Source organism: Astatotilapia calliptera, chromosome 18 (genome assembly GCF_900246225.1).
Source record: "Astatotilapia calliptera chromosome 18, fAstCal1.2, whole genome shotgun sequence".
NCBI lineage: Eukaryota > Metazoa > Chordata > Actinopteri > Cichliformes > Cichlidae > Astatotilapia > Astatotilapia calliptera.
In genome coordinates this window covers 5377839-5447110 of record NC_039319.1, presented here as the reverse complement: position 1 = coordinate 5447110, position 69272 = coordinate 5377839, and the positions used below count along the sequence as shown (strand labels likewise).

At 39.8% G+C, this 69272-nt stretch overlaps 8 protein-coding genes and 1 long non-coding RNA gene across 16 annotated transcripts; 6 read left to right on the top strand and 3 right to left on the bottom strand.

Annotated features, from left to right (window-relative positions):
* Window positions 1–740: 740 nt before the first annotated feature.
* LOC113010034 (serine/threonine-protein kinase pim-1-like) lies at window positions 741–6676 on the top strand. Of its 5 annotated transcripts, XM_026148816.1 has the most exons (12): window positions 741–771; window positions 2168–2241; window positions 2343–2436; window positions 3219–3344; window positions 4398–4634; window positions 4760–4885; window positions 5009–5103; window positions 5242–5289; window positions 5374–5592; window positions 5682–5862; window positions 5949–6119; window positions 6209–6676. In XM_026148816.1, exons 4-12 carry the CDS (start codon window positions 3326–3328, stop codon window positions 6298–6300), a joined length of 1188 nt encoding a protein of 395 aa, XP_026004601.1. In that variant the 5' UTR covers window positions 741–771; window positions 2168–2241; window positions 2343–2436; window positions 3219–3325; the 3' UTR covers window positions 6301–6676. The 5 variants fall into 5 exon arrangements, with proteins under 5 accessions (XP_026004601.1, XP_026004598.1, XP_026004600.1 ...); XM_026148813.1 differs by lacking the exon at window positions 2343–2436; XM_026148815.1 differs by lacking the exon at window positions 2343–2436 and having other exon boundaries at window positions 3165–3344.
* A 1782-nt stretch (window positions 6677–8458) lies between these two features.
* Window positions 8459–9400, top strand: LOC113010035 (uncharacterized). The gene is made up of 2 exons (XR_003270278.1): window positions 8459–9123; window positions 9205–9400. It is a non-coding gene; the product is annotated as an uncharacterized LOC113010035 (long non-coding RNA).
* Window positions 9401–10384: 984 nt separating this feature from the next.
* On the top strand, window positions 10385–21542 carry LOC113010759 (E3 ubiquitin/ISG15 ligase TRIM25-like). Its single transcript, XM_026149966.1, has 2 exons — window positions 10385–12092; window positions 19848–21542. Exons 1-2 carry the CDS (start codon window positions 10437–10439, stop codon window positions 21540–21542), a joined length of 3351 nt encoding a protein of 1116 aa, XP_026005751.1. The 5' UTR covers window positions 10385–10436.
* A 4080-nt stretch (window positions 21543–25622) lies between these two features.
* LOC113011342 (myosin-11-like) lies at window positions 25623–27732 on the bottom strand. The gene has a single exon (XM_026150828.1). It carries the CDS (start codon window positions 27576–27578, stop codon window positions 25887–25889), a length of 1692 nt encoding a protein of 563 aa, XP_026006613.1. The 5' UTR covers window positions 27579–27732; the 3' UTR covers window positions 25623–25886.
* Window positions 27733–37130: 9398 nt separating this feature from the next.
* Window positions 37131–40063, bottom strand: LOC113011348 (serine/threonine-protein kinase pim-2-like). Of its 2 annotated transcripts, XM_026150836.1 has the most exons (9): window positions 39796–40062; window positions 39174–39410; window positions 38923–39048; window positions 38705–38799; window positions 38519–38566; window positions 38216–38434; window positions 37946–38126; window positions 37689–37859; window positions 37131–37599 (listed from the first exon to the last, which is right to left on the bottom strand). In XM_026150836.1, exons 1-9 carry the CDS (start codon window positions 39854–39856, stop codon window positions 37508–37510), a joined length of 1230 nt encoding a protein of 409 aa, XP_026006621.1. In that variant the 5' UTR covers window positions 39857–40062; the 3' UTR covers window positions 37131–37507. The 2 variants fall into 2 exon arrangements, with proteins under 2 accessions (XP_026006621.1, XP_026006620.1); XM_026150835.1 differs by having other exon boundaries at window positions 38216–38566; window positions 39796–40063.
* A 1750-nt stretch (window positions 40064–41813) lies between these two features.
* LOC113011343 (tripartite motif-containing protein 16-like) lies at window positions 41814–43637 on the bottom strand. The gene has a single exon (XM_026150829.1). The coding sequence runs from the start codon at window positions 43635–43637 to the stop codon at window positions 41976–41978; it is 1662 nt and encodes a 553-aa protein (XP_026006614.1). The 3' UTR covers window positions 41814–41975.
* A 1780-nt stretch (window positions 43638–45417) lies between these two features.
* Window positions 45418–47705, top strand: LOC113011346 (tripartite motif-containing protein 16-like). The gene is made up of 2 exons (XM_026150833.1): window positions 45418–46949; window positions 47581–47705. The coding sequence occupies exons 1-2, from the start codon at window positions 45425–45427 to the stop codon at window positions 47610–47612; spliced, it is 1557 nt and encodes a 518-aa protein (XP_026006618.1). The 5' UTR covers window positions 45418–45424; the 3' UTR covers window positions 47613–47705.
* A 1707-nt stretch (window positions 47706–49412) lies between these two features.
* On the top strand, window positions 49413–53634 carry LOC113011344 (tripartite motif-containing protein 16-like). 3 transcript variants are annotated; one of them, XM_026150830.1, is made up of 2 exons: window positions 49413–49538; window positions 51420–53634. In XM_026150830.1, the coding sequence occupies exon 2, from the start codon at window positions 51603–51605 to the stop codon at window positions 53262–53264; it is 1662 nt and encodes a 553-aa protein (XP_026006615.1). In that variant the 5' UTR covers window positions 49413–49538; window positions 51420–51602; the 3' UTR covers window positions 53265–53634. The 3 variants fall into 3 exon arrangements, with proteins under 3 accessions (XP_026006615.1, XP_026006616.1, XP_026006617.1); XM_026150831.1 differs by lacking the exon at window positions 49413–49538 and adding an exon at window positions 49555–50010; XM_026150832.1 differs by lacking the exon at window positions 49413–49538 and adding an exon at window positions 50480–51236.
* Window positions 53635–61306: 7672 nt separating this feature from the next.
* LOC113011347 (tripartite motif-containing protein 16-like) lies at window positions 61307–67145 on the top strand. Its single transcript, XM_026150834.1, has 2 exons — window positions 61307–61447; window positions 64933–67145. Exon 2 carries the CDS (start codon window positions 65116–65118, stop codon window positions 66772–66774), a length of 1659 nt encoding a protein of 552 aa, XP_026006619.1. The 5' UTR covers window positions 61307–61447; window positions 64933–65115; the 3' UTR covers window positions 66775–67145.
* The last annotated feature ends 2127 nt before the right edge of the window (window positions 67146–69272 follow it).

Below are 69272 nucleotides of genomic sequence, written 5' to 3'. Positions count from 1 at the left end.
CTGTGCGTCCATAAAATGAAGGTTATAACAGAAAATCTGTCGCTCGCTCGCTCTCTCTCTCTGTCTTTCACTCACACAGACACGCACACCACCAACATCAACTTTGCTAAATTGCTAATGAAAAACATGATCAGGCAGCTGTGATTGAGCAGCATGTAAATCCAACTATATTCACGGTTGTTGTGGTCGTGATAATTTTGTGATGCCACATCGAAAAGGCTCGGATGAGCTTTCCAAAGTTCTACAAGTTGTGCCTCCATCGCTTGTGTCCAGTTCACACGCTGCACAGCCGTGCTGCTCCATCTTTTTCACCGACGTTTACGTGTTTGCGCGTGAGCAGTGTTAGCCGAGCGATTGATATCGGGAGCTGGTCGTGAGGTGTTAATCGCTTCTCGTTACCCCACGTATACTACACGATGCACGATGAAGGCCCAAATCGGGCCGATCACCAAATCGGTCGCACGACTCAAAAATCGGCTCAAACTGGGCCAAAAATCGCACAGTGTAAGCCCAGCATTAGAGCAGCAATGTTTGTTTGTTCAGACAAAGAAAAAAAAAGGCTGCAAAAGTACAGGGAGGAATGGGAAAAGGGAAACACCTGGCTGGGAAAATGCACGATAACACCTATAAAGCGCACTGCACTGTGTGCCGGCGCACTTTTTCCATAGGCATGCTTCTAGTGGTGGGCACATGAAGAACATTAGGGGCGTGAAAGCTCGGAGAACCCTTAACCAATTTTTTGTCCACCAGGCCACGGCAGAAGCAGATATGGTATGTAAACACTGGTTTGTTTTTTTCAAACCCTCTGGTTAAGGTTAATATGGGCATGTGCAGTGAATATCAGCGCTATGTGGCCAGAAGTGTGATAATATAATTTATTTTGTGTAATAAACAACTGCAAGGATAGATGATTACAACAAATAGATGACTAATACATAAAAGTAATACATAGATTAATGATGATGATGAGTTATGATGCGTAATCATGGGATCAAGTGGGTTTACAAACAGGAGCAGCTGATTAGCATTAGAAAAGCTGAAATAATACCTCAACTGAAGCCAATTGTACTAAATGCACTATATGTGCACTGTTACAAGAATATTTTTCGTTCTATTGCTTTCTATTAATTTATATAATTTTAAGTTAAGCAGGACAGAGTTCTTTTAAAGAAAGATTTACTTATATTCTCAAAAGTTAAGCATGACAGGCTTCTGTTTAAGAAAGAGACCTGTTTTACTGTGTTAATGTTGTCATTTTGAGCTAAAAATAAATGGCTAAATGATCATTTGTTTCCCATATGGTCATATCACAAAGAACATGCATCTGCTTAAATCAAATTCAAGTCAAATGGTTAAAAAATAATTTCACACACAAAAAAAGGGCTACAAAATTCACCACACTGGGAAGGGTGAACTGGGTTGCCCGGCCCTGGCCACGAGGTGTCTCTTATTTATTTTTCAGGGAGTTGGCAACCCTACATAGCAGCCACCCAGCCCAGCTCTAGAATTTTCTTTTCCTCCCTTGATCTGATGAGGAGTGTTGTTCTTGTGCCCACTGCCAGCTGGAAACTTGGGTACATTTAATATGAGCCGCTGTAGATAAGTACTTGAAACTGATGTTTTAATGTGTTGTTAGACAGAGAAGTCAGGAGCCGAATCCGACAGGCATTGGCCATTGCATGAACTCCTCTGGGGAGTTAGCTTGCAGCACATGTTCAAATTGAATGTTCTGGGTCTTATTATGCTGCAACGAGATTCAAATCCACAACTGCGATGTTTTTGTTAAGGAAGAAAGCTAAATGTTCTAAAATATGTGAATGAAGTTATTACCGGGCTGGATAGCAGACTGTTAGCAAGCTAGCAGCTAAGGAAACCTGGCTACCTTTCCAATATGGCGGCTGATACAAGGTCAAATATCAAGATTATGTGCTTTTGCCTAAGAAAATTTGGTTAACAGCATTTATTTTTTCTGTTAATATTTTTTATATGGACCAGCCTGTACCTTTATGATGTTAAGACTGCTAGATGAGCTGTTAGTGACACTGAGTTAGTCATGACTATGCTTTCTGTGTTTTTTCCCTCCCCTTTTGGTATCCTGTTCCTGCTGGATGAACCACTTCATGATCATCCTCATCTGATGACTCCGCTGCGCTATCCTGCCTGGTAGATTCTCCTTGCTGCAGGTGTATGCTTCTGCCAGCTGGATGCTGTTACTGGATAGTACACTGTTCCAATGGAGCGGTAGGAACAAATTGAAACACACTAAAAGAAAAGGGTTATTGTTTAAAATTGTGTTTTAATAAATGTGTTAATGTTAATTAAGTGTTCATTGTGTGCTGGAGGTCCTACTGGTCCTATGGTGGAGCAGCTACTACCTCTCCTTTAAGAAACTTGCCTCTGATGGGATACAGATATTTGGGACACATTTCAATTCTTGTAAGGGTTTAAAAAATACACAAACTTGGAAGAGTTGACTGGATTTGTACAAAATGAGATGGCTGGCAATGGAAAGATGCAATTCGATTGTTACATGTTTAACTCTTTAAAGCCGGTCGGAGCGGGCACGCTCTGTTTTGCGTAACTATTTTTAAATCCCTGTTGAACCGGGAACCGCGTAAGCTAGCGCAATAATTTTTTTGCATATGAATCCAGAGGAGTTGTACTTACATCTTATGCCATCAGCTTGTCCTAGGTCACGGTTTCCTTCCACATATAGCTTTGCAAAAATTGCATAAAAAGCGCTTGCAGTAACAAAAACATAATATTCCAGAAACACGCTTTGCCGATCCGATCAGCTGTTCGTATTCCAGATGTATTTAATTTTCAATCAAGATGGCAGAGCTGTAATCTTGCTCTAAAATTATATATTGTAATATGACAATTGTAAAGTTACTTAACCTGTGAGTCCTTGGTAAAGACATTCTCTTCAAAGTGAACGCTGCAAAGATGAGATGCAAGTTTCAAGTACATCCTTCTTATGTTAGCTAGCCACTAGTTCAGTCTCTGTGCTACACCATCACCTACAGGACAACTGCAAAACAACAACAACAACAACAAAGAACAAAAAAACAAAACATGTAGTTAAGATGATGGTTTTTAATTAGCTGCTGTAAAACAATGTAATAACAATAAATAAATGCAACATGACATTAACTGCTTTTTAGGTAAGTACTTTATGTACTTTTGGAGAACTGTTAGATCATCCATGTTTTCTACAGTCATTGGTTTGCTGGACAAAGTGGCCCACCCGAGGGGTTCCCTGCCATTGACCAGCAAGCCACCCTGGCTGAGGATCATCTGATTGCCAGGGCAGAAGGAGCAGAGCATGCCAGGCAGTCATGGAGGTACAGCATTCTAATAAGGTGTCAAGGGGGTATACACCAGGCTTTGGTGGACACGGGCTGCGCACAGCTCCTGGTTCACCAAACCCCGCTTTGCCCCGGGACATTATTGGTGTTGCAGTGGGTGGAGGTTACATGTGTACATGGGGGCATTCACAGACAAAACACATGGAATAAAGGCTGCAGTCAGTTATATTTTATCTCAGATAAACTAGTCAGTGTTTATTAGTGTTTGCTCAACTAGAAGTCTTCATAGTAGCATCCACACATCAAGTCTTTAAACAAATAATGAAAGGATAATGAAAGAAAGTTTAATGTGAAATTACTGAATTATATGAAATATTATGGCTTTGTCTGCCAGAGTGTTTTTCTTTAAACTACTTGGAACACTTTTACTGGCAGTCAGTGATGTCACTAAAAGGCAAGCTTCTTATGTTGTGTTGCCATAGTCTCCGGAGTTTACTTTTAAAGCTCACTTACAGAACTGACTTATACAGCTTAGTTAGAAAAGTCAAGCATCCAGACATTTGAAGGACTATTCACTCATTAAGGTGACATTTTCTATTTTAAAAGTTCTCAAAAAATTAAAATGAAAAAGGAAACAAGAAAAGTTACGACTGAGGCAGATAAGAAAGATCCAGGAGATCAAGGTAAGTAAAAAAAAATCCCCCAAATAACAGAATCTACATTTCTAACAATGTTGAGGCTCTGTGTATAAAATGATTCATTTTTAGAGGATTTAAATCCTGGTTTTGATTGAAACTAACGTAAGTGCAACATGTCTAATCAAAGAAAGGTTACTGGGGCACTTTGTCTTTTGGTAAAATAATGTGACAGGTTTATTCTTGGACTCAACAGTGAAAACAGAGCAACAAGTGTCATCAAGATCTAAGACTTAGTAAACCTAGTATCAATTCGCACTGGTCAGTTTTTTTTATCCCAAGAATAAACTTGTGATAATTTAAGCAAAAGCAATTTCAAATTCTTTGCCATCAAACTGCTTCCAGTCCTGATGTCGGGGACTCTTTTTCACCACTGTGTTGTTGTCGTTTATAGATTGTAAGAGCAGGACTGCTAAAAGAAAGGCCAGTCCTGAAAAGAAGACCCCAATAAAAAGGAGGAGGGTCGCTGAGCAGGCTGGTCCTTCCACCAGCTCAGATGTGGTGAAAGGAGTGAAGTGCAAGGTTGTGCAAGATGAAGAGGGCACAACAAAGAAAGCAAAGAAGGCTAAACTTCTCCACCATATGAGCGGTGACAAGGAGCAAGCATCCTCCTTGTTGGACTCTGGTAAAGGTAGGCTAATTAGTTGAATAAGGGGGTAGATTAAGTGTGGTTGCTAGGTTTAAGATATTAGTGTTTAGTGTTTGTGTCTATCATCCAGTGAGCTGATGTGCTTTTGGTGTTTTCCACATCTCCAGACTTGAACAACAAACAGGTGTGTGCAACACATGGCAAAAGAAAGGCCACGGGAGACAACAGAGAGCCACCCAAGAAAAAAGAAAGGAATGTGGACCAGGACAAAAAATCAGTGGCAGACCAAAAACGTAAGTAGCAAGCAGCTTGGGTTTTATATTCAGGGGAAGGGCAAAAGGAACATTTATGCTACAGAGGAAAGTAATTTGTGTCACAGCTGTAATAAAACAAGATTTGTTGTTTTGTCTGTTCAGGTGAATTCCAAGCCAGATATGTGGAGGAGCACCAGCTCGGAGAAGGAGGCTGCGGAGCAGTGTTTGCTGGCTACCGGATAGAAGATCGTTTTCCAGTAAGTGTTCAGATGATGGTAGTAAGACAGGCAGTAACGCAGATAATGGATAATATCGTAAACTGAGACGTCTGCTGTGTTTCCACCTTTCATTATGTCATACTGAGGAAATGCTCACCAGTGCTCTGTGTCTTCTAGGTTGCCATCAAACACATTCCCAAAAATAAAGTCTACTGCAAAGTGGCGGTAAGCGTCAAACACTTGAATCAGTTTTACATTACTGGATTGAATGCGGCGTTCCTCATCATCCACTTTGTTGTAACATTTCAGGATGAAAGCGGGAAGAAGCTCTCAGTGGAAGTGGCCATTATGGTTAAACTTGCAGGTGAAGCAGAAGGGTCAGTGGGAATATCTGCACCTGTGTCCTTGCTGGAGTGGTTCGACCTTGGCAAAGAGCTGATCCTGGTGCTGGAGAGACCTGTCCCCGCTGTGGACCTGCAAAAATACAAAGCAGAACATGGAAGAACTTTGACAGAGGACAAGGCCAAGGTAGGTTGACTGGGAGAGCCTTAGACTGTACAGCATTCAATCAAGGCAGAAAAGCATTAACTCATTATTGTGTTTTTCATCTTTTCCAGGTCATTCTGAAGCAACTAGTTGATGCTGTAAAGGAACTTGAGGATAAACACATCTTTCATCGGGACATCAAGGGACCAAACATTCTGATTGAGACCGGCTCAGATGTGCCTCGAGTTCGCATCATTGACTTTGGACTGAGCTGCTTTGTTAAGCAGCGATCTCTGTATCGCGTCTTCTATGGTAACATATTCTGCTCCTGGTTTTCACAGATGTAACAATTTGTGTCTTTTGTTTTAGAAGAAATTGCAATTGTGTCTGTTTGTTAGGCACTCCTCTTCACATCCCTCCCGAGTGGTACATTAGGAGCTGCTACAGGTGTGGACCCACCACGGTGTGGCAAATGGGAGTGGTGTTGTATGAAGCGCTTCATGCACAATACTTTAGTACCGCGAGGTTCCTCACAAAGCAACTGAGCATCAAAAAGCGTCTGTCCACAGGTAAGAAAACTTCACACTTCCAGATTCACTGATGCCTTGGATCACTAGAACTATCATCTTCATCTTTTTGATCTTTTCTTTCTTTCAAGAATGCCGGGATTTCTTGGACGCATGTTTAGCTTTAGTCCCGGAGAAGCGCCCAACACTGGAGGAGCTCCAGCTTCACCCCTGGCTAAGATAACACACACAAACACACAATTCACACCTTATCATATAAGTATGATACGTTGTAGTAACTTCCTTCCTTTTTTCTGTTGGACAGGAGTAGATAGAATGGGTTAATCTTAAAAAATAAATAAATAAAAGTTTAGCTTTTTTGGAGTTCCTGTAACCCCCCCAGCCATCCCAGGAAAGGGGATCTCTCTTTGAATGGGCTTTCCCGAGGTTTCTTCCCATCGATCTGGCCCCCTGGGGAGTTTTTCCTCGTCTTCATAGAGAGCTTGGGCTGGGTCAGGAGCTCCATCAAAACTGTCTTTATTTGATGACATTAAAGTCATCAAATAAAGATGTGTTTTACTTAAAGTAAAATTTGATCAAAATAAAACTTGTTTAATTCATCTTTGCTGAGGATTCTCCTTCATTACTATTTTGTTTTGTTTTGTTTTACCCATGGTGCATTTTGACAAATAAGAAAACTGAATCAGGTTAAAGTGTGCACAAAGACAGTCACACTGCAAATGATCTGAAGACTTGCATCTGTTGCTCTAACCCCCAACTAGTTTAGACAGATTTCCTGGTTCTACCAGAGGTTTTTTCCTTCAAGAAGGGAGTTCTTCCTTCCCACTGTTGCTGAGTGTTTGCTCATAGTGGGTTGTAAAAGCATAAAAGTTAATAAGAGGCATTCATAGCAGAGTTATCACAGCGGGAACCATATAGCTTAAATGTACAATTTTTACAGGACGAATTATAACTTCATTATGTATAAAAGCTCCTGTGGATAATTACTCCTATTTGTAACTTTACACAAGAGAAAGTTTGCTGTCACACTATTTATAACAGGTTGGATTTTGTCCTCTGAGTTGAGCCTTTGGTTGCAGTTTATTGAAGAATTTCCTCTAAAGTAGCTGTTGATAAAGATTTAAAGTCCTGTTTATATACAGAAATATGCTTTAGTTCATGTTTTTTTACATGTCTGCCTCAGTGGATCAGTAGAAGATCTGGCACAGGAAACTAGATGATGAAAAAAGGGTACAAATATATATATATATAGATAGATAGATAGACACAGGTTGCAACGTAGTATTTTCATTTTTTCTTAGCATTTCTTTAACGTCTTGGTGCAAAAGAATACCAGCATTTGTGTGTAAAGAAATGTTACATATATACTAAAAACAGTTGGAAAAAGGAACTACAAATTTGGAAAGGAATTCATTCATGTTCTTACTCATAGATGGAGTACATGGTTTAAAAAACACTGAGGAAAAAGATATGAGGCGGCTGTATCAACATAAAAACATTAACACAGTTAAAAATGAATAAAAAGTTGCACGCTTAAACTTATTTCTCTACAGTTTGTACAATTAATCCATGTAACAACAGGTTCTCTCTTAATATAGTAGTTAATTAAAATATCTTTACATAAAAATACATTTTTAAGTACTCTCTGGTGGAAGTCTGTTGTGGCTTATGTTTCTAAATGACACAACCATAAAGCAGCCCACAGAATATACAAATATGTCTTTGATAAGTGAATGTTGGCTCCCACAATGGCCTGTTAAGTTATTGCAAAAATAATTTACTGCATAATATGTCAGATTAGAACATGTTATAAGCACAAAACTGAAGGGGAAACAATAAAAACAAAAATTAAAAAACAAATACTAAATGAAGTTAAAGGATATTTCTTACTATACTATATAATTGTATAATGTTGCGTTTGATTGCAAATGAAAACCCACCAAGAAAAAAAGAAAGAAAGAAAAAGAGAGAATAGAGTTTAATTTATTCCAAACACATTCTTTTCTTTTATTTAAGCTGTAGCGAGATTCAAATGGACAAAAGAGAAAGAAAAATATTACAGATTTGTTTTTTTAATCATGAATAAACTTTATTATACACAACTCTAAATTTCAGTTGGTCTTAGTCAGATGTGTTTTTAATTAAATCCTGCAACACTGTGCTCGCTGCCATCACTTTATATCTTAGTGTGCAATTATTACAATATTTTTCCCCCTTAACTCTCAACTCGCGTGTTTAAAATGTCTGTGATCATATTTGTCCGTTGACTTCTGTCTGGGCCTCGAACAATTCATCAGACAGGTTGGCAGCCTCCAACTGATGCTCCAGACTTTCATCATCGCCTCTATTCTGATCAACTCTTATCTTAAACTTAGTGATGAACTCATTACTGGCCAGCGCGCCCTCCTTTTTAGGGCACGTGGGCTTTGATAACAGCTGGCTTTCCAGTCGCTCTGCAAAGAAAATTCATAAAACATTTCTTATTTGGTAAGCTTGTTAACACATTTTAGTTCAGTTTTGCTGAAAGTTATAGCATGCATCAGGTAAGAAGCAATTGGTTTTTAAAAAGCATATACATTCCCCAAAACATTTTTATTATGTGCATTCTGGAGAATAAAAGATTGTACACAGTTTCCCTTTTTAAAGTAAAAAGATTATTAAGTCTAATTCTTACTTATTCAGTAGATTAAAGTACTGAAACATCATTATTCATAAAATATGCACATTACAAAATTAAAGTTATTCAAAAATTACGCAAGTACTTACTCCAACACTCACATTATTCAAGTAAATTTAATTTTTGCCAATGTAATGTCACATAAAATCTTAATCTGAATAAGGGATTTGAACCCCACTGTCACGGCCAGGGGATCAGCAGGCCGCTGACTAGTAGTGTTCGCTCTCTCGCCAGGGTGGAACTCATGGTGGGTTCACGCCCTCGGCCCACGCCCCTCTGAAGAGGAAACACCTGGGCCTCATCAGTGCAGCCAGCATTTAAGCCAGGGAGTGGCTTCTACTCATCGCTGGATCGTTGTGTGTGACTCGCGTCAGTGCAGCCCGGCTCTGAGCAAGTTCTCTTTTGCTTCCCTGTGCAAAACCTCTAACGTGTGTTTCCTTCTGTACATAGATTCCCTGGACCCGACTCTGCATTCCCCGAGCGGATTCCCTTTTTGTGTGAGTGTTTGGAGAGGGGCAAGTGTCTTTTCCCTACCTGGATTTCCCCGGAGCCTTTTCCCTGTCACCGCTTTGTATATAGCACTATCCCCTGCACTGTTTATATATACACCTGGTGGAACTGTAATAAATACTGACTGTGCCTCTGAGTCCTGCGTGTGAGTCCTCAAGCGAACCGTGACACCCACACAGATGAGAGCTTAGCAGTGAAGCTCTCTCTTAAAGGGACGTCCACACACTGTCTGGGGATAGTCTCACCACCCGATCGTTGGGGGGGGGTCCTCTGTGCGGGGGTGAAGGTCTGTGCCTCAAAGCGAGCGAAGAATTTGTTTAGCTCATCCGGTAAAGACATGAAACCAAAATTAAATTCAGTTCTTTTGAACTTGAACTTCTTATTTGTAAATATGTGTACAAATGGTTGGTTTTTTGTACTGTTTTTATCAATAAATCTCCAACAAAGGACCTACACCCATGTGTGTTGATTTCTCCCTAAGATGGCAAACTGAAACACTCCAAGTTGGTGACTTTTGGAGATTTATTTCCCTGGATGATTGAGAATGCATCAAGATGAAACACAAAAGGAAGTTCACAGCTTTTAGCAGCTCCCCCACCCCCTCATCCACACACCCCCACTCCCCTCCCTCCAGAATTCCCAGCTAACAACCCAATTTACATATGCATGACTAGCCAATTTAGCTTCCACTTGGCTGAAGCTAAAGCTTAGCTAAAAGCCTACCAGCCATTTGGCTGGTGGCGGGTTTTAAAGGTAGAAAGGTAGAAGCCTGGGACTCCTAGTGTTAAATGAACGATAAACAAAGGCCAAGAAAACTGAGTTAAACTCCTGAGTCTACTATATATTTGCACTATGAATAAATGAATTGTTAAACTTTAACTGGGTCAGACTTGTTACTGCATGCTGTAACCAAACATACCACACCCTGTATCAACTGATTGGCTCTTGGTCGCTCTGTAAGAATATTTCTTTAGCGCCTCCCTTCACAGATGTGTCTGTATCAGGATGGGTCTAAACAACATGGTGTAAATGCAGTTGCTGGTGAGCCTCATTTCCTGTAGGAGGTGAACAAGAGCAGAGATCTGTTTCCCTTCAGAGCACAGAGGTTGTTTCTGTTCAGAGGAAGTGAAACTGTCGGACAGTCACTGAGAGACGGTGAAACGGCACAGCACATGAATCAAATGGATCAAACAAAAATCTGCTGTTCAGTCTGTTTGGATCTACTGAAGGATCCGGTGACTATTCCCTGTGGACACAGCTACTGCATGAACTGTATTAAAAGCTTCTGGGATGAAGAGGAAAAGAAGAAAATCTACAGCTGCCCTCAGTGCCGGAGGACTTTCACAGCAAGGCCTGTCCTGGAGAAAAACACCATGTTAGCAGATTTAGTGGAGGAGCTGAAGAAGACTGGACTCCAAGCTGCTCCTGCTGATCACTGCTATGCTGGACCTGAAGATGTGGCCTGTGATCTGTGCTCTGGCATCAAGCTAAAGGCTGTGAAATCCTGTCTAGTGTGTTTGGTCTCTTACTGTGAGAAACACCTTCAGCCACATTATGATGTGGTTCAATTAAAGAAACACAAGCTGGTGGAGCCCTCCAAGAAGCTCCAGGAGAACATCTGCTCTCGTCATGATGAGGTGATGAAGATGTTCTGTCGTACTGATCAGCAGAGTATCTGTTATCTCTGCCCTGTGGATGAACATAAAGGCCACGACACAGTCTCAGCTGCAGCAGAAAGGACTGAGAGGCAGAGAGAGCTGGAGGTGAGTCGACAAAACATCCAGCAGAGAATCCAGGACAGAGAGAAAGATGTGAAGCTGCTTCAACAGGAGGTGGAGGCCATCAATCAGTCTGCTGATCAAACAGTGGAGCACAGTGAGAAGATCTTCACTGAGCTGATCCATCTCATCCAGAAAAGAAGCTCTGATGTGAAGCAGCAGATCAGATCCCAGCAGGAAACTGAAGTGAGTCGAGTCAAAGAGCTTCAGGAGAAGCTGGAGCAGGAGATCACTGAGCTGAAGAGGAAAGATGCTGAGCTGAAGCAGCTCTCACACACAGAGGATCACATCCAGTTTCTACACAACTACCCCTCACTGTCAGCACTCAGTGAGTCTACAGACTCATCCAGCATCAATATCCGTCCTCTGAGGTATTTTGAGGATGTGACAGCAGCTGTGTCAGAGGTCAGAGATAAACTACAGGACATTCTGAGAGAGGAATGGACAAACATCTCACTGACAGTCACTGAAGTGGATGTTTTACTGTCAGACCCACCAGAGCCAAAGACCAGAGCTGGATTCTTAAAATATTCATGTGAAATCACACTGGATCCAAACACAGCGTACAAACAGCTGTTATTATCAGAGGGGAACAGAAAAGTAACAGTAGTGTATCAACAACAGTCTTATTCTGATCATCCAGACAGATTCACTGGATCGTGGTCGGTCCTGAGTAGAGAGAGTCTGACTGGACGTTGTTACTGGGAGGTGGAGTGGAGAGGGGGAGGAGTTGATGTAGCAGTCGCATACAAGAATATCAGCAGAACAGGGAGTGATTGTAGATTTGCACGTAATGACAAATCTTGGTCATTAGAGTGTTACAACAACAGTTTTACATTTTGGTACAACAACATCCAAACTCCTGTCTCAGGTCCTCGTTCCTCCAGAGTAGGAGTGTACCTGGATCACAGAGCAGGTATTTTGTCCTTCTACAGTGTCTCTGAAACCATGACTCTCCTCCACAGAGTCCAGACCACATTCACTCAGCCGCTCTATGCTGGACTTTGGCTTTACTATAATTATGGAGACACAGCTGAGTTGATTAAGCTCAAATAGACTGAAGTCTTTCATATTGTGGGTTTAAATCTGTATTTTAGTTTCATTTTATTTGCTCTCCATCATTTCTGCACAGAGATCAGCTGTCAGTCAAACATTATGGGTGGTACCTCCACATCTTCTAGTTGTTCTCTTGATGTTTCTGAGTTTTTAAAGGAGATCTTTCCTGTGACTGTTTATGGAGGCTATCACTGCTCATCATCATTTTGATTTACTAAAATATTTCTCCACATGAAAATGTAAACTTCTCTATCCTCTAAATGTTTCTGGAATATTTGTATTGAACAATGTCAACATTTCTCTTTATGAGTATGGCAGACCATGTGTGTGTGTTTGTGTTTGTTTTTGTCTAAATCATCAAACAAATGAGGAAAAACTGTGATTTTAATGAATGAATTCATATATTGTGTTGATGTTTTATTGTGTGAATAAACTGGAAGGTTTGACTATAAATCAAACTTTGAACAAAGTCTTTTCTTCTGTCTTCATTCCAGGATCTCACTCAAATCTGATGCAGAAAATATGAAACTAATCTGAGAGAATAACTGAAGCAGTTTTCCTCCTGAAGCATCACAAAGTTCAGAGTTCATGTTTAGAGCAGAAGATTCAGCAGTCGCTCTGTGACCTTTCAACTTTCTTCACTATAGCAGCTTCATTACAGAGAAACAAGTCACATTTTCTTCATGTTCTTAAGTCCTTTCAAATGTTTTTAATGGTCCTTGAATGCAGCATCAGTGTCGCAGGTTTAAAAGGTCACTTTCTGTTGTGTTCAAAGATTTCCTTCAGATATGGTCTTTAATCAGTAAAGCCAGTGATACAGCAGTGTCATTAGCTGTGTTATTGGCACCAGGCTGTGTTTATGTATGTATTTAATTCTGTCTGAGGATGTCTTCAGCATGAAATGATCATTTGCTCAGCTGCTGTGTCTCATCTCTTATCAGACATTGGTTGGAACAGAGTTTTGTTGCTGACCATCTGACAAGAGGGTGAAGAAAAGCTTCAGGCTTCATTTGGACACTACGTTGGACAGAAGTCTCCACAAAAATGACTCAGAAACACAAATATTATCAATGAAAGTCCAAATGTCAAAAAGGGGTCATACATGATGCTGAGAAATGTCCTTGAACATTTGAACATGAGTCAGAGGGTTGTCAGGTTTCTACACTGCATCGTGGCATCAAGCCTGAGATGTCTGTGGAAACAAGTATGGAGGACACAAATGCACAGACGCAGTCGAGCTGTTTACTGCTGATGAGGAAGGAAAATAGTCTGTTGGATATTAAAGCAGCATTTATTAGAGTAAGAACAGATACTTGTGTCCTTCATTTGATCCCTGTCAATTTACAGAAGACTTAAGGACCCTTTGACTTCTAACATACAGCTGCATGTTTACAATTTTATTATTTATTGATCTCTAGCAAAGCGAGACTTTACTGATTAAAGATATATAATCAGACATATTACTGTTACTTTCTGAAAAAGACTCACATAAAGCAGATTTATCACAAGCAAACATCAAGACACATCCTTCATGGCTTAAAGTTGCAGTGGGACTCTTTCGCCATCTGGTGGTTGTAACAGTTATGACAACTGTTCCTGCATATATGTCCCTCCTCAGTGTGAAGAAGACTGGACTCCAAGCTGCTCCTGCTGATCACTGCGTGTTCCTCCTGTGTCTAAAATCTATTTCCATTATGAATCAGGAAACTGTTTGCACCAATCATAAAGCCAATAAAATACGTCACACACTAAGAAATAACAAAAAGGAATTGTGCATTTCAAGGAGATTTTTCCCTCGTTTTTTGAAATCATAAGAATACAAACTAATGCAAGACTGTCATGTTTTCATAAGTTTGTAGAGACACTGTTCTGTTGTATTCTAGGACATCAGTCACTTTTTAAATGCATGCTACTCCTCTTCATCATCAGCATCATCATCAGCACCCATGACCTCCTTTTAGTCTTTGTTTTGTTATTTTTCAGAGTTCAGGAGACGTTCTTATGGGATTTCCACAGTGTACAAGTGCTGTTTAGAGCCTTTACCTAAAAGAAAAGAGTAAAGTACAAAGTAAATTTACTCACTGCAGGAAAATAATGCCTCAATCTGATATATTGTCTTATATGACAAACTGAAAGTGATGCATCAAAGTGTAAGCAGCATTTTCCTGTTACAGCTGGTCTAGATGGAACTGATCTGATCTCCTTTATGTGCAGGTAGATATCCAGTGGGTTTGCTAAGGGTCACAGATGAGGGGCTGTGTGAGATGTTTAATGGGAAAGGAAATAAAACCATTGTTCCAGACCTGCAGCTAAGATACTCGAGTATCTTCAAATATGAAGCTGAGTATTACTTCCATACTTTCCTCCACTGCTGATGACCTTGTTACCTGCTGCTCCCTGTTAATGATCAGCCTCAGTTCTGATAGTAAACTGTTGGCTCTCTGGGGGGAAGAAAGAAGTTTGTATTTGTTTAAGATACAATGAAATCATATTTTGACATATTGGAAGATGACATGGAGCTGAAAAAATACTACAGGTATAAATGGAAACTCCAGTTTATTTCTGTTATTTCCTGTGATAGTGTTTGTACACTCGCTCATGATAACTGTTCATTCAGCTGCTGTTTTTGTCTGCTGGACATCTTTAGCTTTCAGTAAGGATGCATTCATAGATCAGCACATCTTTTTGAACCACATTTCTTATGAGACTCAGAGTTTACATTTTGGAAATGTGGTGAGACCTGGGGTAGAAAGAGACTGAAGCTTCAACCTCGGCAGTTTTGTGTGTGTCTGAAGCAGAAAGATAAGAACTGTGTGGCCGACTCATCACACACATAATCCTGAATCAGAAAAACAGCATCAAGTGTTGTAATTGTTAAACACAGAAGTGTGATTTATATGTGGTTTTACTGATGGTTAACACAGTCGCACAAACACCTGAAACTGATCAAAATATAAAACAACATATTAAACTTATATGTGGTTTCACTGAGGTTTAATTCTGCTCAGTTTCTCAATACTCACTCATACAAAAGTTGGTTATGTCTTATTGATTATTTGGCTTTAGGTTTTCCAGTTTTCCAGCTGCTGCTGTTTTAATGTTTGCCTGGGAAAATAAATTCCAGTTAGTGTGGGGAGTTTGGTTAAGCTGGTGGAAAACAATACTGTTACACTGAACTTTTGGATAAGATTGTCTTACCTGTGGTTTCTCTGATGTGCACGACAAAACAGTCTCCAGGCAGCTCGAGTGCCCATTTAAAGGTTCCTGGTGGTACCAAGTGATTGAAGAGAGGATTGAAAAGCCATATTAGTTTATTGTAGATTGTAGTCAGTTGGCCAAGCTTGTAATGAAAAACGGTTCATTACTCGAAGCTTTCATCACAGTCCTCTTTGGTGACATCTGGTGGACAAATATATGAAGAGCAGCTTGAGTCTGCAGCTTATAATGAACTGCTTCATTATGATTGCCCACTCTGCAGAGCTGACAGCTTGTGTTTGATGTCATGTGACAGTTCTGTGTGATATCGGGCTGATATGTTGCTTTGAACGTGAATTTTCGGGGGGTGAAAAAATTATGTTATCATCAATCAATCATGTGGTCAGAAGAATCTGTGCTTACCTTGAAGGAATGTTTTAAATTTACAGATTGGGAAGTTTTTATTCAGTCTTGATGCTTTGGTGGATGTTAGCTCATATGCAGTTTTTGTAAAGACATGATTATACCCCTTAAGCATGCTAAAGTGTACCCTAACAATAAGCCATGGGTCACCAAATGCATCAAATCCTGTTTAAGGAAAAAGAGACAGGCTTTTAAAGAGGGGGCTGTTACTGACTTTCAGGCAGTCACCAAAGACTTGAAAATCCAGCTCTTGAAAGCAAAACAGATCTACAAAAACCTTCTTGAAAGAAAATTTGCTGCAAAACGTTTTGGGTCTGCCTGGACTTGTATGAAAACCATATCAGGGTTTCAAAATCCCCAGAGCAGCAGTCAGATCATTGTAGACGGTTTTAAGCCAGACAGAGATTTGAATATGCTTGATGCTCGTTTTAGTTCTTCTGAACTGAAACAGAAACTGAAAGTTACTCAACACTTCATCACTGAACTCAGCGATGTCCAAAAGGCCTTTCATACAGTTAATGTGAACAAGAGCCAGGGCCCTGATAACATTAGTGCCGCCTAATTAAATCTTGTGCTAAAGAGCTCAGTCCTAAATTTCAGGTTATTTTCAATAAATCCTTTCAAATACAAAATGTGCCCTCGCTTTGGAAGGAAGCTGTCGTCGTTCATGTCCCTAAATCTAGTCGTCCAAACGTCCTGAATGACTTCAGGCCTGTTGCCTCACCTGAGTTGTCATGAAAGTCTTTGAAAAAATCCTCAGAAATGTGATTATGGAAGAGATTGAATATCAGCTGGATCCAATGCAATTTGCGTGCAGGCCCAACAGAGGAGTGCAGGACGCGCTTTGGACTAAATCTGATTCTTAAACATGTAGAGAGTAAAGGGACTTTTGCAAGACTTCTTTTCATTGATTTTTCTTCTGCTTTTAATACAATACAGCCCCATATTTTAATGAAAAGACTTTTAGAAGAGTTTGAAATCAGGAAAAACCTGGTTTGCTGGATTTTAGATCTTTTAACTGACAGGTCACAAAGAGTGAGAATAAATGGGGTTCTGTCTGACCCAGTGTCCTCCTCCACAGCTTCTCCTCCAGGGTCTCTTATCGCCCTTATTATTCATTCTCTTTACAAACACGTGTCAGAGCAGATATGAAAACAGGGCCATCATTAAATTTACAGATGACTTTGTTATTGTCAGCTTACTGAAAGAGGGTGAAACTCACCACGGTCCAATCATTGATTAGTTTGTTCAGTGGTGGGAGGAGTCTTATCTCCAATTGAACATATCTAAAACAAAAGATATGGTTATTGATTTTAGGAAACAACTAAATGGGCACAGAGTCACTTTAATTAAAGGTCAGAAAATAGAGCAAGTGCAATCATATAAATATCTTGGGACCATAATCAATGAAAAACTGAACTTTTATTGCAAATCGGTCTGTAAAAAGGGTCACCAGTGCCTTTACTGCCTCAGGAAACTTGCTCATTTCCACATTGAGCGAAAGATTTTAACTTTGTTTTCTTGTTCTTTTATTGAGTCTGTTTTATCTTTTTGTTTGGTGCCATGGTTCAGTCAGACCTCTGTCACAGAGAAAAATTGACTGAATTAGTTAGTGAGATGGTCCAGTCGTCTGATAGATGAGTCACAGGCCTGTTTAGACTCCCTGTACTCTAAACAGGTACCACAGATGGCTTAATCAATCCTTAAAAATGGTTCCCATCCTCTACGGGGTGGATTTAGCTTCTTTCTTCAGGACGGAGGTTTCTAGTTCCAAGATGCAGGACAAAGCATTATAAAAACAGCTTTGTCCCTGCTGCTGTCACTGAACTCAAGAAGAATTGTTTTTGATTTGATTCACTTTGTTTAATTACTAAATATGTGTTTTGTCAGGTTTCATTAGGTGTGTGTGTTTGTGAAGGGAGGCCAAATGCTATCATTGTTCTGTAAAGCAAATTTACCTGTGGGTATAAATAAAGTAACCTTAACTTAAAGCTTATAGGAGGTTGTGAGGTCACTGCTTCCACCTGATTATGTAATTAACCAGCAGACTGGTACGTTTATATATAATATACTATAAGTTATATCATTATAATTATGTGTACATCATATTTCTTATGTACATTTTAGACCTGGGAGCAGAAATGCTGATGAACTGGTTTTTATTCAGGAACAGGCAGAGCGTCCTCTCTTCCTGGCTCCATGTCTATAATTATGTCACACACTGATTCGCTCACAGAAAATCACCAAAACACAGCACAAATCCCACCAATGGTTCAATTCCTTATAAATCATTGAATCAGGTACTGAAGCAGTGACGTGCTGAATGAAGCTTCAGGCGTCATTGATCACGTGACTCTGTTCAGTCAAACCAAGCCTCAGCACAGCGTTTCTGAAGCAGTGTGTTGATTTTTTGACACATGTGCCGGAGCTTCAGCTTCAAACGGGCCGTCACCATCAGAGTTGCTGGAACCATGTCCCACTATTGGCTACTCTGTTTTATTCTGTGTTAAGTTTTTGAATGTGAATTTTCTGTGTTAAGAATAACAAAGAAAATGTAATGAAGTGATTTTAAAGTTTAAACTTTGTGTTAAATCTTGTAAATCAGAGAGAGAGAGAGAGATGAGGTGTGGGTGGACATCAGATGATCAAATGTCAACAACCTGATTGGCCCAAGTGTGAAGATGTGACGTCCAGTGAGGGAAGGGGGGAGAAAGGGTGAGCAGGTATAAAAGTGAGGTGAAGAAGAGATTCGGGGTTCTTCCCTTTTGTCCTCTGTGAGATGAGCAGTTCAGAAGTTTGGATCTAAGAGGTTCACAGTTAAAATTCCAGCAGAGACGCTAAAAGGCGAACCACAGTCCAACCTGTGAGTGTTTTTAACCCTTTGTGAAACAACAAAGGGTTAAAAACAAGTGTGGAGGACACAAACTGACGGGGGGAGGAACGACATTTACTGTTGATGTGTCTGACATTTAGTCTCCATGAGTTCTCATAAGACTGAAGAACTCTGTGATCTCTAACATGCAGCTGTATGTTTTGAAATCATGTGTCTCATTCTCTGGACTTTACTAGACAACGAGTGAAGAACAGATAACAAATATCATCTTTAAAGTGATGAATAATAACTCTGCCTCTGTGTCTTCATAAAAAGATCGTACTTCTGAAAGGTCAGAGGGCAGCATCCACTCTGGGTTTACACAGTTTTGTAGGTTTAGCTCTTCTGAAGTTCAGCACCTGCTTTTTAAACCAATCAGAAGCCAGTATTGTAGAGAGTTCATATTTCATTTCATGCAATTGAATAATTTTGAATGTTTAGGTGAATATTTATATTTAGAGTATTTTCTCGATCAGTGTCTTCAGTCCTGACCCTGAGTGCGTACATTTAAAAATAAAGTGATATAACTTCTTTTACATTACTGTGAACTTCTTGTACAGTTTGACAGCTGATTGTTGTCGTGTTTGTCGTCATATGAAGATCGTTTCCTAAAGAGGACTGAACAGTCATTTAGCCTCTGGCTCCATCCATGAATCTGATGTTTGCTGTATAATCTGTGCTGTTAAAAGTGTAATGGAACATATAATTTGCACATATAATTTCATATGTAATTATGATGATCTTTACCCATTAAGATTTCAAATGAAACGATAAACAAAGGCCAAGAAAACTGAGTTAAACTCCTGAGTCTACTATATATTCGCACCATGAAGAAATGGATTGTTTGCACCAGTAATAAATAATCAAATACATCAAATTATCATCAATTATTTAAATAAAAAGAACCATCGCTCCAAACAAAACAACAATTAAACAGAGAGTCCTATAAAACTTCAATTTCAAACATCCACGTAAAGTTAAACTATTAAACTTTAACTGGGTCAGACTTGTTACTGCATGCTGTAACCAAACATACCACACCCTGCATCATGTGATTGGCTCTTGGTCGCTCTGTAAGAATATTTCTTTAGTGCCTCCCTTCACAGATGTGTCTGTATCAGGATGGGTCTAAACAACATGGTGTAAATGCAGTTGCTGGTGAGCCTCATTTCCTGTAGGAGGTGAACAAGAGCAGAGATCTGTTTCCCTTCAGAGCACAGAGGTTGTTTCTGTTCAGAGGAAGTGAAACTGTCTGACAGTCACTGAGAGACGGTGAAACGGCACAGCACATGAATCAAATGGACCAAACAAAATTCTGCTGTTCAGTCTGTTTGGATCTACTGAAGGATCCGGTGACTATTCCCTGTGGACACAGCTACTGCATGAACTGTATTAAAAGCTTCTGGGATGAAGAGGAAGAGAAGAAAATCTACAGCTGCCCTCAGTGCCGGAGGACTTTCACAGCGAGGCCTGTCCTGGTGAAAAACATATTAGTGGAAGATTTAGTGGAGGAGCTGAAGAAGACTGGACTCCAAGCTGCTCCTGCTGATCACTGCTATGCTGGACCTGAAGATGTGGCCTGTGATGTCTGCACTGGAAGAAAAGTGAAAGCATTCAAGTCCTGTTTATTCTGTCTGGCATCTTACTGTGAGAAACACCTTCAGCCTCATTATGATGTGGCTCCATTAAAGAAACACAAGCTGGTGGAGCCCTCCAAGAAGCTCCAGGAGAACATCTGCTCTCGTCATGATGAGGTGATGAAGATGTTCTGCCGTACTGATCAGCAGAGTATCTGTTATCTCTGCTCTGTGGATGAACATAAAGGCCACGACACAGTCTCAGCTGCAGCAGAAAGGACTGAGAGGCAGAGAGAGCTGGAGGTGAGTCGACAAAACATCCAGCAGAGAATCCAGGACAGAGAGAAAGATGTGAAGCTGCTTCAACAGGAGGTGGAGGCCATCAATCAGTCTGCTGATCAAACAGTGGAGCACAGTGAGAAGATCTTCACTGAGCTGATCCATCTCATCCAGAAAAGAAGCTCTGATGTGAAGCAGCAGATCAGATCCCAGCAGGAAACTGAAGTGAGTCGAGTCAAAGAGCTTGAGGAGAAGCTGGAGCAGGAGATCACTGAGCTGAAGAGGAAAGATGCTGAGCTGAAGCAGCTCTCACACACAGAGGATCACATCCAGTTTCTACACAACTACCCCTCACTGTCAGCACTCAGTGAGTCTACAGACTCATCCAGCATCAATATCCGTCCTCTGAGCTACTTTGAGGATGTGACAGCAGCTGTGTCAGAGGTCAGAGATAAACTACAGGACATTCTGAGAGAGGAATGGACAAACATCTCACTGACAGTCACTGAAGTGGATGTTTTACTGTCAGATCCACCAGAGCCAAAGACCAGAGCTGGATTCTTAAAATATTCATGTGAAATCACACTGGATCCAAACACAGCAAACAAACAGCTGTTATTATCAGAGGGGAACAGAAAAGCAACACGGATGAATCAACAACAGTCTTATTCTGATCATCCAGACAGATTCACTAACTGGTCTCAGGTCCTGAGTAGAGAGAGTCTGACTGGACGTTGTTACTGGGAGGTGGAGTGGAGAGGGAGAGTTGATGTAGCAGTCGCATACAAGAATATCAGCAGAAAAGGATATGGTAATGAATCTGAATTTGGATGTAATGACAAATCTTGGTCATTATTTTGTAACAACAACAGTTTTACATTTTGGTACAACAACATCCAAACTCGTGTCTCAGGTCCTCGTTCCTCCAGAGTAGGAGTGTACCTGGATCACAGAGCAGGTATTTTGTCCTTCTACAGCGTCTCTGAAACCATGACTCTCCTCCACAGAGTCCAGACCACATTCACTCAGCCGCTCTATGCTGGACTGAGGCTTTACTATAAATATGGAGACACTGCTGAGTTGATTAAGCTCAAATAGACTGAAGTCTTTCATATTGTGGGTTTAAATCTGTGTTTTAGTTTCATTTTAGTTTCTCTCCATCATTTCTGCACAGAGATCAGCTGTCAGTCAAACATTATGGGTGGTACCTCCACATCTTCTAGTTGTTCTCTTGATGTTTCTGAGTTTTTAAAGGAGATCTTTCCTGTGACTGTTTATGGAGGCTATCACTGCTCATCATCATTTTGATTTACTAAAATATTTCTCCACATGAAAATGTAAACTTCTCTATCCTCTAAATGTTTCTGGAATATTTGTATTGAAAAATGTCGACATTTCTCTTTATGAGTATGGCCGACCATGTGTGTGTGTTTGTGTTTGTTTTTGTCAAAATCATCAAACAAATGAGGAAAAACTGTGATTTTAATGAATGAATTCATATATTGTGTTGATGTTTTATTGTGTGAATAAACTGGAAGGTTTGACTATAAATCAAACTTTGAACAAAGTCTTTTCTTCTGTCTTCATTCCAGGATCTCACTCAAATCTGATGCAGAAAATATGAAACTAATCTGAGAGAATAACTGAAGCAGTTTTCCTCCTGAAGCATCACAAAGTTCAGAGTTCATGTTTAGAGCAGAAGATTCAGCAGTCGCTCTGTGACCTTTCAACTTTCTTCACTAAAACAGCTTCATTACAGAGAAACAAGTCACATTTTCTTCATGTTCTTAAGTCCTTTAAAATGTGTTTAATGGTCCTTGAATGCAGCATCAGTGTGGCAGGTTTAAAAGGTCACTTTCTGTTGTGTTCAAAGATTTCCTTCAGATATGGTCTTTAATCAGTAAAGCCAGTGATACAGCAGTGTCATTAGCTGTGTTATTGGCACCAGGCTGTGTTTATGTATGTATTTAATTCTGTCTGAGGATGTCTTCAGCATGAAATGATCATTTGCTCAGCTGCTGTGTCTCAAACGACTCCTACAGTCTTTGCTTATGTGACCAACTTTTAAACAACCAAAACAAATTCCCCTTTCCTTGATAAAAGTCAGCTTATCCCGATGAATTTTAGCTTTAAACTGCTTACAATTCTCTAGTAAATGATTGCTGTGTGAACAAAACAAACAACTATGCAGAACAGTGGAATTTGTTCTGCTTCCAGTTGATTGAGTTTTGACTCCTGGAACTGTACTGACATTAGTGGCAAAACTACTTCCCTTTTTTCTTTGCTTGGTGGAACTTGAAACTTTAAAGCTGTTTCCAGATTGTGAGTCTTGGATGTTGCCAAACACTGGATCTTATGCTACTTTCACCTGTTTTATTATGAAGGCAACCAGATCAGTGAACACTGCTCTGTGACCATTTTGTTCCTGCAGTTCATAGGCAACAACTCTCCATTTTTCACTCAATTTGTATGGAAGTTTCATAACAATCATTCTCATATTTGAGGGCAAATCCAACTCCTTCATATAAACAACTTGCTGTGTTAGATTCGAACATCCTTGAAGAAAAAGAGAGAATGACTGTAGACCTTTCACATCCTCACTTTGAATAGGTGCCCAACTCACAATCCTCTCCATATATGCAGAGGCAATTTTATTTCCGTTCCCAAAATGTTCTTCAAGAAGGTATTTGGCTGTGGAATAGCCCTGCTCAGGAGGTAAATGCTGACAACTATGCACCAAGTCTTTAGGTTGCCCCCTAGTGAACTGCTCTAAAAAATGCAAACAGTCGCTCCAGTTATCAGTTTTAGCTTCTGCTCCATTTTTAAAGGCATTCATAAATGATCTGTACTGTAAAGGGTCTCCATCAAACATAGGGATGTTTCTAGCTGGAAGGACAGAAGATAAGTTTTGTTTTACAAGCAAAGTAGTGATGTCATTTTGTTTTTGCATAATATTGACAATCTCCTTCGTGCAATTCTCAGTCAAAGTAGGAGACTGAGGCTGTGTTTGCTGCGTCACTTGAGCTGAATCATCAACTTTTACCATCACCTCATCCACCTGATGTTGGTTTTGACTTTGTCTAGGTATGATTACTTGTGATTCAGATGCAGAATTTGTACCAGAGTAATCTCTTTCTGCCAGAACAAATGTATCAGCACAAGGATTTAAACTAAGCGCTTCTTGTACGTGCCCTCTTTCAAAATAAGAGTTCATTCCATCAGAACGCTCAGAGCTACAAACTGAGTTTATTTTTAAGACACGAAGCTTTGCATTGGTTGCTGCCAGCTCTGTTTCCAAGTATAATTTCTCCTTTTCTTTTCTCAATTTTTCCTCTTGCGCTTCAATAGAATGTTTTTCTTTAATGCAGCGAGTCGCTCCATGAGCGCTGCCTTGTCAGCCGCAGCTTTAATGCGTGCGGAAGATGTTGATGAAATTCGACTTTGCTGTGACAATGTTTTCGAAGGTGGCTTTACACTTGAGATATTAGAGACACTGTCTTCAGGATTTATTTCATCCAAACTTTCAACAGCTTGATCATTAAGAGCAGTATTGCTTTGTTCAGTATACGGCTCGCCTGCTTCCTGCAACCAAACCTTTACTTTGTCCATAAAAACAGAGAATGCTGTCACCTTAGACTGAAAATGTGCGCTTTGCCTTTTCACTTCATCTTCTGGCAGTGGCAAACTTAAAAAGGATTCTTGCAAAGCGTTTGCATCTTGATAGCATTTAATAAACTTCCCAAATTCAGAAGACACTTCCTTAACGCTCTCATGTGAGGTCATTAAAGCAGAAATTTTCCCCATGTACTTAGATGCTTGCTTACACATTGAACTCCGCTTTTCTTGGCATGTCTTTATATACAAATCCAAACCTTTTGGCGTAAATTTGATGCTTCTTTTCTCTGCTTGCATCTGAGTGTCATCCTCTTGTTTACTCTCTTGTTTACTCTTAATATCCGACATTTTTATTGTCCTCTTGGATTATTTCAAACATTATAAAGATGCACAGCACACTGAGAATCCATAGCATAAAGCGCAAACATGATTGCACCGAACAAACATTTCCACGGAGGGCGTTGGCATGTTTCAATTAGTGATCCTATTATGCACAAATTTAGTACATCAAAACTCAGTTCATCAGTCTTTGTAGTGAAATAATGTCTTTAAACTCCAATAGCTTCACCGTTTTCCTTTACGGCTTAAACAATATTGTCACTCACCAGCTTTGATGAACGAGTGACACGTTGATCCAGGCTTCAACATCAAATCCGTCTGGAGTACTTACAGACGATCCAGTAACTTTTATTCGAGTTCGACGGTGATCCTTGAAATCCATATATCCAACATATCCATTAATGAAGGATTATTCCTTTGTCCACGGGCAGGTTTTTTACTTTTTGTAGTGGCAATTCCTTTTGTTTGACAAACCAAACATCCCACAATTAAAAGTCCACAAGCCACTGCTGCACTGAGATAATATTTCGTACGCAGGCAAAAGAAGTCCACTGTCCAAACTTTAAAGTTGCGTTCTTATGGTTTATTTTATCCAGTTTGGCAAGCAATAACAAGATCCATTTTTAGTTACGTCCTGCTGCTTCTCCTGCTCTAGTAAAAAACCATAGGCTCACCCTAGTGCATGCTGGTCCTATACCAGTCTCTTTATTTATAGAAACAAAATGGCCCTACAGCTTTTACTGACTAATTTAACAAGGTAACATCAAACAAACAAAACATTGAAACAAATATTAACCTACAAATAAACTTGTAAATAAACCCCAAAATATAAGTAAACTAACAACAAACTTTAACTAATTTCAAAATAATAAAAAAATAAGAACAAATAGCTCCAACAGAAGTTATTGGTGCAGACTGAAGGTTCTGTAAACTACTCAGTCATAGAATGATTACGATATTGAACTAAAACAAATGCCTGAATCCTAAATTATGGATATCCTATTGTGGTGATCTAAAATGTAACACTAAATGTGATTAAAACACTAAAACTCTGGACTCCGGGGCTGAACGACCGCGGGGATCACCAGCCCGAGGAAAACACAAAATACACATGACTCCGTGAGAAAGACAATTCATTCTTGAATGAAGACGTTGATCAGACACATTTAAAATGTAGCCAATTGTGTTTATTATTAAATTATTAAGGAAATAGAAAAGCGGAGGAATAGAAAAGGGGGAGGGGTGGGGGTTAAAGAAGAGGGTAAAGGAAAGGGATAGAAAGGAGGAAAGAGAGGAGAGAGAACCCCAACTATGCCCTCTGAGCAAGCACTGGGTGCGACAGTGGATAGGAACAACTCCCTTTAAAGGAAGAAACCTATGACAGAACCAGGCTCTAGAGGGGCCAGTCAACTGTCGGGACTGGTTGGGGGGTGAGGGTGAAAGAGAGAGGGGGGGAGATGGGGCAGGTGTTAGGAGTTAAGGTGAAAATTACGATGCAACGGTGGAGGAGGAAGACGGGGTGACATCAGCAGAAGGAAAAGTAGAAAAAGTAGAAAAAGCAGGAGTGCTCTTTCTCCAGAAGAAGCGGAAGCGTTTTTTCTTCTTTTCCGTGATCTTTTCCACGAGCACTCTTTTCTCTAGGATGAGGGTTCGTAACTCATCAATTGTTTGTGTGTTTTCCTTCTCAAGTTTCCTGCATGTTGTCTCCACTTCTTCTAATTTGGCTTGTTTTTCTTCGAGCCTTTCTTTCAGTTCTTTACATTTGGCCTCCTGCATAAGCTTTGCCTCGTGCATCTCTGTATAACTGTGTTGTAATTTGTTGTGTGCGTCTTGTAGCTGCTGACTTCTCTCGAGTTCTTGAAGTGTACACTGCAGGTCTTTGTTTGTTTTCTCTACTTGCTGCTTTAACATCTGCACCTCAGTGTTTTTGCACTTCAAATTGTTGGAAAGTTTCTCCAGTTCTGTGTTTTTTCTCAGCATGTCACTGAGCTTACTCTGCATCTCTGAGCATTGTTTTTGCACTTTTTTCTTTTCCCCCTCCAGCTCAGTTGTTTTGGAGTTCAGTTGGTTATAACGGTCTTGCAGTTGTTGGTTTTTCCTCTCAAAGTCCTGGAGAATTTGTTTATCTTCTTTCTGCTTTATTTCCCATTGTTCTTTGTCTTGTAGGAAATCCTTATTTCTTTGCACTGTTTTATCAAGCTTTATTTTCAGCGCGGTGTATTTTTCCTCCACGCCTTCAAGCTTGGAGTCCGTTTCTTTCTGTTTAATTTCTAGTTGCTTTTTTTCTTGAAGCAACTCTTTATTTTTGTTCAGTGTTTTATCAAGCTTCGCCTGCAGTGCTTTGTACTTTCCCTCCATGCCTTGCAGTTTGCGCTGCTTTATGTCCATTTGTTCTTTTTCTTGGAGGAGTTCTTGATTTTTTTGCAGAGCTTCATCAAGCTTTATTTGCAAGGCTTCCTTGTGTTTCTCGCTGTCCTGAAGCTTGCAATCCATATCTTCCTTTTTCATGGTCTGTTGCGCTTTCTTTCGAAGAAACTCAACCCTTCCTTTCAGCACTTTTTCATTTATCTCAGTGCCTTGGAGTTTTATGACCAGTTGTTTCTTCTCTTGGAGGAGTTCTTGATTTTTTTGCAGAGCTTCATCCAGCTTTACTTGCAGCTCCTGAATCTTTTTTTCCCTCTCTTTCTCGTTTTTCTTCTGTTGGAGGATTTCTTCTGTTGGTTTTTCTTGTACTTTATTAAGCTTTGCTTGGAGCTCAAAGATCCTTCCCTGCATGTCTAGGAGTTCCATTTCTTTCTCCTTTATAATATCTTCCTTATCGAGAAGCTGTCTGAACAGTTTATCTGCTTCAGCGCTCCTTCTCTCACAGTGCTCTCTCAGTAATACGGAGATAATCTCCGTTCGTTGTTTAAAAAAACTTTCCCAGATGTAATTGGTGTACTCTGGCTGGGGCGGGTGTCGCGTATTGTGATTGTTCATGAGATTTTCCTCATGCATTTCTTCCAAGCACATCTTCTGCAGTTGCGTATCGTCTTCTCGATTGCAAAGAGGAGCGCTGGACTTTACGTTTTCTCTTTTTTTCTGCTTTCTTGGAGACATGTTGGAATCTGTTAACAGTGACTCTGAAAAGGATCCAAAAAGGGCTTCTCTGGCGAACGTTCGTTTGAATGCTGCAAACATAAATGCTGCGAATAACGGACTAAAAGTTCTTGTGTCTCACCCCTATTTATAGGTTTTAGGATCAAAGGATCGAAGGATCACAGTGGTGGTAAGATTCTAAATGTGTGTGACATCACAGTTCCGTAAGCCAATGAGGTTGTCACATGACATTTGTGAGAGGGCATTCCTTACTTGGACAAATTATCAATAAGCTTTCAATACCAGTAACAATGGTGACAGTATAATTGACAATTATGTGTCCAGTATGTTGGCTGATTTGCTTTTACTTTTTGCATATGAAAATAAAAGCTGGGCTGATTTTAACACCATTACAAGAAGTGTTGTTAATTATTCTTTTTGAATCCTAATCAGGTTACCACAAATTGTCTTTTAATTTAGTAGAACTTGAAATGTTTGTCAGTGGGTAAACAATTCATAATGCAAAGTCAGAAACATCAAGTTATTCTTAGTACTGCATACTTGCAATACATAAGTTGTCCTAACAGTCATGTAGGGCATCTGTAGTTCAGGGGGTCGGGAAGCTCATCTTGTAACTGGATGTAATATTAGCAGACAGAGGGTTTGATGTTGCAGAATCTTTGGAGTTGTACCATGCTGAATTGAAGAGCCCAACTTTCACCAAAGGAAAGAACTAACTGGCCCCTAGATTGCCCAATCAAATCTCTTAATGCCACCAGCCCTCCCCTACCTTCACTGTGTGCTCAGCTTGTAGAAAAGAGTTGAGTGTGGAAGAAATGGCAAAAATGTGGAGCTGAAAAGCTAAGAGAGAAAAAGAAATTATATATAAATCAACGTGTCAAATTAATGGACATGTTAGTTATTGGAGTTCTGGCTGCATTTTATATATCTATATTGTGTCCTTTTTATAATAAATAATAAAAAACATTATTTATCCTCACTGTATGAACATTGTTGGAGTCCTTGAAGTCTCATCATGTTGAAGTTACTCATGTGATGTGATGTTGTTATAATGATCCAGCTGGTGTGCAGCCATCATATTAGAGTTCTCTTTCTTCTTCTGATTTTATACAATTTTTCTGTGATGGTGTCACATTTACAGTGGTCGCAACAATTGCACCTATAGGACCCTGAAAAACTGGTGCACAGACTTCAGAGTCTAATGAGTGTCACCGCTGTAACCACTGCATAATGCAAACCATGACACGAGTTTAGTCTTGGTGTGAAACTCATTTTGGTTCATAGACACCACCCATATGGAAAAGATATATATAAATCTTATAAAGTTTGTATCTGTCTTGTGTGAAACTTGTATGAAAAGCATACAAGAGTGAAAACAGATATAAGATCCCTTGAAAAATTATATAATGAAACTTGTATGTTTTGGATACTTACTAAAACAATGTATGAAAGTAATGAGAAAGTGGCCACTTTCATGAGTAAATCATGTAAGCCTTATATGATTTACTCATGAAAGTGGCCACTTTCATGAGTAATCACATATAAGTTTTTACTATTTCTTTTCCATATGGGCAATCTGACCTTAAGTGGAACAGACCCATAAAACTAATGTGTAATAAATAAATCGAAATTCTCCCATCATCATTCTTTGGTAGGAAGTCATAAATAGGAGTTAAATTCAGACTCTGCACGGCTGGCTTCTCCTGTAACCCTGCATGTTTCTAAGGTTTGTTTTCTTTCTTTTTTTCTTGTTGTTCTTGTGCTTTTTGTCCTCGGGTGAGGTTTGAAGTGTCTGTGTGGTGCAGCTGGTCTGGTCTGTCCAGGCTGCACCACACAGACACTTCCAATCACCACACATCAAAGTACAAAGCGTATGACGTCATCACATTCTGTGTTAGGAAGTCACATTTAGGAGTTAAATTCATTGTTCATCATACTCAAGATATCTTTCTGTTATCTTGATTAACTTATCCCAACATTGTCAATCAGACTAAGTGATCACATGACGCTAGTTATCAACTCTATAAGGTAAACCAGGGTTTCCCATTTTAGCTACTAGCCTGTTTACATGAAAGGGGTGGCGTTGGGGGCATCTGACCAATCACATACAGAGCAGCAGAACAGCTGACTTTACAAAGAAAGATAAAACTATAAACATGAAAAGGTTAAACACTTGTATTAATAAAGTTCAAATAGGAACTAAAAGTTCTTTTGCTGAGCTCTGTTGATGTTTACCAGTCTGGGAGAAAATACAAGCATAAATACAAAAATGGCCGTGGATATACTGGGAAAAGCATGTCGAATGATGAGCAGTGATACAGGAGACCAAGAGGAATTGCTCAGATAAGATTAAATGCTTTCATGGACGAGGACATGCTAGGGACAAGCGTTGCAGACAAAAGAAAAAACGAGATTAATGTTTATAGAGGAATTCAAAATGTTGTGAAATTGTTCTGCAGACAAATGGGAAAAGTCAAAGAATGAAGTCGAATTTAAGAATGTAAACTGATTAGACTACTGATGCTCATCAATGGAAAGATCCTCCCACTATCCATGGCACAGCAGTCCAAAGGGATCTTTCAGGTACTTGTTGTAAAGCAGTTTTCCAGAGAACTGATTGGTAGCTAAATGGTGATTTCATACTTGTTGATCCGTAATCTCAAACACAACCTGCTCTGAAGCAGGTTTGCTCTACAGTTTAAGTCACTATGGTGATATACTCCAGTAAGAAGTGAGCTACCTTCATAGTACCTCTGTACTCATACCTGTGTGTTTCTTTGGCATTGCTTTTAGATATGTTTTAAAATGCAGCTGCAGTGCATTTTAAAACCTTAAGGAAGCTGTTATTGATATGGTGTAGATTAGCCAACAGATTTCTTTTCTTTTTTTACCTGATGGACACAATGCAGTGTAGTAGCCCTGCCCCTCGCTATGGTTTGTTCTTCATCATTCACTCACTGTGCGTCGATATGCTGGATGTCTCCACAAACAGTTCTCTGCATGCAGATGCAGTTTTTCTTCATTTGGAGCTTTGTGGGAGCTGAGTTCTGTTTACAGAGATGTTAATGGTCCTGTATGTGACCTGTCACATTTTATTTATTAAACAGACCACCTTGCAGTGTAGCTTCCACGTTAGCTGAGGTTTGTTTTATTATTTGTTTTTGCTTGTTTTTTATTATTCTTGCTGATGATTTGTATTATCTAAATGTAAGGTTCATTCATATCAGTTTGCTTATTTAATTTAATACAGGTTTTTTTTGCGTTTATCTTTGTCTCCATAACTGATAGTCTCTTATATCAGTTTCTGCTCATAAGGTTACTTTAACATTTGAGGCCACGTTATGATTGGTTTAGGTGGCAGCACAAGCAGCTTTACTTCCATAAAATATATATATTTTTTAAATAACATCTGAAGTAATTTAATGAGGAATGAGTCATCCAGTTCAGCTCTGGTATTATGATGATATAATATGTGCTTCAGTCTTAAACAAGCACAGAATTTAATGAGCTGCTTCTTCCCGACTCCCTGATTTCTGCACAGCTGGATTATTGTACCAAAGAAACTGTTTCTGTAATATTTCTGTGAAATAAAGTAATCCACTAAAACCCAGTGAGTGTTGGTTAGCTAAGATTTGTTTTTGTTCTTGATGGAATCGAAACACTCAGAAACGTCATTAATATTCGCTTTTCCTGCTGCAGACTTTTCTATCCAATCTAACAGTGAGAGCGAGCATGTGGTGCCCCACCCACTGGCTACAGGCCACATATTTCTGCAGATAAAGGCACCACCGTATTTGCCTTTATTCCGATGAAATGTCCTCTAAAGGACGCCCACACAATTGATGAGAAGTCAGAGACCAGATGCCGATATTGTAATTCCATTAGAAAAAAGGCTGCACTTAAGTAGGGAAGATATGTGTAGGGCTTTTAAGGCCATTGCAGTCCCAAATGGAGGCAGATGGGGTATGTGAAGTTCAATATCTGTGGGCTGAGCACCCTGATACCACAACTCAAGATTTCTGTTTCTGCGTTATCAAAGGTAGCCGGTCAGAATATTCTGGATAATCCTTCATAATTGATCAGAATTTGCCAAATAGACTTAACATGGTGTTAAGTCTGTCACATCATTTATGAAAGTCAAAGGTTAAAGTGTGATTTTCATCATGAAGAACTTGAAAAGAGAAACTACATGACTATGACTCGACATTAGGCACAGACAGGAATGCGCAAGCGGTATTAGCTGTTTGAAGGTACATTAGGAAAATGTTGAACGTAATGCACAACAAGCACCTTATTTCCTCCACAGAAGGTTGATAATTAACCTTTAACCTCCGTCACTGTGATGTGTGAATACTTCTGCTACTTTACGAACTATTGTAATCATAAAACACTTTTAAAATCTGTATACTCCAATGATTTAAAAACAATAATACAGCAAACATTTAAAACCAATCTCATGACCAAGGGCGCTGCTGGCTTCAGGACCATGCAATAATCCATGTGTGGTTTGTATTTGTATTATAATACAGTCTGTAAGAAAGCCTTTTGTTATATTATTGAGAATATTGATCAACTAATTGTGATGGTGATGGTGCTCATCCGTCTTTTATCAGTCACTGCATTTTAACACAGTTTGCTCACCGTACATTCCAGTTTCTGGTCACTGAAACCAGTCAGACCTGAGCTCCTGGGGGCCTCCCTCAGGTGAATGTTGTTTTTTTAAACTTCGTACCACTTACAAAACTTCCCCAGCAGAACAATTGGTTTCAGGTTTATTCCTGTAAAGAGTTTGTATATGATAGATAGTTGTTGTTTTTTTAAATATCACATAATCGGGAAAACACAAAAGGGAAACATTTGTCTTCTTTCTTTTTCATTTTCCCAGCACTAGTTTATTACATCACAGCTTAAAACACCGATTCCAGTATTGAACTAGTTATACATCATTTCCATCCCTTCTTCTTACTGTGTTGAGCCATCAGAGATGCTTCATATTTCCATGTTTTACAGGATTGTCTGCCTGGAGTCTGTCGTCATTGTGCTTAAATAGTAGTTTTGACTTTTCATGTAAATGTCAGGATAGGCAGCATCTTCTTTAACTAGTTCAAGCTGCCAAAATAAATCCAGAATTAAATTTTAATCCTTATAAAAGGCTGAAAATATTTGTTCTGAATCCAAAACAGTTAGATGTAGTTTGTTAATTTCCCTCGTTTTGTTATTACCCTAGAGTAGCTTTGGTGTATCTTTTCTCTCTCAGTTAATATTTATTATAAACCCCAGTGGAGGACTCCCTCAGGTGTCGGTGCGTTGGTGGTTCTTTGTGTCTGGGGGTGGGCGTCCGGGTACACACCGGCTCACTCCTTGGCGGCCGCTTATCGGGGCCTGGAACCTGGGACTCGCTCGGGCCACTTCGGAGGTGGGGTGCCCCGGCCTCTCGGCCCGGGGCTCGGTCACTCAGGCACAGCTGGCTGCCGGCGGAGCTCACGGGCGCATCACTGCAACTCACAAACTATCGCTTCTGCTCCGCGGCTGCTGAGTGAGCCCTCACCTGGGACTCTCCTCAGCTTTTACTGGGACAGTGGCGCGGCTGCCCCTCTGTTGGTCTTCCTTGGTCTCTTGTGTTCTGGGGGCCTCTGGATGTCTGGAGTTTTGATCTCCTCCATACCTGCTTCATATCCTGGAGGACGGGGCTGTGGCTCCCCACACTCCCTAGCAGATCGTTACATGGAGAAACCTTTGGAATGCAAGCATGCTGATCCACACAGGTATGCACACAGGTGTACACACGGGTATTCACAGACGCGGACTACAGCTTTCTTGGCTGCTGCCTCAAAGCACATTGTGCGCTGTCTATCTTGCGTGCTGCACAATATCGTTTATTATTTAGTATCTACTGATATCTACTGCTTAATTAATGGATTAATGAAGTATTCTGATTCTGATTTACCCATTAAGATTTTAAATGAAACGATAAACAAAGGCCAAGAAAACTGAGTTAAACTCCTGAGTCTACTATATATTTGCACCATGAAGAAATGAATTGTTTGCACCAGTAATAAATAATCAAATATATCAAATTATCATCAATATTTAAATAAATGAACCATCGCACCAAACAAAACAACAATTCAACAGACAGTTCTATAAAACTGTGGATGATTCAAAGTGCTGCTATAACTGCACAACAAAACTGCAGTGAGAAAAGCTTTGGATGTTCCGTTTAGTTATAATGACAGTTAAACAACTAAAATACTCGATTAAGTAGGTGAGAAAAAGTTACATTTACTGGATCAGTTTACAGTTTTTCTCAGTCGCTTTGGTGCGTTTCTCAGATCAGAATTGAAATTCTCATAACTATTAGTTCAACCTCCACAACACTCAGTCATTTGTGCACATCATAGTAGCAATTTCTCCTCTCTCTGAACAAACTGCAAATGATTTTGGACATGAATCAGTTGCTTCCATACATTTCCCTGCTGCTTTCTGACATTTCCATTTGCTTATGTCATGTCAGTCAAAAGTAATCATACCTATGGATGCTGAATAGTCGTTCCCAATAAAACTAATAGTCATACATCCATTGCTTGAGTCATCACACACAAAATTGTTGAACTAGTTATCACATGCCAAATATTGGCCATCTGTCAAGCAAATCCTATACCTTTCTGTATCATTTTTCCTGGAAATGTCTCCGAAATTGAACAATTGATCTCAGGTGAATTACAGCTGTCACTCATGAGGAGGCGTGTGAAAGTTTAGTTGTAACCAATGACAAACAACTTGTTCACTGTCAATTATGGATGAATCCTGTGAATCCCCAATTGGCAAGCATATATAAACTGCGCAGGATCTAGTGTGTACCATTTCTACACTTCTGTGACACAAAATGGAAGGTCAGCACCGTGGAAGAGGGGTGAGGATGCGGGGAGGAAGGGGAAGGGGAAGAGGGAGAAGAGGCAGATATAGGCGGATTCCTAATGAAATAAGGGCTACAATTGTGGACCATGTTGTCAATCACGGCCTCACCATGGAGGAGGCTGGTCGAAGGGTGCAACCCAATATTGGAAGAACTACTGTCAGTTCAATCATTCAAACATTCCGTAGGGAAAACAGGTATGCAAACAGTAATACACTGTACTGTGCCATCTCAGACACATCACATGTTACTGTACTGTATTTGCAATTTCACAAAAAGTTCACTCTGCACCACATAGGATTGTAAGACAACCTCGCGGAGGCGGAAGAGGGCCCCTTCTTACCCCACAGCAAGAAGAAGCCATTTGTGCAATGGTCATTGCAAACAATGCAATAAAGCTGAGAGACATACAAAGCGCTGTCATAGAGAATTACACAGTATTTGGCAATATTGAATCTGTTCCAATTTCAACAATTGACAGAGTACTCAAGACAAATGAAATCCACATGAGCAAATGGCCCTGCTTGCAGCCATGGATGCAGCATGTGACGACATCACAGCAGGGTCCTGCAGAGGATGGATTCGCCACTCCAGGAGATACTTTCCTCGCTGCATTGCGAGGGATAACATCTGTTGTGATGTAGATGAACATATGTGGCCAGACAGACAGGAACGTCTGGATGTGCCAGAATGATTTACTGTACTGTTACATGTGCTGTTTATTGTTCACATTAGTGCACAGCTCTACCAAATGGGTGATTTTATGTTTACATGTATTCTACAGTGCACAAGTGACTGTAGCATATTTTTCTTTTGCACAATTCTGTAGGATTACAAACACTTCTACACAATGGAAATGTGAAACGTACGTATTCAGTGTCTCAGTTACTCCCAAGACTCCCATAACATCTACAGTGACTTTACTGCACATTTCAGATGGCTGTACAGGTAGGCCATAGTGCTGTCGTCAGCATTTTCAGGTGTCACCAATTGTTTTTGCAATGGGAAACACTGAAATTATAAACTGTCATAGTGGAAACATGACAATGCCATTTGACTATCTTGTTCATAAAGATGGTGTCAAGACTTTTCATTTTGATGGCACTGACAGTTTCATTGACATGGATACTTGCTTTTGAGGTATGGATAATCAATTCTGTGCATGTGACGTGCTTTTGCAGGCTATCCACTAGGTTTTGCAGTTTGCACTAATTGTTTTGGGAAATGCACTAACTGCTGTGCAAATGTTAATGGTGTTCTGAGAAACGCACCAAAGCGACTGAGAAAAACTGTAAAGAAAAGAAAAGAATGTGTTTGGAATAAATTAAACTCTATTCTCTCTTTTTCTTTCTTTCTTTTTTTCTTGGTGGGTTTTCATTTGCAATCAAACGCAACATTATACAATTATATAGTATAGTAAGAAATATCCTTTAACTTCATTTAGTATTTTAATTTTTGTTTTTATTGTTTCCCCTTCAGTTTGTGCTTATAACATGTTCTAATCTGACATATTATGCAGTAAATTATTTTTGCAATAACTTAACAGGCCATTGTGGGAGCCAACATTCACTTATCAAAGACATATTTGTATATTCTGTGGGCTGCTTTATGGTTGTGTCATTTAGAAACATAAGCCACAACAGACTTCCACCAGAGAATACTTAAAAATGTATTTTATGTAAAGATATTTTAATTAACTACTATATTAAGAGAGAACCTATTGTTACATGGATTAATTGTACAAACTGTAGAGAAATAAGTTTAAGCGTGCAACTTTTTATTCATTTTTAACTGTGTTAATGTTTTTATGTTGATACAGCCGCCTCATATCTGTTTCCTCAGTGTTTTTTAAACCATGTACTCCATCTATGAGTAAGAACATGAATCAATTCCTTTCCAAATTTGTAGTTCTTTTTTCCAACTGTTTTTAGTATATATGTAACATTTCTTTACACACAAATGCAGGTATTCTTTTGCACCAAGACGTTAAAGAAATGCTAAGAAAAAATGAAAATACTACGTTGCAACCTGTGTGTGTGTGTGTATATATATCTGTATCTATATAGATATATATGTGTATTCGTACCCTTTTTTCATCATCTAGTTTCCTGTGCCAGATCTTCTACTGATCCACTGAGGCAGACATGTAAAAAAACATGAACTAAAGCATATTTCTGTATATAAACAGGACTTTAAATCTTTATCAACAGCTACTTTAGAGGAAATTCTTCAATAAACTGCAACCAAAGGCTCAACTCAGAGGACAAAATCCAACCTGTTATAAATAGTGTGACAGCAAACTTTCTCTTGTGTAAAGTTACAAATAGGAGTAATTATCCACAGGAGCTTTTATACATAACGAAGTTATAATTCGTCCTGTAGAAATTGTACACTTAAGCTATATAGTTCCCGCTGTGATAACTCTGCTATGAATGCCTCTTATTAACTTTTATGCTTTTACAACCCACTATGAGCAAACACTCAGCAACAGTGGGAAGGAAGAACTCCCTTCTTGAAGGAAAAAACCTCTGGTAGAACCAGGAAATCTGTCTAAACTAGTTGGGGGTTAGAGCAACAGATGCAAGTCTTCAGATCATTTGCAGTGTGACTGTCTTTGTGCACACTTTAACCTCATTCAGTTTTCTTATTTGTCAAAATGCACCATGGGTAAAAACAAAACAAAACAAAATAGTAATGAAGGAGAATCCTCAGCAAAGATGAATTAAACAAGTTTTATTTTGATCAAATTTTGCTTTAAGTAAAACACATCTTTATTTGATGACATTAAAGTCATCAAATAAAGACAGTTTTGATGGAGCTCCTGACCCAGCCCAAGCTCTCTATGAAGACGAGGAAAAACTCCCCAGGGGGCCAGATCGATGGGAAGAAACCTCGGGAAAGCCCATTCAAAGAGAGATCCCCTTTCCTGGGATGGCTGGGGGGGTTACAGGAACTCCAAAAAAGCTAAATTTGTATTTATTTATTTTTTAAGATTGACCCATTCTATCTATTCCTGTCCAACAGAAAAAAGAAAGGAAGTTACTACAGCGTATCATACTTATATGATAAGGTGTGAATTGTGTGTTTGTGTGTGTTATCTTAGCCAGGGGTGAAGCTGGAGCTCCTCCAGTGTTGGGCGCTTCTCCGGGACTAAAGCTAAACATGCGTCCAAGAAATTCCGGCATTCTTGAAAGAAAGAAAAGATCAAAAAGATGAAGATGATAGTTCTAGTGATCCAAGGCATCAGTGAATCTGGAAGTGTGAAGTTTTCTTACCTGTGGACAGACGCTTTTTGATGCTCAGTTTCTTTGTGAGGAACCTCGCGGTACTAAAGTATCGTGCATGAAGCGCTTCATACAACACCACTCCCATTTGCCACACCGTGGTGGGTCCACACCTGTAGCAGCTCCTAATGTACCACTCGGGAGGGATGTGAAGAGGAGTGCCTAACAAACAGACACAATTGCAATTTCTTCTAAAACAAAAGACACAAATTGTTACATCTGTGAAAAGCAGGAGCAGAATATGTTACCATAGAAGATGCGATACAGAGATCGCTGCTTAACAAAGCAGCTCAGTCCAAAGTCAATGATGCGAACACGAGGCACATCTGAGCCGGTCTCAATCAGAATGTTTTGTCCCTTGATGTCCCGATGAAAGATGTGTTTATCCTCAAGTTCCTTTACAGCATCAACTAGTTGCTTCAGAATGACCTGGAAAAGATGAAAAACACAATAATGAGTTAATGCCTTTCTGCCTTGATTGAATGCTGTACAGTCTAAGGCTCTCCCAGTCAACCTACCTTGGCCTTGTCCTCTGTTAAAGTTCTTCCATGTTCTGCTTTGTATTTTTGCAGGTCCACAGCGGGGACAGGTCTCTCCAGCACCAGGATCAGCTCTTTGCCAAGGTCGAACCACTCCAGCAAGGACACAGGTGCAGATATTCCCACTGACCCTTCTGCTTCACCTGCAAGTTTAACCATAATGGCCACTTCCACTGAGAGCTTCTTCCCGCTTTCATCCTGAAATGTTACAACAAAGTGGATGATGAGGAACGCCGCATTCAATCCAGTAATGTAAAACTGATTCAAGTGTTGGACGCTTACCGCCACTTTGCAGTAGACTTTATTTTTGGGAATGTGTTTGATGGCAACCTAGAAGACACAGAGCATTGGTGAGCATTTCCTCAGTATGACATAATGAAAGGTGGAAACACAGCAGACGTCTCAGTTTACGATATTATCCATTATCTGCGTTACTGCCTGTCTTACTACCATCATCTGAACACTTACTGGAAAACGATCTTCTATCCGGTAGCCAGCAAACACTGCTCCGCAGCCTCCTTCTCCGAGCTGGTGCTCCTCCACATATCTGGCTTGGAATTCACCTGAACAGACAAAACAACAAATCTTGTTTTATTACAGCTGTGACACAAATTACTCTCCTCTGTAGCCTAAATGTTCCTTTTGCCCTTCCCCTGAATATGAAACCCAAGCTGCTTGCTACTTACGTTTTTGGTCTGCCACTGATTTTTTGTCCTGGTCCACATTCCTTTTTTTTTTCTTGGGTGGCTCTCTGTTGTCTCCCGTGGCCTTTCTTTTGCCATGTTTTGCACACACCTGTTTGTTGTTCAAGTCTGGAGATGTGGAAAACACCAAAAGCACATCAGCTCACTGGATGATAGACACAAACACTAAACACTAATATCTTAAACCTAGCAACCACACTTAATCTACCCCCTTATTCAACTAATTAGCCTACCTTTACCAGAGTCCAACAAGGAGGATGCTTGCTCCTTGTCACCGCTCATGTGGTCGAGAAGTTTAGCCTTCTTTGCTTTCTTTGTTGTGCCCTCTTCATCTTGCACAACCTTGCGCTTCACTCCTTTGACCACATCTGAGCTGGTGGAAGGACCAGCCTGCTCAGCGACCCTCCTCCTTTTCATTGGGGTCTTCTTTTCAGGACTGGCCTTTCTTTTAGCAGTCCTGCTCTTACAATCTATAAACAACAACAACACAGTGGTGAAAAAGAGTCCCCGACATCAGGACTGGAAGCAGTTTGGCAAAGAATTTGAAATTGCTTTTGCTTAAATTATCACAAGTTTATTCTTGGGATAAAAAAACTGACCAGTGCGAATTGATACTAGGTTTACTAAGTCTTACATCTTGATGACACTTGTTGGTCTGTTTTTACTGTTGAGTCCAAGAATAAACTTATTACATTATTTTACCAAAAGACCGGTAACCTTTCTTTGATTAGACATCTTGTATTAAAGTTATTTTCAATCAAACATATGATTCAATTGCTCTAAAAACGATTCACACAGTGTCAACGTTTCTAGGATTTGGATTTTACCAGGATTTGATTTTATTATTTTACTTACCTTGATCTCCTGAATCTTTCTTAACGGCTGGAGTGGTAATTTTCCTTGTTTCCTTTTTCATTGTAATTTCAGAGAACTTTTAAACTCGAAAATGTAAACCGTAATGAGTTAATATTGAGTTAATACTCCTTCAAATGTGCGCCCTTCAAATGCTTGACTTTTCTAACTGAATTCTGTAAGTGAGCTTTATAAGTAAACTCTGGAAACTACGGCAACACAACATAGAATCTTGCCTTTCAGTGACTTCACTGACTGCCAGTAGTTCAAAGTAGTTCACAGAAAAACACTCTGGCAGACAAAGCCATAATATTTCATATAATTCAATCATTTCATATCAATTAAACAGTTTCTTTCATTATCTTTCATCGTTTGTATAAAGACCTCATGTATGGATGACAGTATGAAGATTTGTGGTTGACCACACACTAATAAACACAGTGTCAGCTACATTGTCATCTGATTTAAAGTATTTATTATTGTACATTTAACTGTCATGGTACTGAGTCTGTGACCCAGTGTTTTGTGTTTGTTCATTTATATTCATTGATTATTCTTATGTATGTTTTTGGTTCTCTTTATTGTTTTCTTCTTGTGTTATATTCTTAGGCTTTAGGTTTCTGTTACTTTGCCTTGCCCCTGTGTCCCACGTGTCATGTCTAGTCACTCTTCTTTCCATGTTCCCCAATTTCTCCCCAGTCAGTCATGTCTCTGTGTCAACTCTGTGTCTTTGTAAAAGTCTCTTGTTTGCTGTTTTACTTTGATAGTCTTGTGTGCTATGTTAGTGTTTTCATGTCTGTGAAGGTTCTCAGTCATCTAGGTCATCGTAGTCTAAGGAGTTTGGAAAGAAAGCGTCTGGACTTGAAGTTGCTTGAAGATGTTTCACCTTCTCGGATGAAAAGAACTTCAACTTTGCTTGAACGTCTTCAAGCAACTTAAAGAAGTGCAGACGTTTTCTTTCTAAGCTCCTTAGACTATGTTAGTGTTTTCAGTTTTCCTTCCCCATGGTCTTGTTGTTTGTGATTTCTCGCAGCTGTGCTCTCATCCTGTGTCTTATTCCCTCATTTATCCCTCTGTGTATTTAAGCCCATTGTTTTCCTCTGTTTGCTGTTGGGTTGTCTGTGTATCATCCATGACAATTAAATGAAATAGCAAATGCAACTACAATTTCAATGAGATTCATTCCTGGCATTCTACTGCAGTGGCTGAAAGTAGACACCAAGCATTATCACTGTAACTGATGTAAATATTGGACTTGGAGGGGATTCATCTGATAGACTGATGCAAACATTACTGTGAGGAAAATTTTGAATCTCCCAATTTTCTTTTTTTCTGAAAGAAAGAAAGTTGGTTACTGTATCACATTTGTATGGCAAGATGTGAATTCAGTATGCGTGTGTGTTTGTGTCAGAGAGGAGTTTATCTGAGCCAGGGGTAAAGCAGGAGGTCCTCCAGCATTGGGCACTTCTCCAGGACTTTGTTAAAACTTGTTTTCAAGACGTCTGAAATGAAAGAAGGACAAGAGATATCGAGATGATAATTCCAGTGATCCAAGCGATCACATTGATTTTCTGCAAAATTTTCTTTTTGAGAATCATTCGGCTGGGCAGGGGGTATAACACATCTGCAATGCAGCAGTTATTCTCTCAGATTAGTTTCATATTTTCTGCATCAGATTTGAGTGAGATCCTGGAATGAAGACAGAAGAAAAGACTTTGTTCAAAGTTTGATTTATAGTCAAACCTTCCAGTTTATTCACACAATAAAACATCAACACAATATATGAATTCATTCATTAAAATCACAGTTTTTCCTCATTTGTTTGATGATTTTGACAAAAACAAACACAAACACACACACATGGTCTGCCATACTCATGAAGAGAAATGTCGACATTTTTCAAGACAAATATTCCAGAAACATTTAGAGGATAGAGAAGTTTACATTTTGATGTGGAGAAATATTTTAGTAAATCAAAATGATGATGAGCAGTGATAGCCTCCATAAACAGTCAGAGGAAAGATCTCCTTTAAAAACTCAGAAACATCAAGAGAACAACTAGAAGATGTGGAGGTACCACCCATAATGTTTGACTGACAGCTGATCTCTGTGCAGAAATGATGGAGAGAAAATAAAATGAAACTAAAATACAGATTTAAACACACAATATGAAAGACTTCAGTCTATTTGAGCTTAATCAACTCAGCAGTGGCTCCATAATTATAGTAAACCAACAGTCCAGCATAGAGCGGCTGAGTGAATGTGGTCTGGACTCTGTGGAGGAGAGTCATGGTTTCAGAGACGCTGTAGAAGGACAAAATACCTGCTCTGTGATCCAGGTACACTCCTACTCTGGAGGAACGAGGACCTGAGACACGAGTTTGGATGTTGTTGTACCAAAATGTAAAACTGTTGTTGTAACACTCTAATGCCCAAGATTTGTCATTACATCCAAATTCAGATTCATCTCCTTTTCTGCTGATATTCTTGTAAGTGACTGCTACATAACCTCCTCCCCCTCTCCACTCCACCTCCCAGTAACAACGTCCAGTCAGACTCTCTCTACTCAGAACCTGAAACCACCAAGTGAATCTGTCTGGATGATCAGAATAAGACTGTTGTTGAATCACTGCTTGCACTTTTCTGTTCCCCTCTGATAATAACAGCTGTTTGTGTGCTGTGTTTGGATCCAGTGTGATTTCACATGAATATTTTAAGAATCCAGCTCTGGTCTTTGGCTCTGGTGGATGTGACAGTGAAACATCCACTTCAGTGACTGTCAGTGAGATCTTTGTCCATTCCTCTCTCAGAATGTCCTGTAGTTTATCTCTGACCTCTGACACAGCTGCTGTCACATCCTCAAAGTAGCTCAGAGGACGGATATTGATGCTGGATGAGTCTGTAGACTCACTGAGCGCTGACAGTGAGGGGTAGTTGTGTAGAAACTGGATGTGATCCTCTGTGTGTGAGAGCTGCTTCAGCTCAGCATCTTTCCTCTTCAGCTCAGTGATCTCCTGCTCCAGCTTCTCCTGAAGCTCTTTGACTCGACTCACTTCAGTTTCCTGCTGGGATCTGATCTGCTGCTTCACATCAGAGCTTCTTTTCTGGATGAGATGGATCAGCTCAGTGAAGATCTTCTCACTGTGCTCCACTGTTTGATCAGCAGACTGATTGATGGCCTCCACATCATGTTGAAGCAGCTTCACATCTTTCTCTCTGTCCTGGATTCTCTGCTGGATGTTTTGTCGACTCACCTCCAGCTCTCTCTGCCTCTCAGTCCTTTCTGCTGCAGCTGAGACTGTGTCGTGGCCTTTATGTTCATCCACAGGGCAGAGATAACAGATACTCTGCTGATCAGTACGGCAGAACATCTTCATCACCTCATCATGACGAGAGCAGATGTTCTCCTGGAGCTTCTTGGAGGGCTCCACCAGATTGTGTTTCTTTAACTGAGCTGCTACATAATGAGGCTGAAGGTGTTTCTCACAGTAAGAGACCAAACACACAAAACAGGACTTGAAGGCTTTCATTTTTCTCCCAGTACAGACATCACAGGCCACATCTTCAGGTCTAGCATAGCAGTGATCAGCAGGAGCAGCTTGGAGTCCAGTCTTCTTCAGCTCCTCCACTAAATCTGCTAACATGGTGTTTTTCATCAGGACAGGCCTCGCTGTGAAAGTCCTCCGGCACTGAGGGCAGCTGTAGATTTTCTTCTTTTCCTCTCCATCCCAGAAGCTTTTAATACAGTTCATGCAGTAGCTGTGTCCACAGGGAATAGTCACCGGATCCTTCAGTAGATCCAAACAGACTGAACAGCAGATTTTTGTTTGATCCATTTGATTCATGTGCTGTGCCGTTTCAGCGTCTCTCAGTGACTGTCAGACAGCTTGACTTCCTCTGAACAGAAACAACCTCTGTGCTCTGAAGGGAAACAGATCTCTGCTCTTGTTCACCTTTAGACCCATCCTGATACAGACACATCTGTGAAGGGAGATATATTCTTACAGAGCGACCAAGAGCCAATCACAAGATGCAGGGTGTGGTATGTGTGATTACATCATGCAGTAACAAGTCTGACCCAGTTAAAGTTTAATAGTTTATCTTTACTTGGTACTTTGAAATTTGACAGTCAACACTCAGCGAGTTCATTCATTCGGTTTAGCTCTTCTGAAGTTCAGCACCATCTTTTTCAACCAATCAGAAGCCAGTATTGTAGAGAGTTCATATTTCTTTTCATGCAATTGAATCATTTTGAATGTTTAGGTGAATATTTATATTTAGAGTATTTTCTCGATCAGTGTCTTCAGTCCTGACCCTGAGTGCGTACGTTTAAAAATAAAGTGATATAACTTCTTTTACATTACTGTGAACTTCTTGTACAGTTTGACAGCTGATTGTTGTCGTGTTTGTCGTCATATGAAGATCGTTTCCTAAAGAGGACTGAACAGTCATTTAGCCTCTGGCTCCATCCATGAATCTGATCTTTGCTGTATAATCTGTGCTGTTAAAAGTGTAATGGAACATATAATTTGTACATATAATTTCATATGTAATTATGATGATCTTTACCCATTAAGATTTTAAATGAAACGATAAACAAAGGCCAAGAAAACTGAGTTAAACTCCTGAGTCTACTATATATTTGCACCATGAAGAAATGAATTGTTTGAAACAGTAATAAATAATCAAATATATCAAATTATCATCAATATTTAAATGAAAGCAAGCATTGCACCAAACAAAACAACAATTCAACAGACAGTTCTATAAAACTGTGGATGATTCAAAGTGCTGCTATAACTGCACAACAAAACTGCAGTGAGAAAAGCTTTGGATGTTCAGTTTAGTTATAATGACAGTTAAACAACTAAAATACTCGATTAAGTAGGTGAGAAAAAGTTACATTTACTGGATCAGTTTAAGACCAAAATACATTTGAATGAATTACTGACATGGACACTTTGTGAAAAATTACTAAACAGTTCAGGCAAAATTTTACTAAAACCTTGAATTAAACTTGAAAGTTTTCATTTAAATTCCACAGTGACTGTGTACACAGGAAAGACTACAAAATAATGTTTGTTTGTTTGTTTTTGTAAACACTGTGGAGCGATCTGCATTTGTTGTTGCTAAATTTAAATATTTGTTACTATTTAATGATCATAATCTCATTTGAACATAGGTTTGATTTAGTGGAGTCAGTTGTTCCCATGCATCATTCTGTAAGTGTGAGAATGAACTAAGATTAGAAAATGTCAAAATATAAAGTTTGATTTATTTTTATTCATCACAGCATCCTAAACTTTGCTGAACTTTTTGAAATATAAAATGAACTCACTGAGTGTTGACTGTCACATTTCAAAGTACCAAGTAAAGATAAACTATTAAACTTTAACTGGGTCAGACTTGTTACTGCATGATGTAATCACACATACCGCACCCAGCATCATGTGATTGGTTCTTGGTCGCTCTGTAAGAATATATCTCCCTTCACAGATGTGTCTGTATCAGGATGGGTCTAAAGGTGAACAAGAGCAGAGATCTGTTTCCCTTCAGAGCACAGAGGTAGTTTCTGTTCAGAGGAAGTGAAACTGTCTGACAGTCACTGAGAGACGCTGAAACGGCACAGCACATGAAGCAAATGGATCAAACAAAAATCTGCTGTTCAGTCTGTTTGGATCTACTGAAGGATCCGGTGACTATTCCCTGTGGACACAGCTACTGCATGAACTGTATTAAAAGCTTCTGGGATGAAGAGGAAAAGAAGAAAATCTACAGCTGCCCTCAGTGCCGGAGGACTTTCACAGCGAGGCCTGTCCTGATGAAAAACACCATGTTAGCAGATTTAGTGGAGGAGCTGAAGAAGACTGGACTCCAAGCTGCTCCTGCTGATCACTGCTATGCTGGACCTGAAGATGTGGCCTGTGATGTCTGCATTGGAAGAAAAATGAAAGCCTTCAGGTCCTGTTTAGTCTGTTTGACATCTTACTGTGAGAAACACCTTCAGCGTCATTATGTAGCAGCTCAGTTAAAGAAACACAAGCTGGTGGAGCCCTCCAAGAAGCTCCAGGAGAACATCTGCTCTCGTCATGATGAGGTGATGAAGATGTTCTGCCGTACTGATCAGCAGAGTATCTGTTATCTCTGCTCTGTGGATGAACATAAAGGCCACGACACAGTCTCAGCTGCAGCAGAAAGGACTGAGAGGCAGAGAGAGCTGGAGGTGAGTCGACAAAACATCCAGCAGAGAATCCAGGACAGAGAGAAAGATGTGAAGCTGCTTCAACAGGAGGTGGAGGCCATCAAGCAGTCTGCTGATCAAACAGTGGAGCACAGTGAGAAGATCTTCACTGAGCTGATCCATCTCATCCAGAAAAGAAGCTCTGATGTGAAGCAGCAGATCAGATCCCAGCAGGAAACTGAAGTGAGTCGAGTCAAAGAGCCTCAGGAGAAGCTGGAGCAGGAGATCACTGAGCTGAAGAGGAAAGATGCTGAGCTGAAGCAGCTCTCACACACAGAGGATCACATCCAGTTTCTACACAACTACCCCTCACTGTCAGCACTCAGTGAGTCTACAGACTCATCCAGCATCAATATCCGTCCTCTCAGCTACTTTGAGGATGTGACAGCAGCTGTGTCAGAGGTCAGAGATAAACTACAGGACATTCTGAGAGAGGAACGGACAAACATCTCACTGACAGTCACTGAAATGGATGTTTTACTGTCAGATCCACCAGCAGAGCCAAAGACCAGAGCTGGATTCTTAAAATATTCATGTGAAATCACACTGGATCCAAACACAGCAAACACATGGCTGTTATTATCAGAGGGGAACAGAAAAGTGCAAGCAGTGATTCAACAACAGTCTTATTCTGATCATCCAGACAGATTCACTGACTGGTTTCAGGTTCTGAGTAGAGAGAGACTGACTGCACGTTGTTACTGGGAAGTGGAGTGGAGGGGGGGAGGAGGTTATGTAGCAGTCGCATACAAGAATATCAGCAGAAAAGGGATTAAATGTAAATTTGGACATAATGACAAATCTTGGGTATTAAATTGTAACAACAACAGTTATACATTTTTGTACAACAACATCCAAACTCGTGTCTCAGGTCCTCGTTCCTCCAGAGTAGGAGTGTACCTGGATCACAGAGCAGGTATTTTGTCCTTCTACAGCGTCTCTGAAACCATGACTCTCCTCCACAGAGTCCAGACCACATTCACTCAGCCGCTCTATGCTGGACTGATGGTTTATAATTATGGAGACACAGCTGAGTTGATTAAGCTCAAATAGACTGAAGTCTTTCATATTGTGGGTTTAAATCTGTGTTTTAGTTTCATTTTATTTTCTCTCCATCATTTCTGCACAGAGATCAGCTGTCAGTCAAACATTATGGGTGGTACCTCCACATCTTCTAGTTGTTCTCTTGATGTTTCTCAGTTTTTAAAGGAGATCTTTCCTGTGACTGTTTATGGAGGCTATCACTGCTCATCATCATTTTGATTTACTAAAATATTTCTCCACATGAAAATGTAAACTTCTCTATCCTCTAAATGTTTCTGGAATATTTGTCTTGAACAATGACGACATTTCTCTTTATGAGTATGGCAGACCGTGTGTGTGTGTTTGTGTTTGTTTTTGTCAAAATCATCAAACAAATGAGGAAAAACTGTGATTTTAATGAATGAATTCATATATTGTGTTGATGTTTTATTGTGTGAATAAACTGGAAGGTTTGACTATAAATCAAACTTTGAACAAAGTCTTTTCTTCTGTCTTCATTCCAGGATCTCACTCAAATCTGATGCAGAAAATATGAAACTAATCTGAGAGAATAACTGAAGCAGTTTTCCTCCTGAAGCATCACAAAGTTCAGAGTTCATGTTTAGAGCAGAAGATTCAGCAGTCGCTCTGTGACCTTTCAACTATCTTCACTACAGTATTAGTCAATGTCAAGTCAAAAGAAACTTTATTGTAATCTCTACTATATCTGGTGCAGCATACAGGGAGACAAAACTATGGGGCTCTGGTTAGATCAGTGCAAAAAAGGCAATAAATAGATAAAGAAAGGAGAAGAAAATAAATAAAAGCTTAAGTCTAAGGTGATCAAGAAACTTCTCAATTAGAATTTACAGTTTGGAGTTTAAAGTGACCAGTGTAGCAGCTTGTAAACCTGGAGTAAATAAATGTCCATAGAGCAGCATGTCTTACAGAGGCAGTGGTGTGTAAAGTGCAAAAGAGTCGGTTAGCAGTTTGTGTGGGGGAGAGAGGGCGTTCACGAGTCTGAGGGCTTGTGGGAAAAAGCTATTCCGCAGTCTGGGGGATCAGGCCCCGATGCTGCAGTAGTGTCTGCAGGATGGAAGGAGAGAAAAGAGTATATGTGAGGGGTGAGAGGGGTCAAGCACGATGCTGGAGGCTTTACTGATGCAGCAGCGGTTTTGTAGCAGAGGGAGAGATGTTCCGATGATCTTGGCAGCTGCTTTAACAATGCATTGTAGTTTGCTAAGATCACCAGCATTGCAGTTGCCAAACCACACGGAGATGCAGCTGGTCAGAACACTCTCAATGGTGCTCTGTAGAACGTGGTGAGGATGGGAGGAGTGAGGTTGGCCCGCTTCAGGCGTCTCAGGAAGTGGAAGCGCTGCTGGGCCTTTTTTTGGTGATGGGGGTGGTGTTGGTGGTCCAGGTGAGGTTGTCTGAGATGTGAACTCCCAGGAACGTGATGCTGGTAACAGTCTCTACCGTGGAACCACGGATGCTGAGTGATGTGTGAGTGGAGTCTTCCTGAAGTCGACAATCATCTCCTTACACTTGTTAACAACAAATCATTTCAAATGAAGTCTATTACAGTTTAACAACTAGTTGATGTGTACAGTGAAACAGTCATGTGACCACAGAACAGCTGAAGACTGAACTGAGGTGAGGATGACACTCAGTGTTTAAAAGGTCACTTTCTGTTGTGTTCAAAGATTTCCTTCAGATATGGTCTTTAATCAGTAAAGCCAGTGATACAGCAGTGTCATTAGCTGTGTTATTGGCACCAGGCTGTGTTTATGTATGTGTTTAATTCTGTCTGAGGATGTCTTCAGCATGAAATGATCATTTGGACACAAATGCACAGACGGAGTTGAGCTGTTTACTGCTGATGAGGAAGGAAAACAGTCTGTTGGATATTAATACAAATTCATAAGCATGAAAAGGCAAGGCAAGGCAAATTTATTTGTATAGCACAATTCAACAACAAGGTGATTCAAAGTGCTTTACAGAGACATTAGAAACAAAAACAAATAAAAAGCATGATTTAAAATTGATTAAAACAAGCAAACAAACAAACTAACTAAACACACACATTTCACACCTGTTCGCGCGATCTGAACCCTTATCGTAAGGGGAGCTACCAGTCCTTCTGTTGACGAGCTACTTTCTATTTTAAATTCCCTGAATTTAAAATACTCTCTAGACCCAGTCTAGACCCAGTTGGGGAGCTACCCAGAAAACAATGTAAATACACTGCGAAATTGTTTTAAATTGGTTATTTTTCATGTTGCATTAATGGTTGTCATTTGATTCAAGAGAACTGCGATCTGTACATCAGTAATCGGCTAGTAAGTCTTTTCTGGGATCGATTGGTAATGGCTTCTTTCTCTACCAGGGGGCTTTCGCGCGCTCTCTCCTCATTACAAAACTAATGCACAAGAGAAGCATCTCAAAATCACCCTCGTCATTCTTTCCTCCGTGTTTAAAGGTAATGGTGGTCAAAACAGGATATTTTATACTCTGTACGTTGTTGAGATATTTTATAGGTAGTCTTTCGTTATTTTGTGAGCTTCAGAAACATTTTATTATAGATTTTTAGTGGGTAGACCGCGGTTTTGAGCCTCAGTTGCACAATGACCATTAAGCTAACGGCAGGAGCTACAAACGTTTCTATTGTTATCTATTTTGTACAGAAACATGTTCAGATACAAATAGTAAGCACTCAATTGTTATTTTTGGGTTATTAATTAGCTCTTTCTTCCACTGTGTGACATTGAGCAGTACGCAATGTGAATTACTTATGTTCATTTTTCATTGCATTAAACTACTGCATGAGAGAATCACTTGAAAATCACTCGTAATTTCCCCTCTGCTTTCAGGGGTGTAACATAACTGTGCAATACAGCTGCAGTGAGCAAAGCTTTGGATGTCCAGTTAAGAAATTAAAATACTAAAGCTAAGTAGGTGAAGCAAGCATGCAGTTAATGACTTTTTACACCACAGTACACTTGGCATTAGGGCTGCCAAGATTAGTCGACTAGTCATTATTACGTCGTTTATCAAAATCGTAAACCACTAATTTAATAGTCGACGCGTCGTTTGAAGCTTTGTAAGATCCTGAAAGACAGGAATAAGCAGTAGGATTTAAGAGTGTAATAACGGACTGAAACAGAAGATGGCAGCAATGCATGTTCAAGGATGCCACCTGCCGTTAAAGGCAAAAGAAGAGGAAGCAGTCTCCGGCATCGTAGCTCTGTCCAAATTCAGGGGCGGCATCCTTCGGAGGCCGCATTTGTAGGCCGATTGCGTTACAGCGACGCGACGAAGGCTCCGACAAATGCGTCGTCCTTTTCCCCGGATTTGGAGGATGGGTCATGCTAGTGCAGTAAGCTGTGCGTCCAATGGATGCATGGTCTGATCAGTCAACTGATCGCAAAAATAATCGGTGACTAGTCGACGATCAAAATGATCAAGCCCTACTTGGCACTGGTCATTTGTATAATAATTCTTACATAATGAGTGAAACATAAGTTTGATTTATTGTAGACAGTTGTTCCCATGCTTATTTTGAGAAAAAGTCAACACGTGAGATTAGTTGTTTCAAGAAAAACTGCCATGGCTGCTGTACCCTCTACAAAATGCCTTGTTTAGATGAGTTAAGAGTGTAACAAATTCGTCCTGTTTAATCCACAAGGGCAGGGGTGTCAAAGTCCTGAAACTTTTACATGTGTCCCTGCTGCAACACACCTGAATAAAATGAGTAGGTCATTAGCAAGAGTCTTGACTACATGCTGAGGTGGGAACCCCTAAACCTCAACATTTTTAACTTAACATTCAGCAATTATTTCAACTCAAAACGTTCAGTTATCAGCATTCACACTGCAGTTTCTTCAGAAAATGGATTTTCTAGTTTGAAATAAATGAAAGTGTTGGGAAAAAATGTACTTCAACAATAAAAATGCTTATATTGTGCCACGTTCATTCATGAGCTGCTATAACATGAATCTAATGGCTGAATTGTCACCTCAGTATGCAGTCAGGGCTCTTGCTAATTAATCTAATTTTATTGAGGTGTGTTGGAGCAGCGACACATGTAAAAGTTTCAGGACCTCAAGGACTGGAGTTTTGACACCTGTGCACAAGGGTGTAACCAGCGTTATCATGGAGCGCTTTATTATCTCAAAAGGTACTATACCAATAAAGTTTTACCTTACTTAAATCATCGCCACAAGGCATTTCATATAGGCTAAGTTACTAGTTAACAAGGTTAGCTAGGTCACAGTTTTAACTGCATATTGTAAATCAAACATAACAAACCCTGGCACTGATGAAATAAGCATTTATGACTTGTTGTTGCCTCCCTTCACAGATGTGTCTGTATCAGGATGGGTCTAAACAACATGGTGTAAATGCAGTTGCTGGTGAGCCTCATTTCCTGTAGGAGGTGAACAAGAGCAGAGATCTGTTTCCCTTCAGAGCACAGAGGTTGTTTCTGTTCAGAGAAAGTCAAACTGTCGGACAGTCACTGAGAGACGGTGAAACAGCACAGCACATGAATCAAATGGACCAAACAAAATTCTGCTGTTCAGTCTGTTTGGATCTACTGAAGGATCCGGTGACTATTCCCTGTGGACACAACTACTGCATGAACTGTATTAAAAGCTTCTGGGATGGAGAGGAAAAGAAGAAAATCTACAGCTGCCCTCAGTGCCGGAGGACTTTCACACCGAGGCCTGTCCTGATGAAAAACACCATGTTAGCAGATTTAGTGGAGGAGCTGAAGAAGACTGGACTCCAAGCTGCTCCTGCTGATCACTGCTATGCTGGACCTGAAGATGTGGCCTGTGATGTCTGCATTGGAAGAAAAATGAAAGCCTTCAGGTCCTGTTTAGTCTGTTTGACATCTTACTGTGAGAAACACCTTCAGACTCATAATATTGTTGCAGCTTCATTAAAGAAACACAAGCTGGTGGAGCCCTCCAAGAAGCTCCAGGAGAACATCTGCTCTCGTCATGATGAGGTGATGAAGATGTTCTGCCGTACTGATCAGCAGAGTATCTGTTATCTCTGCTCTGTGGATGAACATAAAGGCCACGACACAGTCTCAGCTGCAGCAGAAAGGACTGAGAGGCAGAGAGAGCTGGAGGTGAGTCGACAAAACATCCAGCAGAGAATCCAGGACAGAGAGAAAGATGTGAAGCTGCTTCAACAGGAGGTGGAGGCCATCAATCAGTCTGCTGATCAAACAGTGGAGCACAGTGAGAAGATCTTCATTGAGCTGATCCATCTCATCCAGAAAAGAAGCTCTGATGTGAAGCAGCAGATCAGATCCCAGCAGGAAACTGAAGTGAGTCGAGTCAAAGAGCTTGAGGAGAAGCTGGAGCAGGAGATCACTGAGCTGAAGAGGAAAGATGCTGAGCTGAAGCAGCTCTCACACACAGAGGATCACATCCAGTTTCTACACAACTACCCCTCACTGTCAGCACTCAGTGAGTCTACAGACTCATCCAGCATCAATATCCGTCCTCTGAGCTACTTTGAGGATGTGACAGCAGCCGTGTCAGAGGTCAGAGATAAACTACAGGACATTCTGAGAGAACAATGGACAAACATCTCACTGACAGTCACTGAACTGGATGTTTTACTATCACAAGCAGAGCCAAAGACCAGAGCTGGATTCTTAAAATATTCATGTGAAATCACACTGGATCCAAACACAGCACACAAACAGCTGTTATTATCAGAGGAGAACAGAAAAGCAACAGTAATGGAAGAACAACAGTCTTATTCTGATCATCCAGACAGATTCACTTGGCAGCAGGTCCTGAGTAGAGAGAGTCTGACTGGACGTTGTTACTGGGAGGTGGAGTGGAGAGGGGGAGGAGTTCGAGTAGCAGTCGCATACAAGAATATCAGCAGAAAAGGAGGGGGTAATGAATGTGTACTTGGACGTAATGGCAAATCTTGGGCATTAGATTGTAACAACTACAGTTATACATTTTGGTACAACAACATCCAAACTCGTGTCTCAGGTCCTCGTTCCTCCAGAGTAGGAGTGTACCTGGATCACAGAGCAGGTATTTTGTCCTTCTACAGCGTCTCTGAAACCATGACTCTCCTCCACAGAGTCCAGACCACATTCACTCAGCCGCTCTATGCTGGTCTGAGGATTTATGTTTATGGAGCCACCGCTGAGTTGATTAAGCTCAAATAGACTGAAGTCTTTCATATTGTGGGTTTAAATCTGTATTTTAGTTTCATTTTATTTGCTCTCCATCATTTCTGCACAGAGATCAGCTGTCAGTCAAACATTATGGGTGGTACCTCCACATCTTCTAGTTGTTCTCTTGATGTTTCTGAGTTTTTAAAGGAGATCTTTCCTGTGACTGTTTATGGAGGCTATCACTGCTCATCATCATTTTGATTTACTAAAATATTTCTCCACATGAAAATGTAAACTTCTCTATCCTCTAAATGTTTCTGGAATATTTGTCTTGAAAAATGTCGACATTTCTCTTTATGAGTATGGCAGACCATGTGTGTGTGTTTGTGTTTGTTTTTGTCAAAATCATCAAACAAATGAGGAAAAACTGTGATTTTAATGAATGAATTCATATATTGTGTTGATGTTTTATTGTGTGAATAAACTGGAAGGTTTGACTATAAATCAAACTTTGAACAAAGTCTTTTCTTCTGTCTTCATTCCAGGATCTCACTCAAATCTGATGCAGAAAATATGAAACTAATCTGAGAGAATAACTGAAGCAGTTTTCCTCCTGAAGCATCACAAAGTTCAGAGTTCATGTTTAGAGCAGAAGATTCAGCAGTCGCTCTGTGACCTTTCAACTATCTTCACTAAAACAGCTTCATTACAGAGAAACAAGTCACATTTTCTTGATGTTCTTAAGTCCTTTCAAATGTTTTTAATGGTCCTTGAATGCAGCATCAGTGTGGCAGGTTTAAAAGGTCACTTTCTGTTGTGTTCAAAGATTTCCTTCACATATGGTCTTTAATCAGTAAAGCCAGTGATACAGCAGTGTCATTAGCTGTGTTATTGGCACCAGGCTGTGTTTATGTATGTATTTAATTCTGTCTGAGGATGTCTTCAGCATGAAATGATCATTTGCTCAGCTGCTGTGTCTCATCTCTTATCAGACATTGGTTGGAACAGAGTTTTGTTGCTGACCATCTGAAAAGAGAAAAGTGAAGAAAAGCTTCAGGCTTCATTTGGACACTACGTTGGACAGAAGTCTCCACAAAAATGACTCAGAAACACAAATATTATTAATGAAAGTCCAAATGTCAAAAAGGGGTCATACATGATCCTGAGAAATGTCCTTGAACATTTGAACATGAGTCAGAGGATTGTCAGGTTTCTACACTGCATCGTGGCATCAAGCCTGAGATGTCTGTGGAAACAAGTATGGAGGACACAAATGCACAGACGCAGTCGAGCTGTTTACTGCTGATGAGGAAGGAAAATAGTCTGTTGGATATTAAAGCAGCATTTATTAGAGTAAGAACAGATACTTGTGTCCTTCATTTGATCCCCGTCAATTTACAGAAGACTTAAGGACCCTTTGACTTCTAACATACAGCTGCATGTTTACAATTTTATTATTTATTGATTTATTTCTAGCAAAGCGAGACTTTACTGATTAAAGACATATAATCAGACATATTACTGTTACTCTCTGAAAAAGACTCACATAAAGCAGATTTATCACAAGCAAACATCAAGACACATCCTTCATGGCTTAAAGTTGCAGTGGGACTCTTTCACCATCTGGTGGTTGTACAATTTTCTCTCGTCTCTTATTTGTTGTGTGTGATCAGGACAATTCTGGAGAAGATGAGCCTGCAGGGGAAAGTCACCCCCTGCAGGCCAGAAGGAAATGGGATATCTTAAAAATACAAAGTATGTATGTGTGATATCAAGAAGATAATCCTTAAGAACACAAGTTAATAAATGCAGTTACTAAGAGTTGTTGTGTTGTATTGATTTGCTTCCTGTCCTAATTCCCTCTCTCCCTGAGGACACTCCAGGGCCATCTATGCACACAAATAAGTTACAGGATCAAATGAATAATAGAAAATAAACAGAAATAGAAAATGTTCTTCTATAAGTTTCACAGAGATTTGGTTTACATATTTTATATAATATAGTAAATGTGCATGAATGACCAGCAATCATTCAGTCACTGCGACATTTCTGGGTCCATTTTAAAGTTGTCACGCTTTGGCGCTAGCGACCGGAAAAACACAGAAGTGAGTGCAGACTTTACTGAAGGCTAGAAGACTGTCCAATTTCACAGCAGCTCACTTCCGGCCTACCCGGCCTTCGAAGGACCCGCCTTATGTGGACCGGGTAGGTCAGGTCCTTCGAAGCATGATACCCTTGAATTTGGACACAGCCCCAGAGAACATGACTGGGGAAACATGGATCACATGACAGGAAGAGCAACAGAAGGAAACATGAGGGAAGCAAGAACTCACAACAAAGACAATCACAGCCACACAGAGGGAGACACAGAGGGCAAAGACACAAGGGGGGAAATACTAACTAATACACATCTAAACAGGGACAACCTCGGCACTAGAGAATCAACTTAACCAAAGACGACTTAAACATGAAACATAATACAAAATGACATCAAAACACAAGAAAACTGAAAACGCTGGGTCAATGATCCAGGATCGTGACAGGTTTGAGGCCTCAGTGTTGTCACTGTAGTAGATCAAGCAGTCAATATAATAATCCTGACATGTTTGTATAGTTGCATGTAGATCAAGTGTAAGCATACCACAGGTTATTATTTATTTATTATTTGCTACTACATATGTCATATTAGGTAAACTGACATAAGATTTGTTGTCAAGAAGCATTTTTACAACAAAGAAATAAATGACCAGACACAACTTTCCTTACATTTCATAAAAAGTTTAGATGGTTTTCCATGTTTTTGTTTGTTTGTTACAGAAATACTAGAACATGGATTCTCCTTTATCGAGCTATTTCACTGCTAACCTCTAAATCCTCTCACCTCCAGAAACCCTGGATGGATGGATGTTAAGACATTATTACTTTATTGCAACAGCAGAGAGTCCAGCCAAACTGATCATTTCATCAGAGCACATTTTTAACTTTTCAGTGGTTGTTTGTTTTGGGGAACTGAGCAGCAGTTAGCCTGGGAAATAGCTAGCAACACTAGATTTAAGGAGATAGCAGCATAACTAAAGGCTGGTTTAGCATCACTGCCCTTTTTATTTAAAAATAAAGTTTTATACCCTATATCTTAAAAGTGGCGTTTGGCCTCAATTATTATCTCTGGACCTGAACTCCACGTAAGACTGAATGATGAATAATTCAACATAACACTGGATGAGAGAAAATAAGGCATGCACCCTGGCAAAATAAAAACACAATGAAAGTGAAAAAAAGTGAAAATGAAAAGTGTTGGTTGTTTGTAAATGATGTCGTACTTGCATAGGTCCTGTCTACTCACAGCACTTTCTGCTACATGTCTCATGTACCCAGTCACACACATTCATGCAGCACTTCTATCTGTGCCTGAGGGCTTTAGCCAACATTCACACACGCTGATGGACTTGGGGTTCAGTGTCTTGTCCAAGGATACTTTGGCATGTGGACTGGAGGAAACTGTGGACCAATCCACTGACCCTGTGACTGGTACCAATTGTACCACCTGAACCACAGCTGGGACAAGATTAAAGCTGCTTAAAAGAAAACAGCAAGAGCAAAAAATAAAGTACACTTGGGGAAGTCCGAATAGAGATAACATGTGTTCACTGCTTGAGCCGCAATCTACTAGCTAACCTGAGTGAAGGAAAAGATTTGTCACGATTAACCTCTAAAGTTGGCAGCTCCTTGTAATGAATCATTTGACATTTCCATTTACTGCCAGTCTTTAGTGACTGAAACACTAACATGTGAAATTGGCTGTCAGAATTCACAGTTATGTTCTGCAGCAGATTTTAATCATACTTTATGCAGCCTGGCGGGTGTTCATCGGCCTTCCTGGTGATTTAATTGGCCAGCACCTTAGCGTGCAAGGTGAATACAGCATGAATCACACAGGCTGCCATAAACAAAGTTACGCCCAAGACACATATTTGAAATTAAAATCAGCTGAGGACCTCGGTGCTGCTGCATACACACCTCCACACCACATTATACACCTGAACACCACAGGGCTAGTGATGGAAATTCCAGCTGTTTTTAGAGAACCGGCTCTTTTGGCTCCTAACCGGCTCTTCAGGTTGTTTTGTTGCTTTAATTAATTTCTTATCAACAAAATATGAAATTATGCACAAAAGGAATTACTAATGTAAAAAAATTGTGGTTTTATTTATATATGTTTACATATAAATATATACGGTGGCCCCTAGAGACAAATCACGTACAAAGCTCAGCATTGCCCCTAGCATCCTGGAGCACTTCCGTTGCGTTTTGTACGTGTTTTGGAGTTTGTACGTGCTGCTTTGTCTCTAGGGGCCACAAGGTGTAGGTCTATTAGGTGTTGATGCTGGAGTGAAAAATTCCTGATGGACAAAAATGGACAAGAAAAGATCAAAGCCATCAGGTCCTCGGTTTAGAAAAAAACAGAAAAGGAGAAACAAGCAAACGATACAGGTAAGCAGATGTGTCTTTAGATTGATTGATTGATTGATTGATTGAATCTTTATTTTGAACATGTTGAAAAAGTATAAAAAAAAAATAGAATTAAAAGAGACAAATGAACAAAGCAAACAAAAGGAAAACGAGCAACCACAACTCCAAATAACGTCCATGTTCAAAAAGGAGCAGGAAGAAGCATAAGCTTATTTAATCCCACCCCTTTTCCACTATCTAGTATCAATAGACTACAGAAATACCTCCTTGCAATTACATTATATGTTATGTGTAATTTTTTTTTTTTTTTTTTTTTAATATATACACATATATGTTTCTATCTATCCATACATACGTATATACACACATACGCACATATACACATTTTCAATAACCCCATTAACACCTCAAGGATACACAGCCTACAATTATATATATATATCCATACCAACAAACCCGTGCATGCGCACACACATGAAAATATTAGACAAGAACACCCTATCAAATCTCTACCTTTTCCCTGTACCCTGTAAAAACCATATCCTTAAACCGCTTTTTAAACTGCGCCATGCTTGGACATTGCTTCATATCTTTACTTAGTCTGTTCCACAGCTTCACTCCACACACAGAGATGCAAAAACTTTTTAATGTTGTACGGATACGAGGATGTTTTAAATTTAATTCCCCCCTCAAATTGTATCCCCGTTCCCTTTCAGAAAACATTTTTAGAATATTGTCAGGAAGCAGGTTATTTATTGCTTTATATATAATTTGTGCTGTGAGAAAATGAACCAGATCTGTGAATTTTAGAATTTTTGATTTTAAGAATAGTGGATTTGTATGATCTCTGTAACCAGTTTTATGGATTATCCTTATGGCCCTTTTTTGTAATATAAAGATTGATGATAGCGAACATTTGTAAGTATTGCCCCAAACCTCTGCACAGTAATTCAAATACGGTGCAATCAGGGAACAATAGAGAATGTGGAGTGATTTGTGGTCCAGAATGTGTTTTACTTTACTCAAGATTGAGACACTTCTTGAAATTTTGTTATGTATATGATTTATATGAGACTTCCAGTTTAATTTATCATCTATAATCACACCAAGAAACTTATGTTCAAGTAGATAACGGCAGGTATTATGTATCCTGAAACAAGGTAACATTCATTAGTAGAAATTGGGAAAATTTCCAAAAGATTAAAAGATTATTGAATCTTTTGGACTGTTCAGCATAATATTTATTCGATTTCACAGTCCTGTGGTCTCAGGCTCAGATACTTATCAAATCAAACAAAGCTCATAAAAAACAAACAGATGGACGCTGAATGAATTATTAGATTAATTGGAAGAGGTGTTTTATTGATTAGTCTGCTACTCTCAGTGTATGATGAATTATAATGTCTGTTTGTCATTTACTCTCTTTCTCTCACTATATCAAATATTTATCTGGTTAAATTCAGTATGGTCCCGATAGCAGTTTCCACAATAACATATGTTAATGTACAATCCTTAATTTGGTGTGTGTGTGTGTGTGTGTGTGTGTGTGATTTACATTGCTGTGCTTGTGAGTCACCATCTACCGCACATATACATGGCCAATAAACACAATTCTGATTCAGATTCTTATATTTCTGTTTTGCCTACGTCGTTGGGTTCGAAGGATCTCTTCACGTGTGTCTTGCTGGTGTCTGCTTACATCTGCTATTTGTCTGTTTGACTTGCTCCAGTCGCCACAGATGGCCCCATGCTGCATTGTGTTCTAGCACAAAGTGTGTTTGTGCTAGGATCAGTTATAACAACCATCATTCACCTGTGGAGTGTAAATTACTATTTGACTTGTGTATTTTTTATTTTCTTTGTTTTAAAAGCATGTGTGATGTTTTAAAATGCTTGGAGTAGATTTTAGTAGTTCTTCTTGTATGACTGTGAGCAATGAGCCTGGTGGTAAGTGTCCTATTACAGGTTTAAAAGTAGGATAAGCTAGTAGCCGTGGGGCCTTCATGCCAGTGGGTTGTTTTCCACATTCCTTTTGTTTTACACCACCTTGTGTATATAGGTGGTTGGTTTGTACGTGTGCCTTTTTTCTCCCCATGGTCCTCAGCTACTGGTAAGTCCAGCTCAATATTTGGTTGTTTTACTTCACAGTCAACCTTTATACTGATTCATGCTCCACTTGTTTTAACTTCTGTTTTATTTGTATTTGTTTGTTTGTTTTTAACAAATATATTGAATAAAAGTATTTTGATATTGAAACCAGTCTGCATCAGTAGTGTATTCGAGCCTGCGTTATCATTTGTTTGGCTTGTTTGAAACTACAATCTTTATATTTCATAGCGGTGAAATTCCCCTAGGTTGCGGTGTTGCATTTTAATCATAACCCCCCCTGAAAAACCTCACCAGACATTATGTTTTTGAGACCTGGGTGGAGATTCAGTTCAATTCAGTTTTCACTTCCATCATACAATGTGAAATCCTTTGGTTCCTAACATAGTACTCAGTTCATATCAGCTCAGATATCCAGCATGAGTTTTTTTCCCTTTTCAGATCTGAAGTGTGTTCAAAGCCTCGTTTTAATTTGTTTCAGATATAATGCCTATTTATGTCCTGTTTCATATGTAACATGAGTTCGCCTTCTGAGGCTGCACATTAAAATGTACTCTCAGCTATTTGTTCAAAAGTCACTAAAAACAAGTGAAATAGTGCAGCAAGGAAATCAGATGGACGAAATAAGATTCTATTTTGATCTGTTTGGATCTACTGAAGGATCCGGTGACTATTCCCTGTGGACACAGCTACTGCATGAACGGTATTAAAACCCTTCTGGGATGAAGAGAAGAAAATCTATAGCTGCCCTCAGTGCAGACAGACTTTCACATCGAGACATGTCCTGATGGAAAGCACCATGTAAGCAGATTTAGTGGAGGAGCTGAAGAAGACTGGACTCCAAGCTGGACCTGAAGATGTGGCCTGTGATGTCTGCACTGGGAGAAAAATGAAAGCCTTCAAGTCCGGTTATGATTAGGTGATAAAGATGTTCTGCTATAGGAAAATATCTGCAGATGTGTTTACATTTTTATGTTGAATATTCTTTTTAAGATTTGCTACAAAACTGAGGCAGGATTTAAATGGCTAGTTTTGATCTTTTTATCTATAATTTGTTAAATTTTAAATTCCTTCAAGTTTTTTGTAAACTGGAGTGCCCATTATGAATAATTGAATTATTTGCACTGGTAATAAATACAGTAAAATACATTCACGAATAACAAAAAGTTTTTTCGTTTTCAATTTTTTAAAAAATATAACCAAACAATACAACAATGCACCAAAATTTTCAGGACTGTGGATGATACAAAGTGCTGCTGTAACTGTGACAGGGTGGAAAACTACCCTTATAGCCCCTTAGCAGTACCAAAAGACTCCATACAGGTGTTATTCATAAGTTGATTTTGTACTAAAAGAGTTGACAGTAAAAAAAAAAGGCACTCAGTTAATACAAATTCTTAAGCCTGAAAACAATGTAAATACACTGCGAAATTGTTTTAAATTGGTTATTTTTCATGTTGCATTAATGGTTGTCATTTGATTCAAGAGAACTGCGATCTGTACATCAGTAATCGGCTAGTAAGTCTTTTCTGGGATCGATTGGTAATGGCTTCTTTCTCTACCAGGGGGCTTTCGCGCGCTCTCTCCTCATTACAAAACTACTGCAGAAGAGAAGCATCTCAAAATCACCCTCGTCATTCTTTCCTCTGTGTTTTAAGGTAATGGTGATCAAAACATGATATTTTATACTCTGTACGTTGTTGAGATATTTTATAGGTAGTCTTTCGTTATTTTGTGAGCTTCAGAAACATTTTATTATAGATTTTTAGTGGGTAGACCGCGGTTTTGAGCCTCAGTTGCACAATGGCCATTAAGCTAACGGCAGGAGCTACAAACGTTTCTATTGTTATCTATTTTGTACAGAAACATGTTCAGATACAAATAGTAAGCACTCAATTGTTATTTTTGGGTTATTAATTAGCCCTTTCCACTGTGTGACATTGAGCAGTACGCAATGTGAATTACTTATGTTCATTTTTCATTGCATTAAACTACTGCATGAGAGAATCACTTGAAAATCACTCGTAATTTCCCCTCTGCTTTCAGGGGTGTAACATAACTGCGCAATACAGCTGCAGTGAGCAAAGCTTTGGATGTCCAGTTAAGAAATTAAAATACTAAAGCTAAGTAGGTGAAGCAAGCATGCAGTTAATGACTTTTTTACACCACAGTACACTTGGCATTAGGGCTGCCAAGATTAGTCGACTAGTCATTATTACGTCGTTTATCAAAATCGTAAACCACTAATTTAATAGTCGACGCGTCGTTTGAAGCTTTGTAAGATCCTGAAAGACAGGAATAAGCAGTAGGATTTAAGAGTGTAATAACGGACTGAAACAGAAGATGGCAGCAATGCATGTTCAAGCATGCCAGCTGCCGTTAAAGGCAAAAGAAGAAGAAGCAGTCTCCGGCATCGTAGCTCTGTCCAAATTCAGGGGCGGCATCCTTCGGAGGCCGCATTTGTAGGCCGATTACGTTACAGCGACGCGACGAAGGCTGTCCATTTCGAAGACTCCGACAAATGCGTCGTCCTTTTCCCCGGATTTGGAGGATGGGTCATGCTAGTGCAGTAAGCTGTGCGTCCAATGGATGCATGGTCTGATCAGTCAACTGATCGCAAAAATAATCGGTGACTAGTCGACGATCAAAATGATCAAGCCCTACTTGGCACTGGTCATTTGTATAACAATTCTTACATAATGAGTGAAACATATGTTTGATTTATTGTAGACAGTTGTTCCCATGCTTATTTTGAGAAAAAGTCAACACGTGAGATTAGTTGTTTCAAGAAAAACTGCCATGGCTGCTGTACCCTCTACAAAATGCCTTGTTTAGATGAGTTAAGAGTGTAACAAATTCATCCTGTTTAATCCACAAGGGCAGGGGTGTCAAAGTCCTGAAACTTTTACATGTGTCCCTGCTGCAACACACCTGAATAAAATGAGTAGGTCATTAGCAAGAGTCTTGACTACATGCTGAGGTGGGAACCCCTAAACCTCAACATTTTTAACTTAACATTCAGCAATTATTTCAACTCAAAACGTTCAGTTATCAGCATTCACACTGCAGTTTCTTCAGAAAATGCATTTTCTAGTTTGAAATAAATGAAAGTGTTGGGAAAAAATGTACTTCAACAATAAAAATGCTTATATTGTGCCACGTTCATTCATGAGCTGCTATAACATGAATCTAATGGCTGAATTGCCACCTCAGTATGCAGTCAGGGCTCTTGCTAATTGATCTAATTTTATTGAGGTGTGTTGGAGCAGCGACACATGTAAAAGTTTCAGGACCTCAAGGACTGGAGTTTTAACACCTGTACGCAAGGGTGTAACCAGCGTTATCATGGAGCGCTTTATTATCTCAAAATGTACTATACCAATAAAGTAGAGCTGGGCGATATACGATTTTTTCATATCACGATATGTTTTTTTCATTTCAGGCGATAACGATATCTATCACGATATAAGCCAAATAACTATATTTGTAAGATTTAAATGTGCCGTTGCTCACAAGTAAAATGTGAAATAATCAGCAGCTTGTTTTTATTTAAATATTTATTTCCCATAATAAGTTCAACAGGGTAGATGTACTTAAGGAACATGAGACTTTTTCAGATAAATAAAGGCAAATATTGCAAACTACACAAAAGGCAGCCGCTAAAGCGTTTAAGTTTCAAAATAGAACAAACGAAACAGACTACTAAATTGTCAATTCCACTTAGAAACAAAATATTAATTCTAAAAATAAATCTTAGTTTGTTTTACAGAAGAACAGACAAAACTGACTAACTTTTGTCAATATCAAATAAACTGAGAACTAAAAGGAAATTCTCAATCTCTCCTTGTTGTATAGCTTAGCTTTTCAAACAGTTTTAACAGTTACTTTAGTCTGACAAAAGCCGAATGACGAATTAGCGCTTCCAGTCAGAGACTGAGGCTACGTCCACACGTACACGGGTATTTTTGAAAACTGAGATTTTCCGTTTTCGTTTTAAAAAATAACCCCATCTACACATAAAGGCAGAAATGAAGGAAAACGCTGCTATGAACATGCCAAAGCAGCAGGTGGAGCTAGATTCCTAACCGTGCAGAAATGTTGGCCAATCAGAAGTCTAGAAGCCTCGGTGGGAAAAAGTAAACAAAGCTGGGGCATAGAAGCAGAACAGAGTCGTATGTGTGGACGGACAGTAACTGTGTGTATATGTAAGCATTTAAACACTGCAGAAATTAGAATTAACAGTATTGTAGAAATTCATTTCACCGAAACAATAACGTGGCGCGCAGTGTGACGTCAAAAAATCCTTTGACGCTGCGTTTTCTCCGTTTTTCTAGTCCACACCTAAATGCAAAAACGGAGTTTTCAAAAATCTTCGTTTTCAGTGACCAAAAACGCCGTTTACGTGTGGACGAAAGGTGCAAACGCATAGAAAAATCTGCGTTTTCAAAAATACCCGGGTACGTGTGGACGTAGCGCATGCACCAGTTTATTGTATTTCCAGACTTGCTTTCGGCACAATTTACAGTGCACGCTACTCTGTTTTTTGTCAGACTTGAAATAGCCGAAATACCTTCACACTACGGAACTTCTATGGCTCTTCCGTTCGACAATCTCTCCGGCATTGGAGCCATCATCTGTTTTCTCTTCGGTAACCTTTGGTCACGCTCGGTTGATTTTTCTAGTCGGCACACTCATTTCCTCCATTACCCGGGCGGTACGGTGGCTGGCTGCTTCCCAAACAAATACACATGTGCGGCTTGGCACTTGTGCTGTACGTAACAAGTCACGTGACGTGACGCTGCGGCTGTGATTGGTTCGGCTCTGCACTACTTAATTTGGATTGGCTGTTCTTTTTTTCTTCTTTTTTTTAAGAGGACAAGAGCGGCGAGGTCTATCACGATAGTTTAATTTTTCTATCGAGAAAAAGTTATATCGTGATACATATCGTTATCGTTCTATAGCCCAGCTCTACAATAAAGTTTTACCTTACTTAAATCATCGCCACAAGGCATTTCATATAGGCTAAGTTACTAGTTAACAAGGTTAGCTAGGTCAGTTTTAGCTGCATATTGTAAATCAAACATAACAAACCCTGGCACTGATGAAATAAGCATTTGTGACTTGTTGTTGCCTCCCTTCACAGATGTGTCTGTATCAGGATGGGTCTAAACAACATGGTGTAAATGCAGTTGCTGGTGAGCCTCATTTCCTGTAGGAGGTGAACAAGAGCAGAGATCTGTTTCCCTTCAGAGCACAGATGTTGTTTCTGTTCAGAGGAAGTGAAACTGTCTGACAGTCACTGAGAGACGGTGAAACGGCACAGCACATGAAGCAAATGGATCAAACAAAATTCTGCTGTTCAGTCTGTTTGGATCTACTGAAGGATCCGGTGACTATTCCCTGTGGACACAGCTACTGCATGAACTGTATTAAAAGCTTCTGGGATGAAGAGGAAAAGAAGAAAATCTACAGCTGCCCTCAGTGCCGGAGGACTTTCACAGCGAGGCCTGTCCTGGAGAAAAGCACCATGTTAGCAGATTTAGTGGAGGAGCTGAAGAAGACTGGACTCCAAGCTGCTCCTGCTGATCACTGCTATGCTGGACCTGAAGATGTGGCCTGTGATGTCTGCACTGGAAGAAAAATGAAAGCCTTCAAGTCCTGTCTGATGTGTTTGGTCTCTTACTGTGAGAAACATGTTAAGCTTCATTATGAATGTCCTGCATTTGACAAACACAAGCTGGTGGAGCCCTCCAAGAAGCTCCAGGAGAACATCTGCTCTCGTCATGATGAGGTGATGAAGATGTTCTGCCGTACTGATCAGCAGAGTATCTGTTATCTCTGCTCTGTGGATGAACATAAAGGCCACGACACAGTCTCAGCTGCAGCAGAAAGGACTGAGAGGCAGAGAGAGCTGGAGGTGAGTCGACAAAACATCCAGCAGAGAATCCAGGACAGAGAGAAAGATGTGAAGCTGCTTCAACAGGAGGTGGAGGCCATCAATCAGTCTGCTGATCAAACAGTGGAGCACAGTGAGAAGATCTTCACTGAGCTGATCCATCTCATCCAGAAAAGAAGCTCTGATGTGAAGCAGCAGATCAGATCCCAGCAGGAAACTGAAGTGAGTCGAGTCAAAGAGCTTGAGGAGAAGCTGGAGCAGGAGATCACTGAGCTGAAGAGGAAAGATGCTGAGCTGAAGCAGCTCTCACACACAGAGGATCACATCCAGTTTCTACACAACTACCCCTCACTGTCAGCACTCAGTGAGTCTACAGACTCATCCAGCATCAATATCCGTCCTCTGAGCTACTTTGAGGATGTGACAGCAGCTGTGTCAGAGGTCAGAGATAAACTACAGGACATTCTGAGAGAGGAATGGACAAACATCTCACTGACAGTCACTGAAGTGGATGTTTTACTGTCAGATCCACCAGAGCCAAAGACCAGAGCTGAATTCTTAAAATATTCATGTGAAATCACACTGGATCCAAACACAGCATACAAATGGCTGTTATTATCAGAGGGGAACAGAAAAGTAACAGCAGTGGAACAACAACAGTCTTATTCTGATCATCCAGACAGATTCACTGACAGGTCTCAGGTCCTGAGTAGAGAGAGTCTGACTGGACGTTGTTACTGGGAGGTGGAGTGGAGAGGGGGAGGAGTTCGTGTAGCAGTCGCATACAAGAATATCAGCAGAAAAGGAAATGGATGTTTGTTTGGACATAATGACAAATCTTGGGCATTAGAGTGTTACAACAACAGTTTTACATTTTTGTACAACAACATCCAAACTCCTGTCTCAGGTCCTCGTTCCTCCAGAGTAGGAGTGTACCTGGATCACAGAGCAGGTATTTTGTCCTTCTACAGCGTCTCTGAAACCATGACTCTCCTCCACAGAGTCCAGACCACATTCACTCAGCCGCTCTATGCTGGTCTGAGGATTTATGTTTATGGAGCCACCGCTGAGTTGATTAAAGTGAAATAGACTGAAGTCTTTCATATTGTGGGTTTAAATCTGTATTTTAGTTTCATTTTATTTGCTCTCCATCATTTCTGCACAGAGATCAGCTGTCAGTCAAACATTATGGGTGTTACCGCCACATCTTCTAGTTGTTCTCTTGATGTTTCTGAGTTTTTAAAGGAGATCTTTCCTGTGACTGTTTATGGAGGCTATCACTGCTCATCATCATTTTGATTTACTAAAATATTTCTCCACATGAAAATGTAAACTTCTCTATCCTCTAAATGTTTCTGGAATATTTGTATTGAAAAATGTCGACATTTCTCTTTATGAGTATGGCAGACCATGTGTGTGTTTGTTTGTTTGTTTTTGTCAAAATCATCAAAGAAATGAGGAAAAACTGTGATTTTAATGAATGAATTCATATATTGTGTTGATGTTTTATTGTGTGAATAAACTGGAAGGTTTGACTATAAATCAAACTTTGAACAAAGTCTTTTCTTCTGTCTTCATTCCAGGATCTCACTCAAATCTGATGCAGAAAATATGAAACTAATCTGAGAGAATAACTGAAGCAGTTTTCCTCCTGAAGCATCACAAAGTTCAGAGTTCATGTTTAGAGCAGAAGATTCAGCAGTCGCTCTGTGCCCTTTCAACTTTCTTCACTAAAACAGCTTCATTACAGAGAAACAAGTCACATTTTCTTGATGTTCTTAAGTCCTTTCAAATGTTTTTAATGGTCCTTGAATGCAGCATCAGTGTCGCAGGTTTAAAAGGTCACTTTCTGTTGTGTTCAAAGATTTCCTTCAGATATGGTCTTTAATCAGTAAAGCCAGTGATACAGCAGTGTCATTAGCTGTGTTATTGGCACCAGGCTGTGTTTATGTACGTGTTTAATTCTGTCTGAGGACGTCTTCAGCATGAAATGATCATTTGCTCAGCTGCTGCGTCTCATCTCTTATCAGACATTGGTTGGAATGTCATTGGTCATAGCAGATGGCCCCGCCCCTCCCTGAGCCTGGTTCTGCCGGAGGTTTCTTCGTATTAAAAGGGAGTTTTTCCTTCCCACTGTTCCCTCAGTGCTTGCTCATAGGAGGTCATATGATTGTTGGGTTTTTCGCTGTATGTATTATTGTAGGGTTTGCCTTATAATATAAAGCACCTTGAGGCGACTTTTGTTGTGATTTGACGCTATACAAATAAAGTTTAATTGAATGGACACAGTCAAACTGCACGATGCAAATAAAATGACTAAAATCATCTTTCTTGTGGTTTATTGACTTCAGACCAGCAGACAAAGCCGACAGATTCTAAAGTTGGGGAGAAATCTAGATTGTGTACTAAAAAGTTTTTCTTGTTATCAATAGACATTTGGAATGACAGTGTTATGACGTGGACCGAAAACGCAGACAAAGGAGAAAATCAAAGAAAAAAAAAATGTAAAAAAGGTGAACCGTTTCTTTTGGGCTGAAGTCAAAAATGGAAAACAATTAAGGCAAAACGTCCTGGGACAAACTAAACTACAAACTAAACTGGGAGCAGCTAAATTACTATGATGACTGAAACATGAAACTGAACCGGAACATGAAGAAAAAAAAACATGAGCATGAACCTGAGAAGTAGAAATAAAACGCTGTGACCAGACGTGACTTGACATGGAGAAAACACACAACCTGAAAAAGAACAGGGGAAGGCAGAGGACATGAATACACAGAAGGGTAATGAGGGAAGTGGAAACACAGCTGACACAAATGTACCTGAACGCCACAGGGAAAGTACAACTAAACACACTGATTATGGAACAGAATCCACAATAAAACAGGAAACATTGAGACATGAACTGGGACACGCAAGCTTGACACGAGACAGAGGGAGCGAGACACAAAGGGAACCTACAGACGAGGAGATAACACATGGAAAAAAACAGAAAGAGACTCAAACAAGGAGACGAAGGAGAAACATAAACTAGGTTAAATCTCAACTAAACCCTAACTAATACTAAACACCAGAACCTAACATATTTACAATGTAACATAAAGCAAACTCAACTCAGTTGTTGTTTGTTCTAAAGTAAAGTTCACAGTCTTAAGTGTTGATATTCAACACAAAGAAAAGCTCACGTGTTTGAATTTACTTACAATTAGTTTTTATAAATTCTGACCGTAAACAATTTTTAAAGGTTTGATATTCTTGGACACTCAATATCAGGTGATGCGATTTAATAAAAATTTTAAAATTTGTAATTTTATATGTCCCAATGAGTCATTTGCACTAAACAGTGACAGTATAACAGATTTGTCATTTAGATCCCAAATTTCTGAGAGAAATAGCTGAATTTAAAATATGGCAGACCTCAAATCAGACTTAATTGATAGAGACATATGCAAATGTGGTGGCACAAAGGTGGAAAACAGGTAAAGGCAACTAGATGGTGTTGACAGCGCCACCTGGGGAGGAAGTTACACCCCAGGAGAGGTTACAATAGCCAGTGCAAACGTAACAGTTACAAAAGGCACACGGGC

Excerpts from the sequence above, each read along its gene's own strand:
- LOC113010034 (XM_026148811.1), top strand. The coding sequence starts at position 3,931 with ATGAAAAAGGAAACAAGAAAAGTTACGACTGAGGCAGATAAGAAAGAT. Across the intron at positions 5,104-5,241 it reads GGATAGAAGATCGTTTTCCA|GTTGCCATCAAACACATTCC; the intron begins GTAAGTGTTCAG and ends TGTGTCTTCTAG. Across the intron at positions 5,290-5,373 it reads AAGTCTACTGCAAAGTGGCG|GATGAAAGCGGGAAGAAGCT; the intron begins GTAAGCGTCAAA and ends GTAACATTTCAG.
- LOC113010759 (XM_026149966.1), top strand. The coding sequence starts at position 10,437 with ATGAATCAAATGGATCAAACAAAAATCTGCTGTTCAGTCTGTTTGGAT. Across the intron at positions 12,093-19,847 it reads CAGCTGAGTTGATTAAGCTC|TCACTGAGAGACGGTGAAAC; the intron begins AAATAGACTGAA and ends ACTGTCTGACAG.
- LOC113011342 (XM_026150828.1), bottom strand. The coding sequence starts at position 27,578 with ATGTTTGCAGCATTCAAACGAACGTTCGCCAGAGAAGCCCTTTTTGGA.
- LOC113011348 (XM_026150835.1), bottom strand. The coding sequence starts at position 39,856 with ATGAAAAAGGAAACAAGGAAAATTACCACTCCAGCCGTTAAGAAAGAT. Across the intron at positions 38,567-38,704 it reads GGATAGAAGATCGTTTTCCA|GTTGCCATCAAACACATTCC; the intron begins GTAAGTGTTCAG and ends TGTGTCTTCTAG. Across the intron at positions 38,127-38,215 it reads TAACAGAGGACAAGGCCAAG|GTCATTCTGAAGCAACTAGT; the intron begins GTAGGTTGACTG and ends CATCTTTTCCAG.
- LOC113011343 (XM_026150829.1), bottom strand. The coding sequence starts at position 43,637 with ATGAATCAAATGGATCAAACAAAAATCTGCTGTTCAGTCTGTTTGGAT.
- LOC113011346 (XM_026150833.1), top strand. The coding sequence starts at position 45,425 with ATGAAGCAAATGGATCAAACAAAAATCTGCTGTTCAGTCTGTTTGGAT. Across the intron at positions 46,950-47,580 it reads GTACCTGGATCACAGAGCAG|GATCTCACTCAAATCTGATG; the intron begins GTATTTTGTCCT and ends TCTTCATTCCAG.
- LOC113011344 (XM_026150830.1), top strand. The coding sequence starts at position 51,603 with ATGAATCAAATGGACCAAACAAAATTCTGCTGTTCAGTCTGTTTGGAT.
- LOC113011347 (XM_026150834.1), top strand. The coding sequence starts at position 65,116 with ATGAAGCAAATGGATCAAACAAAATTCTGCTGTTCAGTCTGTTTGGAT.